Below are 61280 nucleotides of genomic sequence, written 5' to 3'. Positions count from 1 at the left end.
TGGAGACACTCTTGTGACATGGTGGTAGTGTCCCTACCTCTAAAGCAGAATCTCTACCAGCTCCAGTGGTGGATCACAAGAGATTGATTAAAAGAAAAGAACTTCTATAAATGTGTATCTATGATGCAGTGTTATTGACAAGGCTGGGTCAAGTGCTTACTGGTACGCTGAGAATCTGCAATCTTGCAGATAAGCCAAATGCATACTTCATATTTGAGGTAAAACTCACACCAATTTTCCTGTTTTTGAGTTTTTAACATAGGAAGTAATCTTTAACTTTGAGCTGAAATAAGACATTAAATATTCACTATATCTGTGTTCTTTGCCCAAGTGTGTACCATAATTTCGATAGAAGATGGAAACCCTGGAGAAGTGGCAAGAACAATTTTTGTGGATCTTCTTTGCGGGTTATTTAACCCCTCAGATTCAATCCCTGCTGGCACAGTTCTGCATACATTGATCTGCTCTCCTTCTGAGATATACAGGAATGTTTTTGGTTCCAGTTAGCTGCTGTCAGGTGAAGTTAAACTAATTGCCCTCAATTGGGAATAATGCAAATCAGTGAGCCTTAAACTGAGCTTGTGTTTGTGAGTGGATCTCAGGTGAAAGATGGACTGGGCTCTCCTGTGAAGGATCATTTCCCTTTATTGAATGTCTTCCTCACGATCATTGCATGACTTCAAACATGAATGTCCAATTTGTAAAACTATACCCTAGGAGATTTCCAGACAGAACAAACAGACCAGAATATGTGGTCACAACACCAGCACTTGTTACAATAATAAAAATTGTGGTTTATATTCATAATGCCAGAATCCTGAGCCCTTTCTGTTTTTCTGCAGCAGATCCCTGATTTAAAGGAGAAACAATAGGGCTTGAGATTGAGCTCTTCACCAGTGATCTCCAAAGTTAACCTTGGGATCATGAGCCTGGGCTAAGTTTTGAAACAAGGAGAATAAGAAAGTAAAAAAGGCACTTACCTAAGCAAGTGAGGTAAACACCTAAAAAAAACTTCACAGGGGATGTTATTTATCAGAAACAAAAGCAGAAATTGCTAGAAAAGTTCAGTATCTGTGGAGAGAGGTTCTAAGGAAGGGTCATTTGACCTGAAATGTTAATTCTGATTTCTCTTCACAGATGCTGCCAGACTTAGATTAGATTAGATTACTTACAGTGTGGAAACAGGCCCTTTGGCCCAACAAGTCCACACCGACCCGCCGAAGCGCAACCCACCCATACCCCTACATTTACCCCTTACCTAACACTACGGGCAATTTAGCATGGTCAATTCACCTGACCCGCACATCTTTGGACTGTGGGAGGAAACCGGAGCACCCGGAGGAAACCCACGCAGACACGGGGAGAACGTGCAAACTCCACACAGTCAGTCGCCTGAGGCGGGAATTGAACCCAGGTCCCTGGTGCTGTGAGGCAGCAGTGCTAACCACTGTGCCACCATGCGGCCCACTTGCTGAGCTTTTCCAGCAAACTCTGTTTTTGTGTGTGTGAGGTAATACAGAGTCCATTTAGGTCAGTATTAACTCTACCTAGGGTATTCTTACTGGTGCTGCCAAGGCTATGGCTTTACAGGGTAGTTGCTTGGAAGCTGTTTTCCTCTGGCTGGAGAATTTGGAATTACAAGTCACAGTCTTAGAATAAACATTTAAAGGGAAGTATGGTCTACTCCAGGTCCAATTCTAATGTTCTTAAGAAGAGGAACTTCAATACAAGATGCCTATGGTTTCTGATAAGAAATATCAGAAACGTGGGGCAGCACAGTGGCTCAGTGGTAAGCACTACTGCCTCGCAGCGTCAGGGACCTAGGTTCGATTCCAGCCTCAGATGACTATCTGTGTGGAGTTACACATTCTCCCCATGTCTGCATGGGTTTCCTCCCACAGTCCAAAGATGTGTAGGTCAGGTAAATTGGCCACGAATTAAATTGCCCATTGTGTTAGGTGCATTAGTCAGAGGGAATGGGTCTGGGTGGCTTCTCTTCAGAGGGTCGGCGTTGACTTGTTGGGCCGAAGGGCCTGTTTCCACACTGTAGGGAATCTAATCATAAGGAAGGGAATATGTGGTCACATTTCTGATCAATGGTGCTGGTGATTGAGGCCCCTCATCTGTAATGCAGATTTATAGAATAACAGCCATATGTCTGATTGAATGCACTTAATCAAATCAAATATTGAGTCAGATTTGCTCCTGCATCTAATTCAACCAAGTATCAAGTCTAATTGATACAATGAGTTATTGAACACAGTACCCAATGAGGGTTTTGAGATTGCATCTGGTCCTAGAAGAGTATTGAGTACTTAAGAAAGTATATGGGATCATAAGCTTCATAAATAGAGGTACAGAGCACAAATGCAGAAAAGTTACATTGAACATTAATGAAGCTTTGGTTAGGTCACTTCTGGCGCCAATACGTTTTAGTGAAGGTCATTCAGTGGATACAGCAGAGATTTACCAGACTGGTTCCAGGATAGAGGGATATTAGCTACAAGGGAAAGAGAAGCTGCAGTTTTTCTCCTTGCAGCATAGGAGGTTGATAGGACATCTGGTAGTGGTGTATACAAATTTGGCAGGTTTAGATAAGCTAAACAAAGACACACAGTTCCCATTAGTTGATGGTACAAGGAATATGAGACACAGATATATGGTTTCAGTCAAGAAATAGAGGGTCAAATAAAAACCTTATAAAGCAGCAAGAAGGTAGGACCTGAAACTTACTGCCTATGAACATGGTGAAAGTGGAGATGATGAAGATTGCCAAAGGAAATTGGGTTGACACTTGAGAGAAGTAAACTTGCAAGCAAAAAGGATGAAGTGGGAATGAGACTTATTGGACTACTGTGCCAGCATGGAGTCAATGGCCTTCTCCTGTGTTGCAATTGACTCGATAACTCTGTCGGATTGAATCATAATGCAACAAGACATTGTATGCTGTGCCAAAAATGCACTGGATTGTACACCTCAACCAGTTTGTTTTTTTTTCAAGAATGGTGTGACTCTGAATCTCCCTTTAATCCACAACACAAACAGAACAGTTGACAAGTTGGTGCTTTCTTGACTATTTTCTATGGCAACCTGACCAAAGATCATTGGAAGCATGAGAAGATGAGTAGAAATAAACTGCTTCCAGAATTGCCAGTGGAAGTCTAATGCTTTGATGTCACAAAGACTGGATTCTTGAATATGGAAAGTCCAGCATTTTACTCCTGGCTTAATGGTGTATTGTTATTGACAGAAGTACTCCTTACCTTTAGTTGACAGTTTTTTTTTAACCTTCAAAAAACTGGAAGGCTAATAAATTCAATGTTATCACTGGGTAAAATTCTGAGGGTACTTCTACACTCTTCATCTCCTAAAACAGCCGCCATTTTTCAATCACAGCTCCCAATGAGTGCAGTGCCTTACTGGGAGTGTGGAGTTGAGGAGTACTCACATGGTTGCTTATCACCATCTGAAGTCTAATGCTTGATTGGTTAGTTTGGATAAAATACTTACCAGAGAATATGTTCTTCACTTGGGTTTGGGATTGAACATCTCACTTGATCAGATGTAGTACCCAATGCCTCACTGGGTCCTAAAGTAAGTCAGCCCCCTGAATGATACCCTGTTTGAAAAGAGATGATTATCTTCGAAAGAGTTGGCCCAGTACTAAAATATGTTGACAGCTCAGAGTACAATGTAGGTTAGATAAACCAGCCCAGAATAAAGACTTTGGCCATGGCCATTGATTCAAGTTGATTAAACAAGTTAAATTTCTTTTATATTCAAGGATTTTGATTCATTATTTGTGAATTACACTCCTTTAATTCCATTGTATTTTGTGCGAACCTCCTTTATCATTCACCTTCCCATCTTAGACCATCCCTTACTTAGCCCATCAATAGTCAGTATGAGCTAAATCCTAACCCTCAGCAGATATGAATTACCATGGACTTAAAGATGATGCTTCAATTTGGGAAGGATGGCATTTGAACAGCAATTGCAGTCACTGCTTCTCCAGCACCTTTGCACATTGTTTGTTTGTGCTGTGGGCAGACATTAGGCAATTGAAGAGCATTGTGCTTCTGCTGAGTCAGAGAAGTCAACGAACAGGATAAGGATTGCATCCAGCACAATGGCAAGGGTTCACAAAGCTGATTACTCATACAGCCTATAAGCTGTTGCTTACTGAGTATGATCTTTGCAGCCCAAAGATTGCAATAGTACATCTGTGTGTCTCTAAATCTAGTCATGGTTGCAAATGTAATGTAACATTCTGGCTCCAATGAAAATGCAAATAAAAGATAAAGTCCTTATTCTGGTCATGTGTGCTATATGTACCTCAATATCAGATTATTCTCATGGCTTAGTACCTGTAGCTTATGCTTTAAGATTCATTTCCTTTTTTTGCCTCATTACATATTGAACTGTGGCCCTCCAATACCAGGGACGAGGGAACATAGCTGAATGTTTGCCTGTTAGCCCAACCATGACTGCCATTTAACACAAAAAATTGGTAACTAGAAAGATGAAAAATAAACTTATTTATCAATGTGAATTGCTGTATTGATTATTGTGTGTGTTTTTTATAACTCAGTTATGACTACAATCCCAAACAGTTACAGGTGTGTTACAGCTATATTACCACCAGTGCATTATTAAAACAGCAATGGATATGATTGAAAAGTATCATATCAATCAGTCATAAATTATATGTTTACAGTTGCTTGTTGTCTCTGCTCTGAGTGGCCAATGACTTTAGTATGCTCAGAACCAATGCAATCTAATTTTCCTTCAAATTCTCTCTCTTCTTTTCCCTGTCTATGGCTGTGGACTAGAAACAAGATCATCCAGCAATTGTCTCCTGATCTTATCTTTGCTATCTTCACCTTCGGCTTCCACTGTCTTATATCATAGTGCTGACTTCAAACATAATTTAATTAGTTGTGAAGTAATTTGGGATATTCTAAGATAATGTAACATGCTACATAAAATGCAAATTCAATATGTTCATGGCTAATCATCCAATGTAGTAGATTAGAGTGGTGCTGGAAAAATACAGCAGGTCAGGCAGCATCCGAGGGGCAAGAAAATCGACGTTTTGGGCAAAAGCCCTTCATCAGGAATAAGGCAGGGAGCCTCCGGGGTGGAGGCTCTCTACCTTATTCCTGATGAAGGGCTTTTGCCCAAAACGTCGATTTTCTTGCTCCTCGGATGCTGCCTGACCTGCTGTGCTTTTCCAACACCACTCTAATCTTGACTCTGATCTCCAGCATCTGCAGTCCTCACTTTCGCCATCCAATGTAGTATCCTGTTCCTGCTTTCTTCCTACATCCTTTGATGCCTTTAGCCCTAAGAACTATACCTAACTCCTTGAAAGCATTGCTGAACCAGATGGACTTTTACAATAATTGATGGTCATTATTAGCACTTTTATTTCCAGATTTATTCAGTGAATTTAAATTCTACCAGCTTCCATGTCCTCATGGTGTTAGTTGGAGCCTCCAGATTATTAGTCCACTATCTACAATAAAATGCCTACCCTGAGCCTTTGCTGATTTCTGACTTCATGGATGACCTGTTTGTCCATTGTCATTGCTGGGGATCACGAGTTATTTGCTAGATTTGTACCATTTTGGATACTATTGGAACCAACAGAATTAGCTAGAGTTCAAACATTTAAAGAAGTAATTCAGGTTTCTTTTTGTGTAATCATACATCTTGTACAGAAGAATGTAACCCTCTAGTTTTCTTTCACCTCTCAAATTTCCCTTCTCACTAAGGAATCCTGTGGTCTGAAGTTTCCCATAACTTTCTGATTCTTACAACTGGAAAGTCATGGATAGCTCAGGCCATTCACATCCATACGACTGATTATTTTCTTGCAACACACTCAGAGATAATAACATCGAACTGATGAAGCTTGAAAAATAAGCGGACAGCATCATGGACAAATAGATTCAATCACAGGGGAGGGGAAGCAATTGAATATGGGGTAAGAGTAACAGCTGAGTCATAAGCTGCTCTTGACACATGCTCAGTTTTTAGTAGGAGACTGTGACCAGGAATGAGAACAATGTGGGACTTCTAGATGTCATTATGTTCACACAGATATTGGACAAGTAAAGGCATGCATTCTTGTCTGCGAAGGATGTAAGATTCAATCAGTGATGTTGCATACAAAGACAATATCGAGCATCAACATTTAATATTGAAAACTATTGAACCTGAATCAAGCTCTGTAACAAAATACTTGATATTTTACTCAGGGGTTCGTATATATCTGTATTAGCAGCAGACAATTCCTTTTCATATGGTAGAATTCTCCCATATTTCTTCCTATCCTGGGGCTTGAGGGTGTTAGCTGGCAACCAACACCTCACTGCATTGTCAAAATAATGCTCCTGATCATCCACTAATGGTTTATGAGAAGCTGCCAGCAAATGAAAAATTGGAAGCTTCTGGGTCCTAAAATGCATGGGAGCTATCCCTTGAGGATCCAGAAGAAAGAAGCTAAGTCTTTTCTCTTTTTCTCCAGGTGTGGTCAGGGCAAGGCAAGGAGGTTGTTTTCAGAGGCCACCCTTGCCTGCTGTTTGTGTCTCCAAGTCTCCCAGTTTCAGCTATTGGAGTCCCTCCCTCATCTATGATCTTCCTCATCTGCTGGAAAGGCAGGTGATATGGGAGGTGATGAACCGAGTCCCTTAAGTGACCATTAATAGGAGCAGGAGAAGGCCATTTGGCTCTCCTTAATTACTTAAGGGCCTTAATTAGTGGATGGCATAGTGGTTAGTACTGCTGCCACACAGCACCAGAGACCTGGGTTCAATTCCCACCTCAGGCAACTGTCTATGTGGAGTTTGCACATTCTCCCTGTGTCTGCATGGGTTTCCTCCCACACTCCAAAAATGTGCAGGTTAGGTGAACTGGCCATACTAAATTGCCTGTAGTGTTAGGTGAAGGGGTAAATGTATGGGAATGGGTCTGGGTGGGCTGCTCAGCAGAGGGTCAGTGTAGATTTGTTGGGCTGAAGGGCCTGTTTCCACACTGTAAGTAATCTAATCTAAAATTGTTGTTCAGTTTCTCTCTAGGGCCAACTCATCCTATTATTTCTACTTGACACCTTTCTCACCCAGTCCAATGAAGGGAAAATCACATCATTATATCTTCCTTCGACTGAACTGTTTGTTGACTGACACAGCCCAGTCTTTACATTTCCAACAGAAAAGAGCAGCTGTTTCTGCTGGAGGTGTGGATCCTGACTCTTACTGCCCTGATCAGTCTCTGAACTGATAGTAGAGCCTGCCGTTGATTTACTGTGCTGGGACCCCCCTTTAACTTGTCTGAACTATTTCATTAGAATAAAGCAATACACTGACGTGTGAATGGCAGACTATGTGGGAGTCTGAAAGATGCTGCCAGATGAAGTAGTGGAGGCAATGGAGACTACAGATGCTGGAAAGTTACTCGATACAATGTGGAGCTGTAAAAGGCACAGCAATTCAAGCAGCATAAGAAGAGCAGGAGAGTCGATGTTTCAGGCACGACCCTTCATAGGGCAAATTACAACATTTAAAAGGCATCTGGATGGGTATATGAATAAGAAGGGTTGAAGGGGGAATATGATGGCAAGTGAGACACGGTCGGATTGGGATATCTGGTCGGTGCGGATGAGTTGAACTGAAGGATCTGTTTTCATGTGTATGACTTTATAAAGACAGTTTTTAGTGGGTCTGATAAGATCTATTTTCTGTATATTTACTCAATGCTTGAAGATTTGATATTTTATACTCCGTTTCATTGTATTTGAAAACATTGAAACGTAAATGCGAAGGAAATGTTCGGATATGATGCTTTGTCGCCCTTAAATGCGGAAAATAATTGATATCAAAATGATTGAGTTCATTCAAAGTGCACTATTCCCGGTTTAGGTGATGGATTTCAATTGTTCTTCTTGAGAAAGTGAACTGAGATTGATTTTGCATCGTGAAAAGGATCGAAGTTTGATAGATTAGCCTGGAGGTATGATTTGACAATCGTTTGACTGTACTGGAGGAGTCGATCGAAACTTGATTGGAGGAATGGCTCGATGATCGATTAACTGTACTGGCAGAGTCGATCAAAACTCGATTGGAGGAATGGCTCGACGATCGATTGACTGTGCTGGAGGAGACCACTCGAGAGGCTGGAAGAGTGACATAAAGATGGCGATGCCTTCCCAAGTGCAGGAGGATGGGGAGTGGGAAGAGGAGGAGGTGAGGCCTGGCTTAGCCTTCCCGGTTAACTGTAGATAAAGAGCGGGTCCAGTCTGTGAGCGTGATTCTGCTGAAAGAGGTTGATGGTTCTGATCTTTGACGGCAGGACGCGAATCGGAGATTAAAGGGGAAAACTCCCTTTAATTGAGTCAAAAATCACCCAACACCAGGTTATAGTCCAACAGGTTTAACTGGAAGCACGGGCTTTCAGAGCGCTGCCCTTTATCACTATCACCTGATGAAGGAGCGTCGCTCTGAAAGCTAGTGCCTCCAGTTAAACCTGTTGGACTATAACCTGGTGTTGTGTGATTTTTAGCTTTGTACACCCCAGTCCAACACCGGCATCTCCAAATCAGGATTAATTGAGTCAGGCCGACATTATTTTTCTGGCTGAACTCAGTGGGAGCCTTTAGTTTTTGGATCAGAAGATTCAAGCCCCGATGGCCTGATCCGCTTCTATATTGTATGAAGCAATCAAAAGGGGAGGGGAGGGGCAGGGGGAGATGCTGGCCCAACACATGGTTCCTTATTGAAAACACCCTGATTTTATTTCATAAACCACAAGTTTTGCCATTGTCTCGTACTCGTGGTGACAGTGTCCCTGCCTCTGGGCCATAACATCAAGTTCAAGTTAATTAAAAATATACTTTTTACCTTTTTCAATCAGTACCTTAAAAACAAATAAGCTGGTTATTTATTTCGCTGTTCTGGCTGCGGTGTTTCCGATATTAGAACAGTCACCAGTTATACAGCACAGAAGAGCGCATCAAGTCTGTGCAAATCTCTCTACGTTAATCCCATTTTTCAATACTGAGCCATAATCTTGAATATCGTGATATTTCAACTGCTCATCCATTCACTTTTTTAAAAAGTGGTGGGGTTTCCCATCTATACAGCCCTCTGGTCAGGTTCCCACCATCCTCTGTGTAAGAAATCTTTTTCCTCAAATTCCCAAAAACCTCCTGCCGTTCACTTTACAATAATGCCCCCGTGTTATTGATTCTTCAGCTAAGGGGAACCACTGATTCCTATCTATCCTCCATTTTTATATACCTCAATCAGGATATCTCACCACCTTTTCTGTTCTGAAGAAAATAACCTGATGAAGGGTGAATGCCTGAAACATGAATTCTCCTGCTCCTTGGATGCAGCCTGACCTGCTGTGCTTTTCCAGCACCACACTTTTCAACACAGAACAACCTGAACCATCCATATTTAAAATACTGTAATCCAGACAATATCGCCCCTTCCAGTGCAATCACATCCTCCCTATTAGAGTAGTAACCAGAACTGTGCACAGTTCTCCAGCTGTGGCATAACTAAACTTTTGTACAGCTCTGGTATAATCTCCCTGCTTTTATAAGCTATGCATCGACTGATAAGACCATAAGACATAGGAGTGGAAGTAAGGCCATTTGGCCCATCAAGTCCACTCCGCCATTTAATCATGGCTAATGGGCATTTCAACTCCACTTACCCGCATTCTCCCTGTAGCCCTTAATTCCTTGTGACATCAAGAATTTATCAATCTCTGGCTTGAAGACATTTAGCGTCCCAGCCTCCACTGCACGTCGGGCAATGAATTCCATAGGCCCACCACTCTCTGGCTGAAGAAATGTCTCCGCATTTCTGTTCTGAATTGACCCCCTCTAATTCTAAGGCTGTGCCCACGGGTCCTAGTCTCATTGCCTAACGGAAACAATTTCTTAGCGTCCACCCTTTCCAAGTCATGTATTATCTTGTAAGTTTCTACTAGATCTCCCCTTAACCTTCTAAACTCCAATGAGTACAATCCCAGGATCCTCAGCCTTTCCTCGTATGTTAGTCCTACCATTCCAGGGATCATCCGTGTGAATCTCCGCTGGACACGCTCTAGTGCCGGTATGTCCCTCCTGAGGTGTGGGGCCCAAAACTGGACACAGTACTCCAAATGGGGCCTAACCAGAGTTTATAAAGTCTCAGTAGCACATCGCTGCTTTTATATTCCAACCCTCTTGAGATAAATGATAACATTGCATTTGCTTTCTTAATGACAGATTCAACCTGCATGTTCCCAGATTCCTTTGTACTTTGGCTTTATAAATTTTCTCACCGTTTAGAAAGTAGTCCATGTTTGTATTCCTTTTTCCAAAGTGTCTGTTGTACCCTTTTGTTTTTGTCCTTTTACCTCTTCCCAGGTCATGATCTTCCCTTTTCCCAGGTCTTACTCCAACTCCCACCCCCAGTCCCGTTCTTCAACCTGGGTCCTGATCATTTTCTTTCCATGTGTGGATCTCTCCCTCCCCGTAGCACACCAACCCAGCCCCTTTCTGATCTCAACCCTATACTCCCACAAACTGAGTCCTGATCTCCCGTGGGCGGTCTCCCCTGTAACTGTTCATGCACACATACATGACTTTAAGCAGCGTATAGCTTGCATGTACTGGTGTCAGTAAATGCAGCCATGAAGTAATTATGTCAGCAATCACAAAAGTTTATTTCCCCTTCTTATCCTCCACCAGTGAATAGATTTTCTTTTTCTTTGCTGCCTTGCTGCTCTTGCTGTCATGTTGGAGCCCAAGGGGAATTGTAACTACAGCAACTAAGACCGAATGCAAATTGTGTACCTCTGAAGCCATGTCCACATGCAGCACCCTGTACTTTTGCAAATTCAAACAGATGAAGACAGTCTGTTCATCTGACCAACCTGTTTGTACTTAAGACATTCTTCTTACCACCTAGCCAATCTTTGTGCCATTCACAAACTTATCATCAGGGATATTCTGATCTATATGATGTATAACTATTGCAAGCAGTAAGGGACCCAGCAGTGATCCCTGTGGTACACTACTGGATGCTGGTCTGCAGTCACACAGCTTTCTACCACCACCCTCTGACTACCACGACTAAGTTAATTTTGGATGCATTTTGCCAAGTACCCTGGATACCATGAGCTTTTATCTTCTTTATTGGTTGCCCATGTGGGACCTTATTAAAGGTTTAGCTGAAATTCATACAAAGACTACTTCAATTACACTACCCTCATCTACACACCTGATCACCTCAAAATTCAGTGAAACCTGTTAAGCATGACCTTCCTCTGACAAAGCTATGTTGATTATGCCCAATCAAACCTTATCTTTAGAAGTGAAAATTAATTCTGTCCTTTAGATGTTTCCCTAATAATTTCCCTACCACTGGTGTGAGACTCACTCACCTGTGATGTCCTCCTTACCACTCATTGAAAAGTGAACAGTTATCACACTTTTGAAAAAGTTCATTCAATGTTGTAATGCACTTTCAAATCCTGAGAAAAGGTTTTTTTTTATATAGATTAGACTCCCTACAGTGTGGAAACAGGCCCTTCGGCCCAACTAGTCCACACCGACCCTCTGAAGGGTAACCCACTCAGACCCAGTTGGTTTGTTGTTTCTTCCTTTTCCAACTAGCTCCTTTCTTCCATCCCAGGTAATTAGGTAAAATTGGTTTCTGGATTTGTTGAATAAAGCTCAAGTTGATGAATAACTGCTTCCCTCTTACAACTGTATTCAGTGAAGTTGCTTGCATTGACTTTCTGGTAGGCTGCTTATCTGATTGTCACTTATTTTTAAATCCTATAGGAGCAATTGGTTGTGGTGGAACTCTCAGGAATTATCGACCCAGACTTTCTGTTGAAATGTAGGAATGAGTGTAAAATTGTGGTAAGTAAATTCAAGACATAGTGACAAGTAGCCAAGAGCCATGTATTTGACCAGAGGGACTCTTGGTTTTTTTGCTTAACTGTTTTGTGAAATGGGTATCTTGTTCTGCATTCCACAATATACTGTGGGAAAGTGGACTTACCTCCCTGGCTAACCATGATTGATTTCAAGGAATAAACTCTTGACCAAAATCTGTGGCTCAGTGAGTAGCGCACTTGTATTGAATCAGAACATTGTGTGTTCAAGTTTCAGTCCAGACATGAGCACACAATGCAGTACTGGAGGAGTCCTGCATTATTGGAGATACTAGCTTTCACTTGAAACATTAACCCTCTGAGATAAAGATTAAAAAAAAGACACAGCACTTTTTGAAAAATCAAATAATTCGTTCTGGTGCCCTGATCAATATTTGTTTCTCCAACAACATTTAAAGATGGTTGATCTGATAATTTATTTCATTATTTGTGGAAGTTTGCTGCACATGAATTCGCTGCTGGGCTACTGATATTATTGCAATAATTGCACTTCAAATTGCTGTAAAGCACTTTGCAATGTCTTGAGATCATAAATAATGTTAGATGAGTATAAATCTTTTCTTTCTCTTAGCTTGAATATCCGAGTTGTCTGCTCATCTGCTAAGCATTTGTCCATTGTCGTACATATTAGCCCCTTGCTGTTGTACGAATCCATTTTTGTAGGGCTGAGTTAGCAAAATGTCATTTATCTTTTCACCTGTTCCTAGATTAGAACAGAAATTTATTGTCATGTGTATTTTTACATGAAAAATACAGTGGAAAGTTTTTATAAGTCGCCACACCATGGTGCCTATATTAATCAACCTGTGACAATTGCCCAGCACAATCCACTTCCAAATAACATGCAGTCATAGAGTCACAACAAGACCTTGCTGATGATGGAAATGGTTGGTGTTGATTTATTCAATTGCAGGTTAGAAAATAATGTTACAATAATGTAAGTGAATCGTTCAAAGTTTGATATGTAATTGTTGTAGCTTGTTTGGGAGGAACAGGTGACTTTGGCTGTACAGTTCCCAAGCTGTGATTTTCCTAATGTCATGTTTGAGTAGACCAAAAGTTGGAGATTGACCAGTCAACTGCACTATTAGTGTTTTATCATGTTTTAACAAACAGAATAAAATAAGTGAAACTAAATGAACAGTAGTCCTTTCTCATCTAGCAGCTTCCATGTTCCTTTGACGTGGGAGCAGTGTCAAAGTTTAATGCAGCCTGTATACACTGGGTTTGCTTGAACCATTTCCAGTTCACCTGAAACATTTGAGATTTCCTTTCTCTCCCCAGGGAATAGACACAGAGCAGCCAATTATGCAGGTGGACAGATGCGTGTTTGCTGGAGAGTATGAAGGCCAGTGTTTCACTTAAGTGTTTTGTGCAACGGTTATTACAGGGGATGGATATGGAAGAATATATTAATTGGGCTATTACTAGGCACTGAGTACCAGGAAACTCTTGGATATACTCATTTGCTTTGCTGGACAACAGGTGGGGTGTTAATATTTACATCTGTCGTGGGTTGGCTTGGGCAGTCATTGCTGGCATCCAGTCCCTGCAGGGGAGGCTCAGGTGATGAGGAATTTCATTTAAGAATTTTGAGAAATGGGGGGAGCTGCAGGAAATCATAACATTTAATCTGACATAACAGTCATATTACTTGGAATAAAAATCTTGTGTCTGTCTGCCAGCTCTATTTGACCCCTACCTTGTTCTGCACCACCTCCCTGCCCCACTTGGACACAACAGTCATTCTGTGTTTCAACTTCATTTACACTTACTATGGGCTTTTGAGAGGTGTTTCTATTTGTGACAATACTGCCTGGAAAATTATTTACCAGAAAAGAAGCAAGTGAAATTCAGTGTGCATTAAAGTATACCTGGATTGAACAAGTTGATTCTCTATTGACTTGGACTGCTTGTTACATTTGTAGATGTGTTGGGAACGTGCGTGATATTTGAAGAAGCCTTTGAGCCAGGTAAGTGTAGTCTGCTTTGAAAACCACAATAAATATACTGTGAATTGTGTAAGCTCAAACTCCACTCCAGAGACCTGAGCACAAAAATCTAGCACTGCAATGCAATACAAGGGATGCTGCGCTGTCAGAGTACTTCCTCTCCGATGAATTGTTAAACCAAAGTCCTCACCTAGACACAAAAGATCCCTTGGCACTATATCAGAAAGAGCAAGTGTGTTGGCCAATATTAATCCCTCAGTGAATGTTGCTGACACAAATTTGCAGGAGTTTCATATACACAGATTGGATGCTGCATTTCATGCAATAATAAAAATAACTGCACAGGCGGAGGCTATTTGGCCCATCAGGTTTGTGCAGGTTAAAGTGAGCTATTCTTCCCTATCCAAGTTCCCAGCTTTTGGTCAGTAGTTGTTATGGCATTTCAGATGTACATCCAAGTATTCTTAAATATGGTGCTGTTGTTTGTTTTCTCCACCCTTTCTTGTGTTGCAGCATTTTAGAATGTATTGCATTGGCTTTAAAACTCTTTGAATCATCCTGAAGTTGTGAAAGGCGTCACATAAATATGGGGTTAGAGTGGGAAAGTGAGTGGAAGTAGAAGATCAACCACAGGCATACTGAAGGAATAGAAAAGCAACTTATCTTGATGATTCACCGTCTGCAGGGTAGCCTCAGACATGCCCACCTTTTTTCTCAAACATAGATTCCCTGCCATTGTAGTTGACTGGATTTGGCTGAGGGCCCTGCCTATTTCCTGCAACCTGTCCTCACCCCTTCCCTTCCCTTCCATCCCATAACAATGATAACATTTCCTTTGTCCTCACTTTCCACACCATCAGTCTCCACATCCAAAGGATCATGAGATGCCATTTCTGCCACCTCAAGCCAGATGACAGTACCAGACACACATTTCCCTCCCCTCCCATGCCAGCAGTCCACAGGGACCATTCCCTCTGGGACACACTGGTCTACAATCACCTCACCCAGAATCACAGAAGGTGGGTCAATTCAAAATACTGCACATATACATCCTAGGATGGACTTCAGTGAGCTGAACAACTTTCATCATCCTGATTGCAGTTATGGAAGTATGGAGTATAATTACAAATTAAATCAAACAAAAGGGACTCAGAAGGACTTAAAAGACTCTTGAGAGGCGCCCTTCTTATCTGTGTACCTCCTCCCACTTCGCTATCCAAGGTTCCAGGTGAAGCAGTGATTTACCTGCAATTCATTCAATCTAGTTTATTGTATTCACAGTTCAACATGTGATGTTGTGGACACTGCAGAGACAAATACAGACTGGGTGATCACTTTGGGATAAGAGGTAGAAGTGTGGAAAGGCAAGAGTGGGAGCAGATTTGGTGGTGAGGGGAGTAGTCTTTGATGTGACTGCAGGATGGCAAGTTGCCTCTTCGGGGTCATGTGTAAAGTATGTTGGTAGATGAGGGTGAACAGCCAAAAGTTGTGGTCCGAATTGGGACTGATGACATGGGAAGAATGAGAATTGAGATTGCACACAAACTTCATTGAATTGGGTAAGAAGTTGAAGATCATGACTTCAAATGTGGTAATCTCTAGATTATACCAGCCATGTGGCAGTGAAAATAGGAGTAGAAGGATAGAGCAGATTAATGCGCAGCTGGAACGATGGTGCACAAGGGAGGGCTTTATATTTCTGAAGGATTGGGACTGTTTCTGTGGAGATATGAACTGTACAGTTGAATGTGTTACATCTGAACAGAAGTGGGACCAATCTCATTGAGGGGAGATTTACTAATGTAGTTTAATCCACTCAAACAACATTAGCATGGGATGGGATCCTGACAAGTAGTTCAGAGGGAGAAAAACCAAGATAGGATTAAAAATTAAAATGTAGGTAAATAAGTCTAGAAAACAAAAGAAGCACAGGCTAAATAAGAAGGAAGTGAGTTTCCGGATGCAAAATGGAATCTGTTTTAATGTAAAGAGACTAAGGAATAAGATAGATGAACTGAGGGCATAGATAGGCATGTGGAAGTATGATAGCATGGGAATTACTGAGACTTGACTGAAAAGATAGGCAGGATTGGTATTTCAACACTGTTGGTTACAGGGTATTTAAACAAGATACAAAATAATAGGGGATTGCACTACTGATCACAGAAACAGTTATAAGAGTGAGGAGGTATGATGTCTTGAAGGATCATCAAATGAAACCATAATGGGAGAAATAAAAACCAAAAGGGACAAGCATGCTTTTAAATGTGTACTATAGGCTCCCAAGCAGCTGGGGACAGACAGAAGACTAAATATGTAACCGCACTTTAGAGAAGTCAAAGATTAATAAGGCAGTAATAGGGGATTCCAGCCAGCAGAATACTAACTGGGATAGTTTTAGTTTGCAAGGTTGGACAAGAACAAAGTTCTTAAATTCCATCCAGGAGAACATTTTTAGGCAGCACAGTCCTCTATGAATAATTGCATCAGTCTTCAAAATGGAAAAGGATGAAGCAGGTATAGACATCCAGGTGGAGGACTGTGAAATATTGAGAGAACCTAACACAGACACAGCAGAGGTACTAGCAGGCTAAGGAGCCTTAAAAGTGAATAAATTTGTAGGACTGAATGAGATGTATCTCAGACTGTTGAGTAAGGCAAAGGACGAGATGTCGGGAACCTGTCAGTAATTTTGAAATGCCCTCTGGCCACATGTGATGTGCCAGAAGACTTGAGTACTGCTAATGTCCTTTTATTTTAAAGACTGTAGGAGGGATAGTCAAAGAAATTACAGGCCAGTCATTCTTGTCTTGAGGGTGAGGAAATTATTAGAAAGAATTGAGGATCAAAATTCTACCTGCACTTGAGTATTGAAGAGGGAAATGCATTTGATGTGGTCTACATGAATTTAAGGCTTTTGAAAATGACAGATGGGGTTAAAAAAGTAAGAGCCTGTGGAATCCAAAGCAGTGTGGCAAATTGGATACAAAATTGATGGAGAGACAGGAAGCAGGGGTTGATGACAAGAGGCATATTTCTGTGATTGAAGCCTGTTTTCAGTGGGGTGCCACAGGGCTTGGTGCGAGGGTCCTTGCTGTTTGTGGTATATGTTAATAATTTGGATTTTAATGTAGGAAGTGTGAAAAAGAATTTCAGGGATGTTATGAAAGTTGGTAGAGTTGTAAAGTCTCCTGCATTCCTTTACTTACTGCAGTGGGCATTTTTTATGACCCGAGAGGGCAGAAGGGACTTTGGATTAATGACTTATCTGAAAGAGATCACCTTCGACAGTGCAACATAGTACTGCACTACAGTGTCTACCTAAATTATATACTGAAGCCTCTGAATGGAGAATGGACTCATGATCTTTTGACTGGCACAAATGATACCAATTGAATCAAGGCTTGACCCTAAGTGAGAAGGAAGTAAGGAAAAGAAGGAGGGTGAAGAGAGCACCGGTTTGATTGATTCTGTTTTTTTCTGTCTCCCTTCCTTCGTTACACTTTTTTCCCCCGAAGGGAACTGCTCATGAGTACAGCAACCCTCTGATCTCCCACCTATGACTTGTCTCCTACTTAACATGAATATCAGCATTGGAAATAAACTTTGTCCTATTATCTTTCAGCAAGTATATATGTACTTCTAGCAGGGGGTTGTTGGATCTGTCTTCCAGGTTTGATCAATTCTGTTTCCTTTATTTTTGTTTTTGTTTTCAACTTCTGTCTTGAAGATAACTTCTTACAGTACACGAATATTGTTTGGAATAGTTAACCAGCAATGATATGTAGGGCAAAATAGTGGGTCAATTTAAAATACTGCACATATACATCCTAGGATGGACTTCAGTGAACGGAACAACTTTCATCATCCTGGTTGCAATTATGGAAGTATGGAGTATAATTACAAATTAAATCAAACAGAAGGGGCTCAGAAAGACTTAAAAGACTCTTGACAGTCACCCTTCTATGTGTGGACAATTTTGGAAGACAATTAATAATCACCAAGTGAACGTAGAGTAGGATTTTGTTCCTGATCGTGCTAGTGCTGTCGCTGCTTTCCGGTGCCTAGTGATCCTGATTATATAGGAGTTAGTGCTGCATTTTTCTTGTCCTGTACTCGGTGGGCATGATTGGAAATGTAATCAATGCTGAAATAGCCTAAAGCCTATGTTTTGTTGCAGATCCTGAATCAGAGGATAAACCATCACTCAAGTACAAATGCCACACAGCAAAGAAGTTGCTAATGAAGAGGACGTTCCTGAGTGAGAAGAAGGAGGGTGAAGAGAGCACAGGTTTGATTGATTCTGTTTTTTCCTGTCTCCCTTCCTTCTTTACACTTTCTTCCCCCGAAGGGAACTGCTCATGAGAACAGCAACCCTCTGATCTCCCTGACTTGTCTTGTATCCTACTTAACATGAATATCAGCATTGGAAATAAACTTTGTCCTATTATCTTTCAGCAAGTATACGTGTACTTCTAGCAGGGGGTTGTTGGATCTGTCTTTCAGGGCCCTTAATCAGTAAGCAGCTGAGACGCATTCTGGTACAATAACTATCTTCCTTTTAAAAATGCACCAATACCACAGACGCTTCCTCCAGTCTCCCAAATGTTTCCTTCGTATTTCAACATTCATTTTTCTTTTCAACAGTTATGTGTCATTTAAATTATCATAACCTTGGAAATACTGGAATTGCAAATCGTTTAATTAAGTTGTGGTAAAGTTCTGCAGTACAGTACTTAACTCCGACCACACGTGACCGTTGACAACCATGGGGTCCAGATGAGCAAGTTAAAGGGTATCATTACATTGTTAGAGACTGAGCAGACAGGGGGTCAGAGGCTGCTTCCTACCACCTGAGTTTGTGAATTGACTGGGATAGCTTGGCAGTGATATTTAGCTCAGACCTGGCAGTATACAGCTTTGAAGGGAAAAAGTATTTCAAATCTTTTCGTTTTTTGATTCTTGGAATATGAGCGATTTTGGCTGAGTTGGCATTTATTATCCACTCCAAGATGACCAGAGGACAATTTTGATGCACATGACATGAAGGGCCATTTAAGAATGAACTGTATTAGGATGGGATTAGAGTTACACATTGTCGAGACTGGGTGAAAATATCAGGCTTCCTTCACTAAAGGTCATTAGTGAGCCAGCTGAGTATGACTTCCAGCAGCTTCATGGTCACTTATTAATATTAACTATTTAATTCAAGATTTTATTAAACCAAATTTAAAATTTACAAATTGCCATGGTGGTATTTGAGCATAACTTCTGTTACCTTTTACGAATTAATTTAGATCTGTGCCATTTTGTTCTCGATCCTTTCGCAAGTGGAAACGTTTTTCCCTATTTACTCTATCCAGACTCTTCCACATTTTGAATACTTCTGTTAGATCACCTCTCTAGTCTCACTGTTTGAAGGAAAAGAGTCCCAACCTCTCCAGTCTATCTTCACAGCTGAAATTCTTCATTCTAGAGTCACTCTCATAAACCTCTTCTGCACTTTCTCCACTGTCTTTACTTTATACCTAAAGTGTCTTCCAGAACTAGATGCACATTGTGAGGTTTAGCGTGTCATACAAGCTTGCGTAATTTCCTTACTCTTGTACTCTGTGCCACTGTTAATAGATCTGAGGATACTGCGTGCTTCATTGACTGTTGTCTCAATGTATCCTTCCATCTTGATTGACTTATAGACATATATATCCAGCTTCTTCTAGAGTTGTACTTTTTTTTTATATTGTCTTTCCCTGTTCTTCCAGAAAAATGTAACACCTCACACTTCTTTGTGTTGAATTTCATCTGCCACCTGTATAGCTCAGAGTGGTGCTGGAAAAGCACAGCAGGTCAGGCAGCATCCGAGGAGCAGGAAAATCAACGTTTTGGGCAAAAGCCCTTCATCAGGATTAGAGACAGGAAGCCTCCAGGGTGGAGAGAGAGTTTTTATCTCTCCACCCTGGAGGCCTCCTGCCTCTATTCCTGATGAAGGGCTTTTGTCCGAAACGTTGATTTTCCTGCTCCTCGGATGCTGCCTGACCAGCTGTGCTTTTCCAGCATCACTCTGAGCTAAACTCTGGTTTCCAGCGTCTGCAGTCCTCACTTTTGCCTATTTCATCTGCCACCTGTTCACTCGCACCTCCAACTTGTCTACGTACTTGTTGAAGTGAAATACTACCCTCCTCACAATTTATATTGTATCCAGGCTTTGTATCAGCCATAAACTCTGAAGATATATTAAACTGACAGGAGGACAAATACTAACAAGTGTGATTTAAGATAGATATTAAGACGTTTTGTACACTGAGTATGATCCATATGTGGAACAGACTTCAGGTAAGATAGTGGAAACCTAAAGTTTGGAATTTATTTATACACCTTTGGACTATAATGAATGAAAACAATACTTGTGTTTATATAAACACCTTTCACAACATCAAGCTGACCCAAAGGGTCAAATGCTTGTAATATGTGCACTGCTGTAATTTATGAAACTCAGCAACAAAGGAAGGGCCTGGAAACATTAATGTGATAATAAACATAGTCAGTACAGCACACAAAGAGCCACTCAGTCTACTGAGTCCATGCCAGATAATTTGTTTCCAGTGGCATAAGTTGAGGGATAAATATTGGCCAGGGCACTAGGGAGAACATCCTTGTTCTTCTTCAAAATAGTATCATGGGATCTTTTACCTTCACCTGAGGGGCAGATGGGGATCTCAAATTAATGACTTATCGGAAACAGTGTCTCAAACTATGCAGTGCTTCCTCAGTGTTACCCTGGCATGTCAACATGGATGTATGCTAAGGTTCTGCAATAGGACTTGGACACACAACTTACTGATTCAGGAGTGAGAATTCTCATTGCTTAGTCTCAATTGACAGTGAGGGTTCTATCGATGTTTAATTCTGGCTGACTTTGTTAGAATGAACCACGTGAACTGGCTCATATGTTTCCATCAATAGTACACTGTGTTCTGTAAAAGAGAATGTTTGTTTTGGATGCAGATATATAGTAATTAATGACTGTGTTCTTTGTCCAGGAGGGGTGGAGTATTTGAAGATCAAAGAAAACGATTTCACGCGAAGAGCTGGTCTGATTTGCAGCTTCCTCCCAAACCGCAGCAGTTCGAAGGATGATGGTGGTAGAGCAACATCCGAAGGGGTCCTCGATCCACTGGCAGTTCAGGACAAGGAGCTATCTAATGCCAGTTCAGGTTCAGACGGTGAAGCCAGTGACCATGAAAGTGCAGACTTAAGCCAAGGGCTGGAAAGTTTCACAGATGAACGTGCTGGTGTGAGCTGTGAGATAAAACCAGATCCTAACAGTAGTGTACAGGAACTTGGAGAACAGACATCCACCGAACAAAATGGGAAGTGAGCAACTGCTTTCTTCTCTATTTTTACTGCGGACAACATTCCCAACAATTCCATTTCATTGGAAACCTCCCCTCTCTTCCTAAAGGTGCTATTGCTGCTGTCACAATGCCACTGCACCGACAGTTACCCAATTTGTTACCCAACCATAATAACCATGGTGATGACTATCAGCAGGCTGTATGACTAAGAGTATATGTTAGCAGTCTGGTCCTGTTCATGTGTGTGTATACACTGGTAAGAATGTGGTTATGAACCAAGGAAAGCATAATAACTCTTTACATTTTTAGTTGAAATATGTTTGATATTGTTTGTGGTTAGATAGAGTATTTTGAAATAATTTGTAGCTGTTCAGTATCATGGCCTTTACTTTTGTTTGTGAATTGGTGAATATCTATACGTATTAAAATTTCAGAGCGGCATTAACTCTTGGATTTGACAATACTTATTTAGTTTAATTAATGCACAAAGAAGGTACTTTTATGTTTCTCCTGTCGAGCAGTGTTGGACATGTTCTCAACAAATTCTGAGGTTTTCTGTAAATTTTGTTCTCCTGACTACTGTGAGATATTCCAGAAGTAACAGAGGGGACTGAAGAGTTAGTGGAACAGAGATGTGCAAATTGCAGTCTATTCCTGATGAGTTAAAGTTCTGTAATTTTTTTAACTTCAACAGTGTGAGTAGCATATTGAATTAAGAAGCTGAGGCTATAAAGAATTATTCAACGTGAGCTGCAGATCTTCAAGAAAAAATTCCAGAACCTCCTTTGGCAGGCATTTGAATGTTAACAGGGGCCATCACAGAGATACTGCAGATGCTGGAGAAAATGCTGGAAAATCTCAGCAGGTCTGGCAGCATCTGTAAGGAGAGAAAAGAGTTTGATTTTTCTATCTGTTTCCAGGTAATAACTGGAATTCTACCTTTCTTGAAGGCAGCTCAGATTGGCTTTATCAGTCATGCCCCTATCCCAAGGATACATTTTTTTTAAAAATCGCAGTGGAACTCCTGTCCTAGAGTGGTGGGCTTTTTCAGGCTAGTGACTGAATGGGCAGTCTGGAGTTTCCATGGTTGTACCATGATTAGGAGAGCTACTACCACAGGGTGGCAGCATTGAGCTATGATTCTACTCCTTGCTTGCCTTTGTTGTAAACTAGAGCCCTGAATTCCTTTTAATGTTTAGTCACAGACCAGATTTTAACTTGTCCGAAAGGGGACTCACTTGTAGCACAGGTCTGTATCAGTACGGTTCTGAGATTGGCAGCTGGAACACCTGCCTGTTTCAGTTACCATGTTGAGTTTTCTTTTTAAAATTCACAGTCACATGCACTTCATCTGTTCAATAAAGAGTCCCAGTACATTACTGAACTTGCTGTTGTCCTTCCCATACTGGAGATGGAATCCCCAATTCTAAGCAAAGAAAGCTGTCAGGAGATTGTTAAAATTTGAGCCCAGAAAACCTGTAAGGCACTGACCAATACCTCCCAAAGGCATAACTAGATTATTAACTAGTTGGTTGTTCTGGGTATTGTGTGGCATCACTGGATCTTAAAGTTGGTGCTAGAAATTGCAAATTTTGGTGAAGCCAAGAAAAGGAGTGTTCACTCTCCAGGGCCCACAAAACAAACTCCTTTCTGGGCCTCTTGATGAGGTCTCCCTGTCTGGGCTTACCTTGCCTGTCCTCATCTCTCAGGTTTGGGAACTGCTGTTCCTCTACCCTTCGAAAACCAGCGAGCAGGAACAGGGTTGGTATCTTATCTGTGAAACTCACCACAACCATGTTAATGAAATCCAAGTTAGTTTGCTACAGTAAACATACCCCCTTCCTTGTTTTGCCAATTATTTTAAATCTATTCTTACCAATTCTCTGTCACTGCAATCACTTTATTTCACTTTATAAAAAAACTTTATAACTTTGAGAACTTCTCTGAATAACCACAGGGAATATTTATGTTCTGATATCAAAGTTTGCTGTCACTGTCCTTGGAAAATTTGTTCTTTTGAGTGAGTGTCAATATTTGCAGCTTGTTTGCTGGGATGCAGCAATGTTAACAAAGGGTCTGTGATAGAAACATAGGAATGAGAGGAGGCCATTCAGTTTGATCATTGCTGAATATTTTACCTTCCTGCCTAATCTGAACAAATCCTTGCCTCAAAATATTCTTGCACTTCAGTAATAAAAACAACAAAATGCTGGAAATGCCCAGCAGGTCAGGCAGTATCTGTGCACCAAAGTCATCTTAACCATTAGCTCTGCTTCTCTCTTTGCGGATGTTGCCTGACTGAGTATTTCTTCCATTTTGTTTTTGTTTTTGTTTTTTGTTCAGATTTCCTGCATCAGCAAAATGAATTTCAAGATAAATTATTTCTGTTTAGAGCACTGAGTGCCAATGAAATTACGCAGTGAATGTTTTAATCTGTTATTACACATTGGACAGCACTTTGTTTAAATCTCTTAATTTTTTTCCATTGCTCTTATTAAAGCTGCTACTGACTGGTTTAATTAATAAACTGCTTTAAACAATCACAGAATTCTGTTACTGTAAAATATGCCAGATCTGATCATGATGGGCCCCAGCACTATGTTACTATTGACACAGTAATGAAGGAACTTGATGACCTGTGCAAAAGTACAAAGGTAAGTGGTGTGCCATGAGCAAAAGAGTGAAAGTAGAGGAATAGATTATAATACCATAAACGGAAAACAAATTGTTATATAAATATCAAACTGCTTCCACAACTTGAGCCAAATATGATCTAGCATTTGAAATAAGGGGAACCATTACTGATCTGTCTATTACAGTTACTGTGTATTTGGAATGGAACCATGGGCTCATGGAGTGGAGGGATGGTATTATAATTGAGAAATTTGTGTATTACAATGTAATTCAGACTTTGAATTCGATTTTGATGCTTTTCATCTGACAGTAATGGGATAGCACCTCATCATAAGGGGGGGGGGTAGCTCAACACTAGGATGGGGGAGCAAAGGAGGAAAAGGTCCGCTTGCATGGAGTGATAGATCAAGATGTGGTTGGGTGACAGCTTCTCTCTCAGTGAGGGTCTGTCCAGGCCATGTGTAGTGGCATGAAATGTGTTGGTTTAATTATCCAAATTAATATGTTGGATGGCAAGGACCTTGTTTGCAAGGAAGGAGACATTCCAGAAGGGATGTTGAGATGGCCAGTTATAGGTGTCCAGTGGCAGGGATGGTGCTAGGAGGGGCTGTTGGGAGCAAGATTTCCCCACTATGGGCATTCTGGGCAGGGCGGTTGGTCAGAGAATATCACAATTTAGGCTGCTATTTATAAGGAGGCAACATCAAATGTCTGGATGAACCTTTTAGAGATCACTAAATTGCTACAGAGGGAAGCTGTCGGTTTGTCTCTAAGGGAGTCTAACCTAGGAAGGTGGTCAAGTATAGTCAAGGAGGGCTCAAAGTAAGGATAGGGATTTGGGAGGTCAGCATACCTTGAAATTCATTCATGGGATGTGGGCTTTGCTTGCTCGGCTAGCATTTATTACCCATCCTTAATTTCCCTTGAGCAGGTGATAGTGAGATGCAGCTTAAACTGCTGCAGTCCATTTGGTGTAGTTACATTCACAATGCTATTAGGGAGAGATTTCTGGGCTTTTGACAGCACCAATAAAGGAACATTTCCAGGTAAGGCCGGTGAGTAGCTTGGAAAGGAACTTGGAGGTGGATGTTGTTGTGCTACCTTTGTCTTTCTACATGGTTGTGGGCTTGGAATCTGCTGTCAATGGAGACTTTATTTATTTCTGCAGTATATATTGTGGATGGTAATTACTGCTGCTACTGATAATCAGTGGTGATAGGAATGAATGCTTGTGGATGTGGTGCCCTGGATGGTGGCAATCTCCCTGAATGTTGTAGTTGCACTAATCCAAGCAACTGGGGAATATTTCATTATACTCCTGACTTGTGCCTTGCACAGAGGGACCTCAGTTATCCCGCATTTGATTCACCAAATTTCAGATTATCCGGATAAGATCTCAAGGTCCTGATGCTTGGCTAACGATGTTATCCAACATTCGAATATCCGAATGAAATACTGCTCGCCTGTGTCCTTCAGATAATTGAGGTTTCTCTGTAAATAATGGGCAGGCTGTGTCCAGACAGAAGGTGATTTAATCAAAGAATCCCTAGCTTGTGACCTGCTTTTGTAGCTGCAGTAAATATCTGTCTACCCTAGTTCAATTTCTGGTCAACCTCCAGGATGTTGACAGTGGGATATTCAGTTTTGGTGATGCCAATCATTGTCAAGAGGATAGTTAGATTTTCCCTTGTTGGAAATAGCCATTGCCTGACACTTGTGTAGTGTTCATGTTATTTGTCACTTCTCTAGATATTGTCTATGTTACTACATCAGGACATGGACTACTTTGGTATTTTCTGCATTCCAAATTGCGCTAACCATTATGCAATCATCTGTGAACATCTCTCCTTCTGAACTTATATTGGAGGGAAAGTCATTGATGAAGCAGGTAAAGATGGTTGGGCCTATGACACTACCCGGAGGAGTTCCTGCAGAAATGTCGTGGAGCTGAGATGACTGCCTTCCTCCATCCAAAGCCATCTTCCTTTGTGCCAGGTATAACTCCTACCACCAGGTATAACTCCTCCCTGATACCCATTAAAAGGGGTAAAATGAAAAAGGCATGATGAAGAGAGGTAAGGAAAGAAGAAAATAAGAGGTTGATTTGGATTGGACGTAGAAATAGACATAGAAAGCTGAAGTTGCATTGGACTGGTGACATTGAATTTAATAGGATACATATATCCTAGTAGTAAAAAGAGATTAGGGAGAAAACAGTAGGAAAGAGTCCAGAGTTAAAGTAAGGTCCTGTGATGGGATAAAGTTGACATAAGGAGGGTGAAGTCAGAAAGGAACATCAATGAACAAAAATACAAATTACTGAATAAGCTCAGCAGGCCTGGCAGCATTTGTGAAGAGAAATCAGAGTTAATATTCTGGGTCAAATGAAGGGTCACTTGACTCAAATGTTAACTCTGGATTTCCTTCCACAGATGCTGCCAGACCTGCTGAGCTTTTCCACTAATTTCTTGTTTTTGTTTCTGAACAGCATCTTCTATTCTTTCAGTTTTTATTTAACACCAACAAACGGCCATCGACATTCCTCTGCAGAGGAGGAAGGCAAGTGTAGTCCAGAAGTTGAATTATATCAGAGAGCACTTGTTAGACCTCAGCTAGAGTATTTTGAACAGTTCTGGGTGCCACATTATAGTAAGGATGTGAACACATTGGAGAAAAATAGTTCCAGGGGTGAGAAACTTTAATTATGAGAATAAATTTAGTGGAGGTGATGGCCTAAAGGCATTATCACTGGATTGTTAATCCAGAGACCCAAGTAATGTTCAGTATCAAAATCCCACCATGGTAGATGGTGGAATTTCTAGAATTGAGGATCCTAATGATGACAATGAATCCATTGTTAATTTTTGAGAAAAAAACATCTGGTTCATATCCTTTAGGGAAGGAAACTGCCATCCTTACCCGGTTTGGCCTACATGTGACTCCAGACCCACAGCAATATGGTTGACTCTTAACTGGCCTTGGGCAATTAGGGATGGGCAATAAAGGCTGGCTTAGCCAGTGATGCCTTCATTCTCATGTATTAATTTTTAAAAAGATTGAAGCAGTTGGGAGTGTTCTCCTTGGAGAGAAGACTCAGAGGAGATTTGATACAGGTTTTCAAAATGATGAGCAGGCTGGATAGAGTAGATAAAACAAACAAAATGAAAGTACATAGATTTAACGTGAAGTTCAAAACAAGTAAGGGTGAAGTGAAAAAAAGGTTTTTCACTAGGCAAGTGGCTAGGATATGAAATGCACTAACTGGAAATGTTGGGACAGGTCAACTGAAGCATTCAAGAGAGCATTGGATTTTAAAAATTATGCAAGAGTATGGGGCAGAAAGTAATTGGCACTTGGTAATGATTAAAAACAAATTGCTGAAGAAAACTAGGGCTGGCTGCATCTGTGGAGAAAAAAGACAGTTAACATTTTGAGTTAGTGACCCTTCTTCAGAACTAGATAATGATTCTCATTTAACGAGCTAGTGCAGGCGTGATGGTTTGACTGTGCCCTCTTGCGCTGTATAATTCTGTGACACATTGATGACATTTCTGTTGGAATGAAGGGTGAAGGTCAGAATGTGTGCACAATTGATTTTCAGAGTAAAAATGAGAAATTTAGAGATCATAATATCAAGGACCAGCAAAGAAATGACCTAAGGCTAAGCAGAGTGAATCCCTAGCCAGGATCAGACAAATTACTAAACTAGAACACCGAGTTATTGGACCATCCTCTGGCACAGCACCTCACAGTAATGTTGGAGAAAGGGTTTATGCTGATCAAATTCTATAATATTCTGAATGGGTAACCTCCGATTCACTGAATTTGTGTCTCAAACAGAAAATGCAAGAAACTCTCAGTAGGTCTGGTAACATCTGTAGAGAGACAGAAACTGAGTTACTGTGTTGAGTCCAGTATGACGCTACTTCAAAACTTGGATAAGCTTGTTATATTACAATCAGATCAGTATTAGGCTATGAGTGTAGAATCATGGGGCAATGGGTGAGTCATTTAACATTGTGATCTCCCTATGAAAGGATTGTCCAGTGACTACATCCATGAAGATGTGGACAATGGTGACGAAAGTCACAGTGCCAATTGCATCAGCCTTACTTGATGAGCAGGGACATGAGTTGAAGCCAACTAATTCCATGATGATACTCTTCTCACTCAGTTGCAGAAGTCTGATATGAAAATTCCGGCAGAAGAAATCACAGAAACTTATGCAGAGTTCAACAACATTGTATGTTGCACAACAGAACTAACAGATGAGGAAATTGCAGGTGTGGTTTGTTCTTCACCTCAGGAGTCCAATGACCTTGAAGATTCCAATGATTACTCACCCAGCCATCTGTCTGTAACTGAAGCCACAAAGGCTGTAGTAATACTGCAAAATAAAAATACCAACTGTGTTGATAATATGCCAGATCATATTGTGCTTGACCTGAGCCAGTACAGTAAGGTGAAAGAGGCTAATTTTTTTAGCTAAACTGATATTTTAAGATGCCTTTCACAGGTTTGTTGCCATTGTAAGATGTAAACAAGTAGAATAACAGACAGTTTGCACACATTTAATGCAATACTGTGTTTTTGAGTTTTTTTTTCATGCACTGTATGTTTGTAGATACATCATGTCCCATAGATACCTCTTCAGCCATCTCAAAGCACACAGGTTTGTGCGTGGGTCACTTGAGAGTTGACTGTGTATCCACAAGGGAGAGAAATTAATGTTTGTACCTTGAACTGAATATGGTGTATAATTATTGTAATGTTTCTGATAAATGCTCCAAATATAAAGTATGGAAGGCTTGCATAGGATATAAAATCAGTCTCTGTTGTGTCGGTTGCTTCTGTGCTGTAATCCAATATAGTATCTGTTCATTTGGCTTGTTGTTCAGATTATATCTCTGAAATCACCTGAGGAAGGTTTTTCCCTGCTACATCAGTCATACTAATTGCTGTATACTGACGGAGGGATATTCTAATTGGCTAAGATTAGCCTAATGTATCAGTTGGAAAGTCAGAGCAAGTACCTACCAGACCTGGAAAGTATGATTCCATTTAAGTTCGAGCAGGTAATTAACTGCCTGCAGCAAAAACAAAATACCAGAGAAACACAGCGGGTCTGCAGCATCAGGACAGAAAAGCAGTGTTAATGTTTTAATTCTGTTATGGACCAGGCCCATACTCCCTCAAAACATTTCAAGAAGGCAGCCTACAGCCTAGACTCTAAATTTGCTAGTTGTTTTAAGCAGATATAAAATGGATATTCCAGGAATAATGCAGCTGGCCCAACCACTCAGTTTCAAACAAAACAGAATTTATTTACAGACTACTGAATCGAGAATACCAACCTATCTATAAACCAAATCGACACCACCACAACTTAATGATGCTGTTCTAAATACTTGCAACATTCTTGTAAACACCCCTTGGCAAAAAAGGTAAAATCAAACACAGGTTCTTACAGGTGAGATGTCGGAGAAAGAGAGAGGGCATCAGCATGGAGCTGTTTCTTTGATCAGCAGCCTCAAACAGAGTGCTTGCTCAAACCAAACCAGCCTCTGAACTGGGAAAACTGACCATTCCCCATTCATTGTACATGTGTTTTGAAAGAAAGACTTGAAAGCCTTCTCAAATAGATATTTCCAGATATATTGGAAACCCTGCCTTTATGAGTTCTGTTGAAAAAAATCAAGGACAACATAACCTTGTTAAAAGAGCAGCATCGTCACTCGTCTCCCCTTAAAAAATAAAAATCAATATCCAAAGATGGCTTCATTTTAAAACCCCTTAAATTGTTAGTATCCTACAACACATATACAATATTGTAGTAGTGCACATTTGCAAATTTATAGTTATTCTATTTAAGTTCGTTTACTCCTGCCACCGAACACCTCAGTTTCTCATCCAAGTCTTGACAATGCGTTGGCAATCATGTTTGCTTGTCCTGCCACATGCACGGTTTTCAAATTGAATGGCTGTAACAACAGGCTCCATCTAAACAGTCTCGAATTTGATTGGGTTATGATCAGTGTATATGATTGTCTCAGATACATTACTGGGAACATAAGCATTGAAATGACATAACGCGAACACCAAGCTCAAAGTCTCCTTCTCAACTGTTGAATATTTCTGCTGATGAATGTTCAGTTTGCTGGAGAAATACCCGATAGGCACAGCATCACCATCAACATCACTCGCATCGATCGCTGCCTCGAATGACTGACAGGAGCGTGGGTAACACAGCTTTCAGGTTGTCAAATGCCTTCTGATAGTTTGCTGTCTACTGAAACTTGTTGCCTTTCTTTAATAATTCAGTGAGTGGAGCCGTGGTAAAGTTTGGTACAGATTTCTGATAAAATCCATTCAATTCCAAGAATCATAGTACTGCTCTTTTTGTTGATGGTAACTCCCTAATTGACTTTGTTTTTGCATTCCATGGGGTCAGTTGTCCATGTCAAATGACATGACTGAGGAAGGTGACTTGGGCTTTGGCAAATTCACTTTTAGCCAGGTTTATCACCAAGCCTGTCTCCCGAAGTCGATCAAACAATTCTGATAAATGTTGTAAATGTTCCTTCCATGTGTGACGAAAAATCACCAGGTCATGTATGTATATGACACAATTAGATATTCAAGAAATGACCTTTATTGGTTAGTCTTTGAAATATGGCTAACACATTTTTCATACCAAATGGCATGACTTTAAGTTGATACGGTCCATTTGGTGTTACGAAAGCCAAAATTGACTTTGCTCTTTTGGACAAAGGTACCTGACAGTATCTTCTCAGCAAGTACAATTTAGAAATACAAGTTGCTTGATGCACCTTTTCAACATAATCTTCCAAATGTGGAATCAGATATGCATCAGTCTTTGTAACGTATTGACTTTGTGACAGTCCACACATAACCATTGCGTAACATCTAGTTTTGGCACTACTATGGGTGAGTTCCAGTCACTGTAACTTTGATTGTGTCATCTTGGAGCATTTGTTCAATCTCCTTTCGAACCTGTGCCAACTTTAGAGGGTTATGCCTATAAGGATGTTGTTTAATTGGAACAACATTTCCTCTATCTACATCATGCATAATTAGGTTAGTACTTCCCCGCTTGTTTCCTTATATCTCCCCATGCAATAGGAACATCTCTTTCAGAACATTTAAATTTTCCCGTGGAAGATACTTCAATAACTCATCCCAATTTTTGACAACTTCCTCATTGTCCAATTTAATTTGAGGAATGTCCAATTCAGAATCCTCTGAATGTGGCTCTTCACTGTGCTGTAACCATTAACACAGTTTCCTTTTGTTTTCCTTCCCTGTCAAAATATTTACATGACACACTCAGATTTCTTTCTGTCTGGAGTCCTTATCAAATAGTCAATCTCCTTTCAACTTGATAGGATCCACTAAACCTTACTTTTTAAAGGTTCAACTGCCACTTGAAACAACACTAATACCTTATCTCCAATAGCAAAAATGTAATTTTTTGATTTCTTGTCTGCTTCTTGTTTCATTATATACCGTGATACTTTTAAATGCTGTCTAGCCAACTCCCCCACTCTATTTAACCATTCCCTAAAATTTGACATATAGTCCAAATATGTGGTCTTTGAGTTATTACTTACCAATTTCTTCTTATTCAATTTTAGTGGTCCTCTCACTTCATGCCTAATAACTAATTCAAATGGACTGAATTTGGTCGATTCATTGGATGCATCTGATGGCAAAAATTATAAACTGAATTCCTTCATCACGATCATCTGGATAGTCTTGACTATAAACGTTCAACATGGTCTTTAATGTCTGATGCCACCTTTCTCACACTCCGTGATTCTGGATGGCTTGCAGTAGAATTGAATTGTTTTATTCCTAAGCTATCCATAACTTGCTTGAATATTTTTGATGTGAATTTTGACCCTTGATCTGATTGTGGTTAGTCTGTATCTAGTGAAAATTTTGATTAATTCCTCTACAATCCTTTTAGCTGTGATTTGCATAATGGAATGGCCTCTGGAAATCTAGTCGACACATCCATTATTGTTAACAAATACTGATTCCCACTTTTTGTTTTAGGTAGGGGCCGTCAAATGCAAAAATAGGTATTAAAGGTGCAGGGTTGTTTACTGCCTGTGATTTTCCAATTGTCTGACATGTCTGGCAAAATTCAGCTGCATCCTTGTGCAATCCAGGCCAGTTAAAATATTTTTGTATTTGAGCTCTTAAGTTTTTCTTACCACCTAAATTATCTCCTTCAGGTAGTTCATGTGCTACCTGCAACACCTCCTTTCTATAATCCACTGGCAATACAACTTGATGAACTTCTTCCCCATTTCTCATCTGCCTGAATATATAATGGTCTCCATTTTCTCATTAAAACATCATTTTTAAGATAGTAGCATTCAGGGATACATCAAGATTCTTCAGCATATGATCATATACTTTTGATCCAATTTTCATCTTTCTGCGTACCTCAGTTAGTTAATTTCTCTGAGCTAAAGATTTCTACATTGTCAAATAAGATCTCTGCTAATTCCACTTCAACTGTCTTATCTGTACTCTTTGATCTCTCCTGTTTCAATTGGTGACTTTGTGACCTCATTACCACAGTCAAGAAAAATCTCAGGATATGCTTCCTGCAATACCTCAGTTTCCTGAGTTTCTACAGGTTTTTGAACCACAGTAAGCAGCACTCCAACCAGTGAATCAGCTATATCATTAGCAAGGACAGATTGTATTCCTGGAGCTGAGAGCTTGTCCAGTACTTCTACCACAACTCCTCCATTCTTCACTGGACACACTAACCTCAATCTATATAACAGAGCACTTCTTGTCTCACTGTGAATTCCTGTTACCAACACTTTCCTCCAGCAATAGTCCTTCAGAGGTAATATCTTCTCATCTTTCAATATCAAAGATTGAATAGAGCCTCTGTCTCTTAATATTGTAAGACCTATACCTGCTGCACTTCACCTGCCTAAGTAAATTTTACCTTTGGAAGTATGTGGTTTAAGAAGATCAGGTACTTCCTCCTTAACCAGCCTCTAACCAGGTTGTACATTCTGGTGCAGCGTTTTAGCCTTCACTGTGCTTTCCATGACCATCCAACAAAACTCACTGGCTTATCCGGTTTTCCTACATCTGGCTTCCCAGTACCTTTTCCTAAATCTACCAACATAGTGATTTCACATGGCCTACTTTATTGCAGTGAAAACACTATTTTTAATCTTCTCTTTCCCCTTCAAGGGTTTCCTTTTTACCCTGTGGTAAGTTATCCTTATGATCTTCACCAAGATCAACCTTTCCCTTTCCACGTAAGGATTTCTTTTTTCCCCACAATTTCCATCCCTCCCAGATTGAAATTGATGTCGGAAGCCAGACTTTGATTTATGAACCAACTCCATTATCAGCTGCTTATCTTACCGCTTTAATTCTCTGCTCTTCCACAAATTCTCACTACTTCAGGAAGTCAAATTTTGAACTCCTAATCATTTAAGAGCATCATAGGTGGATAAAGGTATTAAAATAGAACAAACCTATCAAATTATTTTGTTTGATCCTTTCAAACAAAATGTAGGTTTGATCAGGGCCTCTGATTCCTGAAGCTTTTTGTCAGCTTCTGGCACAAGCTCAGATGCACTTAAAATAGCTTTCTTCACCTCATATGCACCAGATACCTCCTCTGATAGGGATGCAAATAATTCATTAGCTCTACCTACAAGGTGTTTGGATCAAACTCCACATGGTCACTGGCCTCTGCATTTGTTTAGCTGCCTTTTCAAATGAGATGAAAGTGTTTTCCACATCTTTCTCAAATTTAGGCAATGCTTGAATATATTTAAACAGTTCCCCACCAGGTCTTTGGCGATGATAGGTTTGCTTATCCTCACTAAGCTTACTTTCTGCCTTCATCTCCATCCTTCTAAGCTGACTTTCCAAAGTGCCAACTGATTTTCAAACACAGAAGTAAAAAACAATTACTGCAGATGCTGGAAACCAGATTCTGGATCAGTGGTGCTGGAAGAGCACAGCAGTTCAGGCAGCACCCAAAAAAATAGACGTTTCGGGCAAAAGCCCTTCATCAGGAATAAAGGTATGAGCCGGAAGCATGGGGAGATAAGCTACACCTTCTATTTTCTTTTCCTTTGTTCTGCTTTTAATAGTAATTCAAACAGTTTCATTCTCTTGCCTCTAACTCAAGCAGCTTCATTTTCAATTGTATTTTAGCCACCTGCAAAGATTCTGATGGCATTTGCAGCAAATTTAAAATGCTGAGATACAGCTGTAAATTTTGGCCTTTCCTCACAGGAGGCAGCTCCAACTCGAGCTTGACTTAATTCCAGCAGCTTTTCCTTGTTCACCTTTTAAAAAGCTCCCAAAGTGACTTCTTCCAACCCCAGAAAATTTAGTGACTGAAAGAGCCACTACCACAAACACTATTTAAACCAACCAAATTAATCATCCAGAACAAGACATTAACACCTACCACTTACTGCAGTTGAGTGCACATACAGTAATCCCAAATCAGAACTATAGACCAAATCCTGCAGAGCTCCCAACCTGTTATAGACCCAACCCTCTCAAAATGTTAAGGTAGCCCAGGTCCTACCTTTGTTGTTAGTTGTTTTAAGCAGGTCTATGTGGATATTCCAGGAATGATGTAGCGGGCCCAACCACTCCGTTTGAAACAAAAATTTACAGATTACTGAATGAAACACCAACATGAGAACCAAATTTAGAATAACAACCCATCAACTCCACTGCACCTTAATGCAGTGGTTCCAAATAATTGCAACATCCTGATAAATAACCCCTTGGCAAAAAAAAAAGTAAAAATCAAACACCTGTTCTTCCCAGAGAGATGTCAGAGAAAGCAAGAGGATTGGTGTGGAGTTATTTCTTTGAGCAGCAGCCTCATACAGAATGTTTGCTAAAACCAAACCCTGAACTGGGAGAGAATTGGCCACCCCCTTTTCATTGTACAAGTGTTTTAAAAGACAGACTTAAAAGCCTCCTCAAATAGATAATTCCAGATATATCAGAACCTCTTTACAGCCCCTTTTGAAAAACAAATAATCAAGGACAGCATAACTTTGTTAAAGGAGCAGCAAGGTCACAAGTCCAATATCTTTATGGTGAGGTGCCCAGTAGTTGCTGGACAAGTACCAGTGGCACAGGCAAGAAGTCCTTAAGTGACCAATAATAGGTCATAGGCAATAGAAAGTGATATAATGCCAACCCACCAAAAATAAACTGACCTGTTGTCTCTATTCATACTTGTGACTGTAATACCAGAGTTATTCAACAGCCACACCAGGTCTCAGATGCCATTTTACCAGCCCACAATTGCTTGAAAAGCAATTCTTAAATATAGGTGGTGCTGGTGAGGCAGTAGCAGGCTTTCTAGCCTATTCCAACTTGTACAAAAAAATCCCAATGCAGTCAGATATTGAAACCATGCCTAAGGAATGAACAATAAAATATTCAGGACAGTTTGGGGACACTTGAAATAATGTTGGTTGTGTCAAAAGTATCATTGGAAACAAGTTTATCACTGGAATAATGTTAGACAAAGAAACAATTTAGAAGAAGTTTTTCTTTTTTTATTGTTTTTTTAAGTTGACAGAAATTATGCGTACAGCCTTAAAAGGAGGCATTTGACTTTATCGGTTGGCGCCTCTCAACCCACCGAACCAAGCAACGCAGACAACCTAAAGCTAAAAAAACAAACTAAAAAAATAAGCTAAAATAAAAAAAAAGTTGTTTGTTTGTTTGGTTGGTTGTTTTGTTTCGCTTTGGTTGAGTGGTCATTAGTTTCGTTGCTTTGAGAGTTGCGCAGAGGCCGACCAGTAAGATAATTTCTCATCTTTAACTGCCCGGCCTCAACATTCCAGATGGATCCAATCTAGTCGCTCATCTCTGGACATTCCATTCTGCGCACTGGCATCAAAGACACCAGTGTTCCTTGCCGCTGGAAGCAAGGCTATTTTTGTCCTGTCAAGGAAAAAACCATAGAAGAGAAGAATGTCATGTACATGAAACTATTCCATTACAGATCCAGATTAGAGTAGCCTGCCTCAACACTTCTTGAAACCAGGCTCTGCAATATTTCTGGAAACCTGAAGATCAACTCTTCATCCACCAGTACATCTACTTAGATTTGACCAACCCATCATCCCATCAACAAAGCCACCGCTGTGTTGATTAAATGCTTACTCCTATTTTTAAAAAAGGTTTTTAAACGGTGGGGAGAAAAGTCACTGCAGACTGTTGAAGATTTATCTCAGAGGTTGATAATTCGAGCCCACTGGAGATCTTTGGGCAGGTCAGAGAATTTCACATCCATATACCAACCCAATTCTGCCTGCCTCCAGGCAGGAATCTAAAACCACACCATGGTCCAGGCCAGGCTACACCGTTATATCCTGTAGAAACTTCAAATCTTTAGCCAATCCATACCTTCAACCTCAAGGAAATAAAAAAGTGAATGATTTTTAAAAAATTAGGATGGATCAAATTAAATATCCTTTGTCAGGTGTATTCCAACACAGGAATAGAAGTGAAAAGATTTTACAATAGCTGCCCCTAATGACACCATCTTAGGTACAAAGTACCTAGGTACAAATCTTTGATAGAGAAATAAAATGAATAAAAAAAAAGTGTGGCATTACTGAGGAACCTCGATTATCCAAAGGAGATTGAGGTACCAATAGAAACATTACATCAAAGACGTGTTTCCAACAGTGATCACGCCCTTTGTTTAGTGATTAAGCAGGCACACAGTTGCCAAATGGCTGACCTCCTGCTCTCTGCTTTCCCTAGAGTTCTACAGAGGGATCTAGTCTGGCTGTCCTGGAGGGCAGTAGTGTGGGACAGGGTTGAGGCAGGGGAGCAGGATTGGGGGCACAGGCAGGAGCTCGTGCATTTTGTGCTGGGGGCAGCCAGTGTAGGATGTGGTTTGGTGGGCAGTGTTGGGGGTGGGGCCTTATGCACTATGTCCCGCTGCAGTCTCCTGAATGGGGAGCAGACTTCAAAAACTCCAAGACCCAGCTGAAAGGCATTTAAATCAAATAACTGATTATCCGAAGGAAATAGTGCCCACCCATCCTAAATAATAGAGGTTTCTCATGTAGTGTCTAAAAAAAGTATTGGAAGAAAACATGCAGGTCTGCAGGCTCCCTTTTACTACGTCCCAGCTCATTTTCATAGGGAGCAAGGAGAATGTAACATAAGCTTTGTATTAGCAACAGAAGTGGAATTATGGATGTGGAGAACCATCAGTTATCCAGGATATGAAACTCATTTCTAATCAATTAGAGTAACAGTGAACAGCAACATTCCACTTATGACAAACACCTTTTGAATGTTTGTCTAAATACAAAAACAAAGAGGATTCTATAACAGTGTTCTCTATTATCCTGCTCATTTTCAGATCAGACTGTTGACCCCAGGTCCCAATACCAAATCTTCCTTTAGAACTACAGCTTTCCCACCACCCCCCCCCAACCATTTTTGCCAAAGCTAAATCATATCTTGAAACTTATCCAAATAGGAAACATTGTATGGGCTGCAACATTCCCACCAACCTTCAGAATATGTTACTTGTACTGTAGATAAAGTACTCACCATAAAACTAGAGGTTAACTACTGCAAGCAAGAACATGTGAAGGGAAAGGAGGAAACCCCTGGGGGACAAAGGAAAAAAAATTAAGATGCAAGTAGTTAGTAGTAAATAAAGACATGTTTACATAGCATATTTCACAAGGTCAAAAACAACAAAACAATTCAGTTATTTGGATATTTACAAGTCTAGTTGCTGTTGTAAGGTGACAGTGAAATCTGCACCCAGCAATCAAATACAAAAGTCTATTTTAGCCATTACCATAATTGTTTACTGTGACATCGCAAATACAGTGAGTGAATAGCACCCAAAGAGCTCTTACAGTCACCCGAGAAGGCAGACAGAATCTGCACAGTAACCTTTCAAAACGGCTTTGGAATGCAATCCTGAAATAAGTGCTCCAACTTCTGGAGGGGGAATTTGGAAACCCACACCCAAACACAGCTTCCTTAGATTCCTTTAACCTAGAATCAAGTTAAAGATTGTGCCACTGCTTCACAATGGCAGGGTAGGTCAGTGGTCCACACCAGCTGCGTCAGAGTGCCAGGGTCCTGAGTTCCAGCCCCACTTTGAGGGGCTGTCCATGTGGAGTTTGTCTATTATTACCATCTCTGCAGGAGTTCCTCCCACATTGCAATGATACCCAGGTTAGATGGATTGGTCATGCCAAATTGCCCAGTGTCCAGGGATGCATGGATTAGCCATGAGGAAATGCATGGTGGGTGGGGTGGGTCTGGGTGGCATGCTCTTCAGAGGGTCAGTGTGTGGATCAATGGGCCGAATGGCCCGCATCCTCATTGTAGATAGTCCATTCTTCAGAAGAAGAAGTGGGTTTTTGTCTTCGATATTTTTTAGGAGGAATGGTGCAGCTTTTTAAAAGCGGAAACACCAGGAGTGTTGTGTAATCTCGGAATGAGATCAGGGTGGGGTGTTGGGTTAGTTCGATGCCGGACACTGGCGCTTTAATGTTAACGTTAGGATGTACAAACACACGAACAGACCCCCGTTTCCGCTGGGCGAGGGGGGCTACATACGTTCCTAAAGAAATGTTATGGTCAATCGCCAATTCAACATTGATCGTTGCTACAGGAATCGTCCAGTTTCGCTTTCATTCGGTTTGCTGACGCAGGGAATATAAGAGCGGCTTTGCAAGCATCAAACAACTAACTCTTCAAAATATAGGAGAGAAATATGAAATAAAAGACCGAAAGAGTTAGACCAAGTGCAGTGACTCCTTGGGGATTCCTATCTAAGTTAGTTTTAGGGTGTGGGGAGGGAGACGCGGGAAGTCGTGGAAACGACACGGAAACTAAAACGGATCGAATTAACACCCAGAAGGTCGGAGGGAAGCTCCGACAATAAGGAGCCGCCCGAATAGAGACCTTACCTTCAAAAAACATAGAGGACAGCAGAAAGCATCCTGCCCCTTTCAGGGTGACACCCGCCGTGAAAGAGAACAAACAACTCCGGGAGCAGCCTTTTATAGTCCTCCCTGAACCAATCACCGAGAGCTCGGAAAGTATCTCATCACTCTCCACCTCCTGGCGTAGGCAAGCAGGCTCTTCAGCCCATCGAGTTCACACTGACCCTCCGAACAGCATGCCGCCCAGACCTACCCTCTACATCTCCCATGATTAATCCAACTAACCTACTTTACTCAGAGTGGTACGGGCGTGGAATGACATACCTGCCAATGTAGTTAGCTACATTAGGGAGCACTGCTGCCTCACAGCGCCAAAGATCCGGGTTCAATTCCCGCCTCAGGTGACTGACTGTGTGGAGTTTGCACATTCTCCCCGTGTCTGCGTGGGTTTCCTCCGGGTGCTCTGGTTTCCTCCCACAGTCCAAAGATGTGTGGGTCAGGTGAACTGGCCACGCTAAATTGCCCGTAGTGTTAGGTAAGGGGTAAATGTGGGGGGATGGGTGGGTTGCGCTTCGGCGGGTCGGTGTGGACTTGTTGGGTCGAAGGGCCTGTTTCCACACTGTAAAGTAATCTAATCTAATCTAAACAATCCTTGGATAAGCACGTGGACGATGATGGGATAGTGTAGGGGAACGAGCTGAGAATAGTTCACAGGTTGGCGCAACATGAAGGGCTGAAGGGCCTGTTCTGCACTGTATTGTTCTATGTTCTAATCTACACATCCCTGGACACTATGGACCAACCCACCTAACCTGCACATCTTTGGACTGTAGGAGGAAGCCCACACACACACACAGGGATAAGGTGCAAGGTTGCCCAGGTCCCTGGTGCTGTGAGGCAGCAGTGCTAACTGCTCAGCCACCATGCCGCCTGTGCTGAACAGCGGGACAACAATAAACGATTTACATTTACATAGAACAAAACCAGAAGTTGTTGAGAAGCTCGGCAGGTTTGGCAGCATCTGTGGAGACAAAGTGGAGTTAACCTTTCAAATCCAGTGCCCTTTAAAGTATGTATATAGCTTATATGTAATGAGAGCTCTTGTGGTGTAGTTCTTATCTTTGAGCTAAGAGGTTTGGGCTCAATTCCTATCTTCCCCAGAGGTGTATAATAGCAGGTCTGACCAGATTGATTTAAAAATATTAAGCCGCTTTGTAGAAAAATTGTACCAATTTGTTACACAGGCTCAAAGATCTTTCAGGAAAGAATGGCAGAGCTTAGTTTGACTCTTTACAAAATGAGCATGGGTGGCAAGACCAGCAACTGTTGCCAGTCCCTAACAGTCTTTGAGAAAGTTTGGACAGGGTGGTTACTGGGGCCAAAGCAACTAAAGGCACAGCCATCAGTGATGGAACTTTGCACACAAGGAATACACAGAATTCAGAACTGGAGGGCTGCAGTAAATCTTGGATGGTGCTCAAGTTGGAGGAGATAACTAGGTAAGGGTGAAGCCATTGGGAAGCAGTATCAACATAATTCTATCTCTTCCTAACATTTTTCAGCATTAAATTAGAGCATTTGAGATATCAATGTAATCTTAAATATCCCCAAAATCACAGCAACTCCCACCATCCACATCACTCTACTACTATCGTGAGAAGCCAATCTGATCCAATTGGCTGGTATTTTTATGCAGCACATGCTTTTAATAAAAGCACAGCTTTGTAAAGGGGAGATCATGCTCAACAAATCTGTTAAAATTCTTTGAGAAGTTAAAAAGCAAGTTAAGCAAAGAAGAGCTTGTGGACGTGATCTGTTTGAGTTCCCAGAAGGCCTTTGACAAGGTTTTACACAGGAGGCTGCCAAATAATGTCCATGGTATTAGGGGGCAAGATACTGGCATGAATAGAGGATTGGCTGACTGACTGACTGATGGCAGACAGGAAGAGATAAAGGGGTCTTTTTGAGCAAGGCAGCCAGTGACTGGTGTAGTTCTGTAGGAGTTGGTGTTGGGATCACAACTATTCACATTATACAGTAACGATCTAGCCAATGGAACTGAAGGCATTGTTGCTAAGTTTGCAGATGACACAAAGATAGGTGGAGGGACAAGCAGTGTTGATGTAGGGGGAAAGCTGCAGAAGAACTTGGACAGGTTGAGAGAGTGGGCAAAGAAGAGGCAAATGGAATAGAATATGGAAAAGTGTGAGGTTATACACTTTAATAGGAAGAATAGAGGCATAGACGCATAAATGGGAAAGCCTTCAGAAATCTGAAGCACAAAGGGACTTGGGAGACCTACTTCAGGTTTCAGTTAAGGTTAAGTTGGACTGAGGGGTCTGTTTCCGTGTTGTACATCTCTATGACTCTTTAGCGTGCAGGTTCACTTGGCAATTAGGAAGGCAAATGCAATGTTAAAATTCATTTCAAGAGGGCTAGAATACAAAAGCAGAGAGGTGCTGATGAGGCTCTAGTCAAACTGTGTTTGGAATATTGTGAGCAGTTTTGGACCCCAATTCATTGATTGTATTTAAGACAGAGATAGATAGGTAAGGAGATCAAAGGTATGGAAGAAGATAGGAGAGTGGAGTTGAGAAACATATCAGCCATGACTGACTAGTGGAGCAGTCAGGAAAGGCCAAATTTTCCTTCAACGTCTATCAGTCTAAAAGTACTAAAAAATTAAACTTTAAAAATATAACACGTAGGTAATAAGTTAGCCTGGAGCAGTGCTATTTTCTGGGTCTGTAGATCTTAAATGTGCAAAATGGCCTTTAGTAGAGTGATAAGAGTAAAAAGTGAGGTCTGCAGATGCTGGAGATCAGAGCTGAAAATGTGTTGCTGGTTAAAGCGCAGCAGGTCAGGCAGCATCCGAGGAACAGGAAATTCGACGTTTCGGGCACAAGCCCTTCATCAGGAATCATGCACTCTTCCTGTTGGATGTGGGAGATTGGGGAGAGTTTCCATGTTACTGATGATTATGTCTGAAGGAAGTGTATTTGGTTGTGAATCCTCTCGTATTGCATGGATCAGTTGGAGCAGCAGTTAAAGGCAATGAGGAATTTACAGGAGCTAGGGGATGTGATGGATGGCAGTTGCAGCAAGGTAGAAAAACTGCAGATATGGTCAGGTAGATGGGTTACTTCCAGGAAAGGGAGGAGAGGCAGGTAGTGCAGAAGTCTCCTGTGGCTATTCCCATCTGAAACAAGTATGCTGTTTGGAAAATGTGACTGCCCCGGCTGACCCATTGTCTCAGCCTGCTCCTGCCCCACAGAACTCATCTCTGCATACCTTGACACAGTCCTGTCCCCTTAGTCCAAGAATTCCCCACCTATGTTTGGGACACCACCCACGCCCTCCACCTCCTCCATGATTTTCGTTTCCCCGGTCCCCAACGCCTTATCTTCACCATGGACATCCTGTCCCTGTAGACCTCCATCCCCCATCACGAAGGACTCAAAGCCCTCCGCTTCTTCCTTTCCCGCCGTACCAATCAGTACCCTTCCACTGACACCCTCCTTCGACTGACTGAACTGGTCCTCACCCTGAACAACTTCTCTTTCCAATCCTCCCACATCCTCCAAACCAAATGAGTAGCCATGGGCACCCGCATGGGCCCCAGCTATGCCTGCCTCTTCGTAGGATATGTGGAACAGTCCATCTTCCGCAGCTACACTGGCACCACCCCCCACCTTTTCCTCCGCGACATCGATGACTGTATCGGCGCTGCCTCGTGCTCCCACGAGGAGGTTGAACAGTTCATCCACTTTACCAACACCTTCCACCCTGACCTCAAATTTACCTGGACCGTATCAGACTCCTCCCTCCCCTTCCTAGACCTTTTCATTTCTACCTCGGGCAACCGAATCAACACGGACATTTACTACAAACCGACCGACTCCCACAGCTACCTAGACTACATCTCCTCCCACCCTGCCCCCTGTAAAAATGCCATCCCATACTCCCAATTCCTTCATCTCTGCCGCATCTGCTCCCAGGAGGACCGGTTCCAATACCGTACAACCCAAACGGCCTCCTTCTTCAAAGACCACAATTTCCCCCCAGACATGATCAACTATGCCCTCCACTGCATCTCCTCCACTTCCCGCTCCTCCGCCCTTGAGCCCCGCCCCTCCAATCGCCACCAGGACAGAACCCCACTGGTCCTCACCTACCACCCCACCAACCTCCACGTACATCGTATCATCCGTCGTCATTTCCACCACCTCCAAATGGACCCCACCACCAGAGATATATTTCCTTCCCCTCCCCTATCAGCATTCCGAAAAGACCACTCCCTCCGTGACTCCCTCGTCAGGTCCACACCCCCCACCAACCCAATCTCCACTCCCAGCACCTTCCGCTGCAACAGCAAGAAATGCAAAACTTGCACCCACACCTCCCCCCTTACTTCTCTCCAAGGCCCCAAAGGATCCTTCCATATCCGCCACAAATTCACCTGCACCTTCACACACATCATTTACTGCATCCGCTGCACCAGATGTGGCCTCCTCTATATTGGGGAGACAGGCCGCCTACTTGCGGAATGTTTCAGGGAACACCTCTGGGACACCCGGACCAACCAACCCAACCACCCCGTGGCATAACACTTCAACTCCCCCTCCCATTCCACTGAAGACATGCAGGTCCTTGGAATCCTCCATCGCCAGACCATAGCAACACGATGGCTGGAGGAAGAGCACCTCATCTTCTGCCTAGGAACCCTCCAACCACAAGGGATGAACCTAGATTTCTCCAGTTTCCTCATCTCCCCTCCCCCCAACGTGTCTCAGTCAAATCCCTCGAACTCAGCACCACCTTCCTAACCTGCAATCTTCTTCCTGACCTCTCCGCCCCCACCCCCACTCTGGCCTATCACCCTCACCTTGACCTCCTTTCACCTATCGCATTTCCAACGCCCCTCCCCCAAGTTTCTCCTCCCTACCTTTTATCTTAGCCTGCTGGACACACTTTCCTCATTCCTGAAGAAGGGCTCATGCCCGAAACGTCGATTCTCCTGCTCCTTGGATGCTGCCTGACCTGCTTCGCTTTTCCAGCAACACATTTTCAGCTCTGATCTCCAGCATCTGCAGTCCTCACTTTCTCTAATGTAACAAGGCATATGTCAGGTTCTAAGTGATCGATTGTGGTAGGGGACTGGGTAGTCAGAGGAACAGATTGATGTTTCTGTGGCTGACAACAATCCTGGAAACAGGATAAAGGATATCTCTAAGAGGGTGTAGAATATTCTCAAAGGGGAGAGGGAGCATCAGGAGGTCATTGTACACATTGGAACTGATGACGTAGGAAGAGAAAAGGATGAGATTCTGAGGAGAGAATATCGGAAGTTAGACAGCAATTTCAAAAAGAGGTTCTCAATGGTAGTAATATCTGGATTACTCCAAGTACCCCCAGCTAGTGGGGATAGGAATAGGAGGGTGGAGCAGATGAATGCATGGCTGAAGAGGTGGTGCAAGGGAGAAGGCATCACATTTTTGGATCATTGCAATCTCTTCTGGGGTAGAAGTGACCGGTATTAGAAGTATGGATTGCACATGAATTGGACAGGGATTAATATACTGGCAGGGAGATTGGCTCCATCTGCTCTGGAGCACCTAAAGTAGTTTTATGGGTGGGGTGAGGTGGATTGGGTGGGCAGGGGATGAGTTGTGTGGAGTGTTAGCCAGGCAGATAGTGAGAAAGGAGATTAGTCTGAGACTGATGCATTTGGGAAAAGGAGCAAGTCAAATAGCCAGGGCAGGCAGGAACAAAGCAGAAAACGACTTCCGACTGATAAATTAATCTGCATTTATTGCAATGCAAGAAGCCGAACAAGTAAGACAAAAAAAAAATCAAAAACACGATGGTGCTATTCAATAGGACTTCACTCAGACAGCCATTTACATTTTGTAACTGTATTTGTCGAATCCCTTTGGATTCTTCTTAACCCAATTTATGTGCCCTTTCTGCCCTCCTGATTTTCCTTTTAAGTATACTTCTACTGCTTCATACTCTGAGGATTCACTCGATCCCAGCTGTCTCTACCTGACATAGGCTTCCTTCTCTTCTTTCTTCTGACCAAAACCACAATTTCTCTCATTGGACTGGAATGTCATAGCCATTACAGAGACGTGGCTCAGGGATGCACAGGATTGGCAGCTTAATGTTCCAGGGTATAAATGCCATAGAAAGAATAGAAAGGGAGCAAGAGAGGAGGGAGAGTATCATTAGGGATAACATTATGGCTGTACTTAAGGAGGATATCCCTGAAATACATCCAGGAAAGTTATTTGGTTGGAACTGAGAAATAAGAAAGGGATGATCACCTTATTAGGATTGGAGTATAGACCCCTCAAGAGTCAGTGGGAAATTGAGAAACAAATTTGTAAGAAGATCTCAGTTATCTCTAAGAATAATAGGGTGGTTATGGTAGGGGATTTTAACTTTCCAAATATAGACTGGGACTGCCATAGCGTTAACGGCTTGGATGAAGAGAAATTTGCTAAGTGTGTAAGAGAAAACTTTCTAATTCAGTATATGAGTATACCTACTAGAGAAGGTGCAATCTTGATCTACTCTTGGGAAGTAAGGCAGGGCAGGTGACTGAGTGGGGTAGCACTTTGGCGCGGTGACTGTAATTCTGTTAGTTTTAAGATAGTGATGGAATGGATAGACCAGACCTAAAGTCGAAGTTCTAAATTGAAGGAGGCCAATTTTGATGGTATTAGGCAAGAGCTTTCACAAGTTGACTGAGGGTGGATGTTTGCAGGGAAAGGGATGGCTGGAAAATGGGAAGCCTTCAAAAATGAAACAATGAGAGTCCAGAGACTGTATATTGCTGTTGGGGTAAAAGGCAAGGCTGAATGAGAGAAATTGTGGTTTTGGTCAAAGGAGAAAGCTTATGTCAGGTATAGACAGCTGGGATCGAGTGAATCCTTAGAGCATGGAGGCAGTAGAAGTATACTTAAGAGGAAAATCAGGAGGGCAGAAAGGGGACATGAAATAGCTTTGATAAATTGGGTTAGGAACAATCCAAAGGGATTTTACAAATACAGTTACAAAATGTAAATGGCTGCCTGAGTGAAGTCCTAATTAAATACCTGGATGTTTTTCAGGAAGGTCTAGGGACTATCAAAGTCACCTTACATATTGACCAAGAAGCAATTCCCCGATTCTGCAAGGCCTACTCAGTGCTATTTGCCTTATGGGCAAAAACAGGGGAAGAAATCAGGAGGCTGGAAAGCAAATCATCAAACCGGTCCATCTTGCAGAACCTATTATGAAGCGAATGGGTTTTTAAACAAATGGTAAACCATTTTTCGCAGCTGAATGAATACCCAACCATTCGCACAAAGGATTTATATTCAAAGCTGGTGGTGGGTGGGGCGTGGAGCTCTCCTTCATAAAGCTGGACTTCAGCCATGCGTAGTTGCAACAGCAGTAAGATGAGGATTCTCAAATGTATGCTACGGTTAATACCCATAAGGTTTGTACCAATATACAAGACTGCCATTTAGGGTATTGTCACCTTGTGCAATTTTTCAGTGGATACTAGCCAAGGTGGACTTATTTCAATGATGAACATGATTGTGGTGAATACACATCGGTTCTCTAACATCTTTTAGGAAAAGGGATTGCTCTCCTTACTTGGGCTGGGTCTACATGTGACTCCAGATCCATTGCAATGAATTTTAACTGACCTCTGGGCAATAAATGTGACCTAACCTGCAATGCCTACATCCTATAAATGAATCAAAAAATTACAACAGGACATGGGAAGAACCATTTAGTTTCATGTAAGATGCAGTTCAGAATTCCACAACATTTGAACTAGCATTCCTTTTGTGATGGCAGATAACATTTTCTTATTTAAAAAATTCAAGGTATGGGTTGTTTTACATTGAATATTATTTATTATTTTAGTGTATTGCGGAGTGCAACGGCTTTTGTGGACTTTGTCTGTTGAACACCCACTTCACTTGTTATAGACATGACATCTCTTAGTATTTCTAGCCTAACTTCATTTCAGAAGTTAGGATGGAGGCACTTTTGCCATGGTGCTAGGAGGTTATTCAGATATATTGATCCAGTGATGAAGAGACATTAGCCAACCATATGTTTATATCACTGTGTGGTGAGTGATTATACAGGCAATAAATAGTGGTATTGAGAACATTACTGGCATTTTGACTTACTATGTTACTAAAAAAAATAATTACATTGGAAACATAAAAAAAGGCACAAGACAACTGATATTAATTTAAGATTTTGCTTTATGGGGAGATCTAAGATCACTGCAGTCTGAATGGTCTGCTGTGCTGGGCTCTGTGCCTTGCTTGGGCAAGGTGAACATTTACCCCCATCCCACTTTCAACCACTCCTAGGAGAAAAAAGTATTAATTTAAACTTACTGATTATTTGGAGCTGCTGAAATCACCTGAGACACCATCAGGCTAGGATGAAGACTGGTAAAGGAAAGGGGCTGAAAGGAGGACAGCAGACAGGGCACTCCCCTGCTGCGTCAGGGCTGCCTGCAGCCAGTGCTCGATCTCTTGAGAAGACCCCTCCGGATCCAGCAGGACAGTAGCACGTACTCTCGGAGTTTGCTAAACTTCAAGAGTGGATTCAAGCAGCAGTGGAACCACTATCTGCCATGCTGAAAGAACATGAGCAGGAAATCCAGATCTTGGAACGAAGACTGGGGGCATTGGAGGAGAGGACTGCGGCATCGGAGATCCTGGTGGAGGTCTCGGGAGGAAGGACCCAAATGCTGGAAGACCAGGTTTGGGTCCTTCAGGATCAAGTCGATGATCTAGAAAATAAATATAGAAGGAAAAACTTATGGGTCCTGGAACGTGAAGAAGGCGAAGACCTCGCTGACTTTCTGTAGGGATGGCTCCCTAAGTTCCTACAAAGTTAAAAATCACACAACACCAGGTTATAGTCCAGCAGGTTTAATTGGAAGCGCACTAGCTTTCGGAGCGACGCTCCTTCATCACAACCATCTGATGAAGGAGCGTCGCTCCGAAAGCTAGTGCTTCCAATTAAACCTGTTGGACTATAACCTGGTGTTGTGTGATTTTTAACTTTGTACACCCCAGTCCAACACCGGCATCTCCAAATAAGTTCCTACAGTTAGAGTTGGAGTCAGTCCTGGTAAGCGTGGAGCGGGTCCCCCGGATCGCAACGTGCAAGTCCAGGCCAGACCCATGCCCACCCCCCGCAGTCCTCCTGCAGCTCCAGTACTATAGAGAAAAACAGTTAATAGTGGAAGCAGCAAGAAGTCTGGGAAGGAACTCACAAGCTTCAATGTACAAAGACTCAAGGATAATGTTTTTTCATGATTTTTCAGGAGCCCTGGTCAAGAGGAGAAGGACATTTGATGATGTTAAAAAAGAATTAAGGGACCTAAACATCCAATACTCCATGAGGTACCCGACCGTGTTGCGTTTCTTCCACGGGGATCGGTATATAATTTTGACTCCGCAGATAAGACTTTGTGAAGTCCTGAAATGAAGGACCTGAGTTGGGGTTGGAGGGGAGGGGACATTATTGTGGACATTGGTTTGGGGTTTTATTTTAATTACCCCCCCTTCCTATCTCCCTCTCCCCCTTCCCCTCTTCCCTTTTTGTGTGGTTATTGGTTTTTTGGTTTCGTTGTAAATTTGTAAAATTGGAACTATTTTATATATTGGTCGGTTGGGTATTATCTAGATTTTGTTTACTGCTTTTTTTGATCTTACATTTGGGTTGACTGTATTTGTGATTAAGATGACGGGGGGATTGGTATCCACTGTTTCAGAATATAAATAGCAAATTTTCCTCATTTGTGAACTGCCTGGGGATAGGGCACAGCCTCAACTAGAGGGAGTTAAGACATAATAGAGATTGGGAAGGGTGCCCTTCAAGGGCAAGGGAGAAGATCTCAAGTGAATGGGGGATTATTTGGGTGTTTGTTTCAGTTAACTGTCGTGTTGTTTTTAGATGTAGTTGTTTTTATAGGAATACTATTTAGATTTCATAGATTTAGTATCTTTGTAACTCGTCACACCTCAGATACATTCCTTCCTCCTGGGAAACCATAGGCTGCCCTGGATGACCATGGTTAGTGATTTGTTCAGGTGGTGGATCTGGAATATAAAAGAGAGCCATTCCCCTCTTAAAAGAAAGAAGGTCTTGTCGAGCCTTAGTAAGGAAGGGATGGATATTGCCCTGCTGCAAGAGACACACCCAACTGATAAGGAACATCTGAAACTGCAGCAGGAGGGTTATGACAGGGTGTTTTTTTCATTCTTCAGCTCGAAGAGTAGAGGAGTGGCTATACTGAAAAGAAGGAACCTCCCTTTCCAGGTAACGGAGCAGATTAAGGATGAACATGAACAATTTATCATTCTTAAAGCCCCAATACATGGAGAAGAATACAGTGTTTTGAATATATATTGTCCCCCAGCACACTCTCTTAAATTTCTAATTGATGCAGTGGCTAAATTAATGAATCTTGGGGTTCGCCGTATGATTATAGGAGGGGATTTTAATCACCTAATAGGTCCCGAGAGTGACAGGGTGCCAAGAGGTGCAGTCTAAGCAGTTAGTGGACGTGTGTGAAGAGTTGGGACTAATGGATGTGTAGAGGTATCTCCACCATAACAGAAGAGACTTCACATTCTATTCCAACCCACACAAATGTCATACGTGAATCGATATGTTTTTTATGCCAACTGATGGTCTGGACAGATTATTTGCGTGTAAAATAGGGAATATAGCTGTTTCGGATCATGCGCCACTATATTTAGATATTAAAGCTAAGGGTAATGGAGCGAGTACATGTCACTGGCACATGGATTCATTTTTGTTAGGGGATATTAAATTGATTGAACATACTACAAGAAAATTCAGGACCTTTTGGGATATTAATTCAGGTATGTCTAGTAATCCGGCAATGCTTTGGGAGGCCACTTTATGAGGTCTAATTTTTTATATTCAATGACTATAAACGACTATAATATGTTTTCTCAGCTACCTTCAGTCAAGCATCTCTCATCCCCTGCTGCAGGGGATGCAAGAGGCCTGACTGAAGGTAGCTGAGGAAACATATTATAACAAGCCATCATTTATTAAACGTCAGTGGGTCATAGACCTCTGGGCTGTCCTCAAGTCAATACACACAGAGGTGGCTAAAAAAGGGATCTCCTTTGCCAAAGACTGTTTGAATTCAGAGATAAGCCTGGTAACTACCTGGCTTATTTAACTAGGAGGATAAAAGCCTCCAATCTATTAGGGAGAAGGCTGGTGCAATTACCTGTGAACTGAAAAAAGTCGATGCTATGTTTAGGGAAAATTTTGAAGAGCTATATTGGTCAGAGGGGAGTGAACATAGTACAATGGGAATGCAGTCCTTCTTTGAAAATCTGGACCTCCCTAATGTAAGTAAGGAGCAGGTTTCCCTTTTGAATGTGCCTCTAACAGAAAAAGGAAGTGCAGGAAACAATAAGGTGGCAAAGCACTGGGGCCAGATGGATTCCCAACTGAATTCTATAAGGAATTCATAAACATATTAGTGGAACCACTTCTGGGGATGTACAAATACTTTTATACACAGGATTGTCTGCTGTCCACTCTTAGTGAGGCTAATATCTCCCTTATTTTAAAGAAAGGGAACGACCCCGAAGAATGTACTTCATGTAGACCAATCTCGCTACTGAATGTAGATTTTAAAATTTTATCAAAGATGTTGCTGAGGTTGGAGAAGGTTCTGCCTCATATTGTAAAAGAAGACCAGATTAGGTTTTGTTAAGAGCTGCAGTTCCTCTAACCATATTAGGAGAGTACTGAATACAGTACAGGTATGTCAGCAAAGATTGATTCTGGGGTTGGTGGTCTCCTTAGATACAGAACAGACCTTTGATCGGATAGAATAGCCGTTATCTATTTGAGGTTCTAGAGCGTTTTGGTTTGGGGGCGATCCTTTGTAGATGGGTAGCAGTACTGTAAAAGGATCCTAAAGCAGCAGTTATTACAAACAGTGATAAGTCAAATAATTTTAATATTAGAAGAGGTAGTCGACAGGGGAGTCCTTTATTATTGCTGCTACCTACCTTGGCAATTGAACAGTTAGCCAAAACTATCAGAAGGGACTCTGAAATAATAGCGCCAAAGGTGGGAATGGGGGAGCATAAGATCACCCTATATCCAGACGACGTCCTTTTACTCTTGGCCGATCCAGATAAATCTGTTCCCCAACTGATCCAAACAATTCATTCATATGGTAGTTTTTTGGTTTACAGGATGGGGGGATTAGAGGAGGTGCCTAATCTGAAGGATAGAATACAATTCCCATTTAGATGGTCACTAAAAGGTTTTTTGTATCTGGGAATTTTTATTACTGCTTCCTTCCACCAGCTCTATAAGGCTAACTTTCTACAATTACTAGAGAGGATAAAACAGGATTTGCAGCGGTGGGAGGGGTTACCATTATCATGGCTGGGCCGAATAGCCTGATTAAGATGAATTTCCTTCCTCGACTGCTATATCCAATGAGAAGGCTCCCATTATTGTTATCTAGGCAAGTATTACAGAGGATTAATGTTGACTAGGGTCCTTTATTTGGTGCCATAGGTGTCCTCTAATTCAATAAATTGCAGCTTTTGCAGGCTGAGGGAGGGGCGGATCTTCCGGATTTGAAGAAATACCAAGTAAGTGCTTCATTAACATATGTTGGTGACTGGGTGCAGGGGAATTCAGAATCGATCTGGCTTGATATTGAAGCCTCGCAGTTGAGGTGTCTTCTAATTAATTTATTATTCATGGACAAGATGAAATCCGTGACCTAGCAATATAAAAGTCCAATTATCTTAAATATGGTAAAAACCTGGAAGATGATGAGGCAAGACAAGGGCAATTGGTCTAAGACTTCACCATTTACCCCATTGGTAAGAGCCCAAGGATTTAAACCTGGGGCAATGGACTCAGGTTTTAAGAAATGGGAGAACAAAGGAACTCTATGTTTGGGAGACTTATTCGAGGGAAGGTCCTGATGTCATTTAGTCAGAAATATGGATTCTCCAATAAGGACCTTTTCCGATACTTTCAGATCAGGGACTATATACAGAGGAAGACCACACTCTTGGCCTAATGTAATAAATCGGTTGCAGAGAAAAGAATACTCTGGTGTATGGGTCTTCTTTCACTTAGTACTTTATATCATTTACAGAAAGGTCGGGCTCTGGGGGACATGGAAGGACTTTGTAAGACGTGGAATCAAGAGTTACGAGAGGACATTTCACCGGAGATATGGGAAGACATTTGGGGGAATGTAAGGAAAATTTCAGGATGTAACAGAGCACAGGCCTTGCAATTGAAGATCTTGCACAGGGCACACATGGCACCAGAGAGGCTAGCTAAGTTTAAGAAGGAGTATCACCAGAATATCCCAAATGTAAAATTAATATAGGCACTCTAGCACATTGTTATTGGTCTCGTTGTAAGATCCAAAGATACTGGAGTGCTATAGGCAGGGTGCTAAAGAACATCCTGGGGATTGAAATTAACATGGATCCAGTATTTCTTCTTTTGGGGTTGCCAAGTTTGCACCCCTCTCTGGGGGAAACACGAGAAGAGATTGTGTTACATTCTTACCCACTGTGCGAGGAGAACATTCCAGTGAAGCGGACGTCAGAGAAGCCACCAGGTCTTAGGGGGTGGCATAAGCTGGTGATGGAGCATCTCCCTCAAGATCACCACAAAACATAAATTTTATAGGATGTGGCAGCCCTTTTAAAATTATATTGAAGCCAACTTGTTGGCAATATTAGTCAGGGCCATGAGAATCTTTCTGGGTGCCTGTGGGGCCCCAGGAGGAGAAGACTGGAAGGAAAAGAATATGGGTACTGTGGATGGGAGCCTCCGTGGAGGTGTGATGAGCGAGATATTATTTAAGTTATTTGAATGTAGATTAAGCTAGTACTTATTTAATATGTTTGCAGTTTAGTTTTAGTTAAGCAGATATGTTTGTTTATTAGAATTGTGGGTGGTTTATTAACATTGGTACTACACTATGGCCTTGTTCTTTGTACTTTTTTTCTGTTTTGATGGTGTTATTCTTTTTCTTTTATATATAAATGTTTTGTAAAAGGTTTTAAAAAGCTTTTCAATAAAAATATTTTTTAAAACTTTGCTTTATTTATTGGGAGCTGTTTTTCCCCTGCTGAGTACTCCCCGTCTCAGCTAACCAAACAACGCACTCAACCAACAGCAAAGAAAAATAAATACATTTAAAATATTTCATACATTTCATGTGTTTATGCTCAAAGTTGCACTTCACTTTATTCTTTAAAAGTTATTTCTGTTTTTACTCCTTGCGTAGGTCACACGTTGGTTTATTTTGTTGCTTGTAAGTTCAAAGTTCTTTCAGTCCAGTCTCTTCGATCAGAGGCATCAAAGGCAACAGAAGAGATAACTTCTTAGTGCCTTCCATTGCTTGTCTTCAATACTTTCACTCTCCAGATCTATTCAATCAGTCTCCATTTCACTGTTCTGCGCACTAGTGTGCTGACACACTAGTGTCCCTGCCTTGGACAGGAACTCTCCTCTCCTCCTGCCAAGAAATGAGATCAATATCACATTATCATAAAATAACATACAGTCTGTTAAATTTGCATTTTCCTCAGGTCATGGATTAGCTGTCAAACAAGAATGGGATGGGTTTTACATTCATGCCTCAAGCTCCGGTAATTTATTCTTCCTTACATCACAACTAGTTAGCCTTTGTCTACTCATTGACAGATATTTGTTCACCATTCTGTTTAATAAAGATGTGATTGCACCTCTGAATTATTCCTAATGATCTCCAATCTCAAGTTTAACCAAAGCCTTAAGTTTCCCATTTCATTCCCAGAAATCCCATAGTCGCTAATCTCATCCCTGATCAATCCTAATATTCTCCAAATCACTAATTTTAAGAGTCACTTTATTATGAAACAATTCCAATTGTTTTTAATTTCATTCCCACTTCCACCTTTCAGGAATATCAATTATAGGTTGACAGCCAAATTCCATGGTCTTCCAGGTCACACCCCAACCTGCCCCCACCACCACTCCTACTCCAATCACCCCACCGCCCCTCACTCTTCCCAAGATAAACTGCAACACCTTGTGGAACCTTTGGTTTTCTCCATTTGTACTCAGTTTCATTTCTTACTAGCAGTTGAAGAAGGCAGCTCACCACCACCTTCAAGGGCAACTAGTTTTGGGAAATAAATGCTGGGCTAGGCAGCAGTTTCTACATTCCATGAATGAATAAATTACAGGTAATGCACCTGGTGTAGATCACAAGTGATGGTTGTGTCTATTTCGGTCTTCAAGAGACAATCAGAACCATTTTTTAAAAGCCTCATTTTTAAATTTATTGAAGTGTAAAAAAGAGGTTTCCTGAAATTAATATCCACACAAGGAATTTGTCCAAACAAAACTGGAAAATTTATCAAGGGACCTACAATTTGACTGCCCATACAGTTAAATATATTTTCTTATTTTTAAAACATATAGCCTTCCCCAACAAAATGTTGGGAGTGTACATATTCTGTATACTCCAGGGGAATCAGAGGTGACTGGCCACTCAACACCAGTGTGTACCTCAGTTGTTCCTCACAGGGTTTGGCGATTCAGGATAAGGAAACTATAGAGAGCCATGATTCAATTTTGATGGATTTTCAGTTTGCAGAATAGAGTTATAGCTAAAGAGAAGGTGCAGACAAAGATCAATTCTAATGAGAAGACTGTTCATAAGCTTGAAAACAGCAGGAAAAAAGCTGTTCTTAAATTTATTGGTACAGGTTTTCAAACTTTTGAATCTTCTGCCCCAACGAAAGAGGGTGGAAGAGAGTATAACCAGAGTAGGACTGGTCTTTGATTATGTTGGCTGCTTTCCGGAGACAGGGCAAGTGTAGATGGAGTCAATAGAAGGAAAGTTAGCTTTCATGGACTGGGCTGCATTCTCAACTTTAATTTCTTGCAGACTTGGGCAGAGCAGTTTTTCTTCAGTCATGAAGCAAATACGATGGCAAGTAGGAGAATATAGTCATCCTGATCTTTGATCCCTTTCTACATTCTAATTAGACAGAACCTGGCTACTGGAAGCTAGTCTCCAAGGTACAGTGTTTAAAATGAGTACATGAACAGAGACAGATAATTTAAATTGTGACATGGAACCAAGAAAGGCTAATGCCAATGTAGGCCAAACTAGCGGGTAAAACAATCCAATTGATTGCTTGCAAAGAGGCAGAAAGAGGTATATAGACAAGGTGGGGAGTGGTAGTGGCAGACAGAAAAAAAAGGAGTGAGACAAACAAGTGATAAACTTGATAGGAAAGCTATGATGTGGAGATGCTGGTATTGGACAGGGGCTGGACAAAGTCAGAAGTCACAACACCAAAGCTTTCAGAGCTGTGCTCCTTCATCAAATGAAGTGAAAGAGAACAAGAGAAAGGAGGAGGAGGGAAAGAGGCACAAAAGAGAGACACACAAGAGAGACCAGCTGAATAAGGATTTCCGGGGATAAAGGTCAATGTTGGGTAAACGGAATGAGAATACCGATTATTAACACTAACTGGATGGAGAATAGGCTTGGATCTTGAACAGCCTGTTCCTGCTTTCTACTGTATTGTAGTCTCTCTCAGAATACAAAACGTGGGGGAAGCAAACAACCTCTAGACAAGTGGTGTAATGTCTATTCCAGACGATTTCTTCAGGCTTCCCTTCAAAGTGAGTTCACCCCACCACACCTAGAAGTTCCGGAAGAAAGTCACTGGAAATTCTATCCCCTGCATCAAAGAAACAGACTGAGGACCAAAGAAAATCTGAGTCAGAAACGCTTCTGCAAAACGAACTCAAATGAAATGGTGCTCTTCCTTTGGGAGGAGAGAGATAGGCAGGAGCCATCGACCCCTCTGTGAAGGAGAAGATGCCCACCGCCAAAAGGGACAAACATCCCCGAGAGTGGCCTTTTATGCGGCTCTCTAACTCAATCACTGAGGGCTGGGAAACTCCCGCCTCTATCTTCACTTCCCGAATTACCGAGTAACATGAGAAGTGGGACAACAACAAATTACTTTCATTTATATAGCCTCTTTGAATTAGAAACGTATCAATTCACGACACAGGAACAGAGTTCTTTATGGAGCGAATTTCAGAGGTTATTTTAACTCTTTTATGAAATGAGCATGGCTGTCAAGACCAGCATTTGTTGCAGGTCCGTCATTGAGATGGTCGAGGTGGGAGTCCAGAACTGGAGAGGTGCAGAAATCGTGGAGGGTTGGTAAGCTGGAGGAATTGCAGAGAGAGCTAGGACAAGGGTGATGCCATGTGTAAACAATACCAGCACTGGTATATTGCTTCATAATATCTTCCAGCATTAAATTTGAGGATTTGAAGAGTTCATTGTAACGTCCGATAATCCTACCAGCCTTATCACACCACCATCCTGGTAAGAAGCCAATCTGATTCAATTGGCTGGTAATTTTGCACATCACCCACTTTTGATGAAAGTAAATTCAAACGGTTGGCACATCAGAATATGACACAAGTAAGCTTCCACTCCTTTTTAGAACTTTGCTGATGAAAAGGTGTAAAAGTTGTTTGCAGTGCAATTTGCAGTAGGGACATAATGACAGATGGAGAAGAAAGTGGAAGGAGCATATAATTTATTTTCTCTTTAATGTAGAACAAGGTTAGCTTGATAAGTAACTACGTCCAGCTGCTATTTCTTTCACTGCTTTTTAAAACACGGAGATCGTTTAATTAGTAAGACGGGTGATATTAAAAAAAACTGTCCAGAGGTATTTATTGGAATCTGTGAACAAAAAAAAGGGAGGTGAGTATCTTATAGTGCAGTGGCTGTGTCACCACCTCTGAGCTAGGTAGCCCTAGGTGCAGGCTCCATTTGCTCTAAAGTGTGTATCATAACATTCCTGTAAAAAATGAGGTCTGCAGATGCTGGAGATCACAGCTGCAAATGTGTTGCTGGTCAAAGCACAGCAGGTTAGGCAGCATCTCAGGAATAGAGAATTCGACGTTTCGAGCATAAGCCCTTCATCTTATTCCTGATGAAGGGCTTATGCTCGAAACGTCGAATTCTCTATTCCTGAGATGCTGCCTAACCTGCTGTGCTTTGACCATAACATTCCTGAACAGATTAACTCATTTGAGCATCATGGTTGCTCAGTGGTTAGCATTGCTGCCTCACAGCTACAGGGACCCGGGTTTGATTCCTCCCTCAGGTAACCGTGTGTGGAGATTGCACATTTTCCTTATGTCTCCTTGGGTTTTCTCCAGGTGCTCCAGTTTCCTCCCACAATCCAAAGATGTGCAGGTTGGGGTGATTTGGCCACAGGAGATGCAGGGTTATAGGGTAGGAGGGTGGGATGCTCTTTGGAAGCTCAGTGTGGAATTGATGGGTAGAATGGCCTGCTTACACACAGTAGGGATTCTGTGGATCAAAACTATCTTTAAAAAAAGATGGCAAGCAGAAACAAGGAAACATCAGCAGCGAGGAGAGGAAAGATGCGTTGAAAACCGAGTAAGAGGGATAAATACGAATTGAATTAAGAATAGAGTAGAAAGAATAGGAATAGATGAAAAAAAAACATAGTGCAGCAAACTAACAACTTGTTGTAATACCTTTGGATTCACAAAGTATAGAAGATACACTTCGGCCCATCAAGTCTGTACAACTAAACACACTAAATCTACACTAGTCCCACTTTCCAGCACTTGGACCCTAGCCTTGGATTCAATGGTATTTAAAGAGCTAATTCAAGCTGTGTGATTACCTGCCTCTACTATTCTCCCAGGCAGTGCATTCCAGTTACCTTCCAGCTTCAAGGTAAGAAAAAGCTCTAACTCTCCTCCAAACCTGCCTTTCACCATAAAAATATGCCCCATTGTTTTGGCCGTTCAACTAAGGGGAAATGTAGCTTTCTATCCACCTTTTTCCACAAACTTCATAAACTTCAGCACCTCTAGGTCCCCTGTCAATCTCCTCTGCCCCAAAGAAACACTCAATCTTATCTAGCCTCTCTTCATAGCTAAGTACTATGCAATGAACGGTGAAAATTTGCCGCAGGCACAATTTGCAACATGACGTTATGCTCTAGCAGAGATTAGGTTTCAACATTTGCAGGAATGGCAATTGAATATTCAATTAAACAGGAAAAAAAAGGCTACAGCAAAGAAGCAGACCGTGTAGCCTGTCATCTGTGCTGGCGAGTGCAATTCTGTTGCTTTATCCAGTGATCCTGCAATAATTTCTTTTTCAGTTCATGAGCCAATACCCCTTTGATAGCTCCAGTTTACTCAGTGTCCCTTTGTGGTGTTAATGAGGGTTATATGTTCTGAATGTTAAAGTCAGTCAGAGGCCAGAAGCAAACAAGAAATCTATTTCCTCGCCCTTTTGAAAAATGGCCAAAATCTGTTTGTGTGGAATTTTGACAGATACATCTTGAAGTGTTGTATAAAAATATTATAAAATAACTTTCCTGTCTCATATCTCATTTCCGGCTGTTCTTAGTTGTTATATATTTATGAGGGAGAGGCAAGGGAAAATGACATATGGGAACACTAATCAAGAATTTTGTTACATATTCAAGGATGGATGACAGACTAGAGGGAGTTCAAAGGCTGCATGAATTTGGCTAGAATTAAGGGACAGAAAAAAAGCTGTTACATTTCAGTGTTTATATCAATAATCTCAAAAGAATGATGAGTAAATCTGTGCATATTTTCAGAAAAAGTCAAAATAATAGAGCCATCAGGGAGTTTGGTTGCCCTCATGTAGGGGAGATGGTGGCATAGTGGTAATGTCACTGGACTAGTAATCCAGAGTAGGTAAAAACAATGACTGCAGATGCTGGAAACCAGATTCTGGATTAGTGGTGCAGGAAGAGCACAGCAGTTCAGGCAGCATCCAAGGAGCAGTAATCCAGCAACCAAGTCAAACATTCTGAGAAAGGTATATTGAAATCTGGAATTAAAACTTAGCTTAAAGTCAATCTTGTTACTCTCCTTTTGCTGATTCAGTTAAAACTCATCTGGTTTATTAATGCCGTTTAGGGAAATAAATCTACCATTCTTACATGGTGCACAAAGTAGATAGGCAGGAGGCTGGAAGAACACAGCAAGCCAGGCAGCATCAGGAGGCACAGGGGCTGATGTTTCGGCTGTAACCCTTCTTCATTAATGGTGGGGGGAGGGGCTGCAGATAAAGGGGAAGCAGGGGCAGGGTGGTGAAGTGAAGATGGGTGAAGACAGGTAGAGGGTACGACCTGGTTGGTCAAAGGGAGGAATGAATCCGGTTGGTGGCAGGGAGCTGTGGAAAGGAGAGGGAGCGGCTGGGAAGGAAGTCCGGGAATGGGGAGGGAGGTTATTTGAATTTGGAGAACTCAATGTTGAATCCTTCTGGCTGTAGGGTGCTTTTCCTCCCTCTGTCATCCAGACAGCCCTCTGCCGCACCCTGTACATTCCCCATTCGTCCGCTCTAAACCACCCCCCACAACACAATAAAGACAGAGTCTGTCTTCACCTTTCCCTACTTCAGCATGCTACCCCCAACTCCCCCTTTACTTGCAGCTCCCCCCACACCCACCCCCAGTCCTGAAGAAGGGTTGGATTCCTGCATCTGCAGTTTTTTTGTCTCAAACCAAGATTCTTCCTGGGGTGGCGTACATGTGACTCCAGATCCACAGCAATGTAATGAGCTCAACAGCTCTGTGTGGTCAAGGATTCCAATGGTTTACTATCCTAAGATTTGCCCTCTGGTGCTGGATTCTCCAACATGGTGAAGCAACTTCTCAGCGTCTACTTTAACAAGCCTCCTAGGAATCTTGCATATTTTAATAAGGTGTCTTCTCATTTTTTAAAACTTCAACAAGTACAAACCCAACTTGCTCAATTTCTCTTATAAGGGAACCCATCCATACCCAGAATAAATCTCGTGAATGTCCTCTGAACTGCCTCTAATGATAACTTATTTTCGTGTTGATGATTTGGATTTTTCAGCTCCTTTCAATTTCTTTCTTTTCCTTGCTACTCTTTGTTGATGATACAAGATTGTGGATATCCCTTTCGTCTTTTTGTGATTGAAAATAGAGCAGCGGGCGAAAATGGGTTTTGTGGACAGGACATCTGCTCAGTATTCCACTTTGATAGGTAGGTGTCAATGCTGTAGCTTTACTGGAACTGTGTGACATGGAGTGAAATAAGTTTAGGAGTACAAGTCTCTAACATTTTACATGGACTACTATTGTGGCTCACAGCTTTTACTGTTGCAGTGACTTCAACTTTTTTTTGACATCATCGGAACAATGTCAGCCGTGATAATAGGAATCTCAGGAGGATTAAGTCAGAAACACTTCACCCACTAGGGCATATCTGGCTGTTGGTGGTTGAGAAAGCACCAGTTTTGTGTTTTGTACTGAGGTGCTGGGCTCCATGAGGATGGGGATGTTTTCCTAACTGCCTCCTCCCTATGATTGTTCAATTTTCCACAACCAATTGGTAATCAAATGTACTGCATTATCCTGGGTGGTGTGAAGCTTTTTGAAATTGGAGCTGCTGTCATCCTGCCATTGGACTGTATTGTTATGCTTTTGATTTGTGTCTTGTAGATACAAAACAAGCTTTGGAGAGTCAGGAATTGAGTTACATATCACAGAACTCCCAGCCTCTGACCTGCACTTATTGCTATGCATTTATGTTACTAGTCCAGGTCCGTTTCTGGTCACTGCCAATCTCAGGGATTATAAAACATTGAACTGTAGATGCTGCAGATTTGAAATGAAAACTGAAGTAACTCCACAAAGGCTGGTATCCATCACCAAGTCATTCTTTTATTTACACGTGCTGAGTACTTGACGCTGGTCCAGCTTGCTCAGAGCCAGCTCTCAGAATAAACAGAATCGCTGACAATCCTGTTTATTTATCATTTTTTTCTTTTCTTTCTTGCTATTTTTTTTTCCATTTTCTTTTTCCAAACCCCCACACTACTGCCTAACTGCGGTAGTGCTTACTTTTTTTCCCCAGCACCCATGGTGTGTGTGTGCAGGTGCGAGACACAGTGAGAGACACAAAGTGCACAAATCTTTATTTAATTTCCACCACCAGGAAAATAGGAAAACACCTGAGTGGCCAGTGACAAGCAGTGCCCTTCACATCAAAGGGCAATGCTGTGTGATCAAAACAGTGAAGGGGAGGGCAGGGACTAAATCAAAATAGTGTTGGAGGGGGAAATGATGCACTCCACTCCCTGCGGTGCCCACCTCTCCCTGAACAACTCCAGGGTGTTGGTAGACACCACGTGCTCCTTCTCCAAGGACACCCGGGCCCTAACGTAACCGCAGAAG

The 61280-nt window shown here is 41.7% G+C and overlaps 1 protein-coding gene and 1 long non-coding RNA gene across 2 annotated transcripts; one reads left to right on the top strand and one right to left on the bottom strand.

Moving 5' to 3' along the window:
• Positions 1 to 8138: 8138 nt before the first annotated feature.
• gtf3c6 (general transcription factor IIIC, polypeptide 6, alpha) lies at positions 8139 to 21755 on the top strand. The gene is made up of 6 exons (XM_060843122.1): positions 8139 to 8246; positions 11846 to 11926; positions 13246 to 13309; positions 13890 to 13934; positions 18094 to 18204; positions 20954 to 21755. Exons 1-6 carry the CDS (start codon positions 8196 to 8198, stop codon positions 21289 to 21291), a joined length of 690 nt encoding a protein of 229 aa, XP_060699105.1. The 5' UTR covers positions 8139 to 8195; the 3' UTR covers positions 21292 to 21755.
• A 13731-nt stretch (positions 21756 to 35486) lies between these two features.
• Positions 35487 to 39016, bottom strand: LOC132826864 (uncharacterized). Its single transcript, XR_009645929.1, has 3 exons — positions 38914 to 39016; positions 37532 to 37590; positions 35487 to 35899 (listed from the first exon to the last, which is right to left on the bottom strand). It is a non-coding gene; the product is annotated as an uncharacterized LOC132826864 (long non-coding RNA).
• Between the last annotated feature and the right edge of the window lie 22264 nt (positions 39017 to 61280).

The sequence above is a fragment of the Hemiscyllium ocellatum genome, chromosome 23 (genome assembly GCF_020745735.1).
Source record: "Hemiscyllium ocellatum isolate sHemOce1 chromosome 23, sHemOce1.pat.X.cur, whole genome shotgun sequence".
Taxonomy (NCBI): Eukaryota; Metazoa; Chordata; class Chondrichthyes; order Orectolobiformes; family Hemiscylliidae; genus Hemiscyllium; species Hemiscyllium ocellatum.
Note: the sequence above shows the minus strand (reverse complement) of the source record. Positions and strands in the feature narration are given on the sequence as shown.

Coding starts and splice junctions, on each gene's coding strand:
- gtf3c6 (XM_060843122.1), top strand. CDS start 8,196: ATGGCGATGCCTTCCCAAGTGCAGGAGGATGGGGAGTGGGAAGAGGAG. Junction 13,310..13,889: donor GTTTGCTGGAGAGTATGAAG/GCCAGTGTTTCA, acceptor TTACATTTGTAG/ATGTGTTGGGAACGTGCGTG. Junction 13,935..18,093: donor TGAAGAAGCCTTTGAGCCAG/GTAAGTGTAGTC, acceptor GTTTTGTTGCAG/ATCCTGAATCAGAGGATAAA.